The 72,089-nt window shown below is 42.9% G+C and overlaps 1 protein-coding gene across 1 annotated transcript; it reads right to left on the bottom strand.

Moving 5' to 3' along the window:
• Positions 1-26,821: 26,821 nt before the first annotated feature.
• LOC115262910 (histone H2B-like) lies at positions 26,822-27,889 on the bottom strand. The gene is made up of 2 exons (XM_062847940.1): positions 27,693-27,889; positions 26,822-27,079 (listed from the first exon to the last, which is right to left on the bottom strand). The coding sequence occupies exons 1-2, from the start codon at positions 27,819-27,821 to the stop codon at positions 26,822-26,824; spliced, it is 387 nt and encodes a 128-aa protein (XP_062703924.1). The 5' UTR covers positions 27,822-27,889.
• Positions 27,890-72,089: the final 44,200 nt, after the last annotated feature.

Below are 72,089 nucleotides of genomic sequence, written 5' to 3'. Positions count from 1 at the left end.
AGAAGAACAAGTGCAAGATAGTGGCGTTCAAGTTGTGGATAGAACGGCGATGAAACGTAATATCGGTGCAACAAGAAAACGTCGCTGTCGTGGTAGCGGAAGAAAAGTGGTTATAGAGCGTGGTTCCTTAAATTCTCCTGCGACTAGGAAAAAGTCGTAGGATCGAGTTTGGTTTTGCCCCTCGATTGAATCGGAAGTTTATCGAGAGCAGTAAAAGTAAAGTGAGGTAGTGTTTCCGCGGCTTGCAATCCAGTATGGGGCGCAAGCGAAAAGTTCGAGACGGGAAATCCGACGATACCACGGTCAGCACTTCGGGGCAGACCAACGAGAAGAAGAAGAAGCAGCAGCAGGATGACGAAGCGTCACTCCACGAGACGCTTCTGTCACGAAACCGGTACAGTACCGGGGGAACTGCTGTCAATGACAGTGACCTCGGTGATTTTGGTGATGTTCCAGACGAGCAACAGCAGCAACGAACGCCGATGGTGAAAGTTCCGCCGCTGATGGTAAAAGCCGTCGGCCTGAGCCGGCTGCAAGCAACCATGAAAGCAATCAACATCAACGCAAAGTACAAACTGTGTCGCGTCGGTGTGAAAGTGGTCATGAGCTCCATGGAGGACTACCAGAAGGCCAAAACCTACCTGGTTCGGAGCAAAACCGAATTTTACACGTTCGACATACCGTCGGAGAAGCCCTACAAGGTTGTCATCCGTGGGCTGGAAGCCATGGAGACCGAAGCCATCAAGGAGGAGTTGGAGCACCACTACAAGTTGAAGGTTTTGGCGGTCTTCCCAATGACTCGTCACGACCAAAGGAGAGCGTACCGGGACTGCTTGTATCTGGTGCACTTCAAAAAGGGATCCGTGACCATCGGAGCACTGAAGGCAGTCAAATACATCAACGACACCATCATCGAATGGGAGCCGTATCGCGGCACAAACAGAGACGTCACCCAGTGTATGCGATGCTTGCACTTCGGCCACGGAGCAAGAAATTGCAATGTGAAGCCGCGGTGTGGTGTCTGCACTGGCCAACATGAAACGAAGGATTGCCCCACCAAGGAGCCAGCTGACTACAAGTGTGCAAATTGCGGTGGCGATCATCGTGCTACGGATCGATCCTGCGAGAAGCGAGCGGAGTACAAGCAAATCCGAACTCAAGCTGCAAGCCGAAACCAGCCGAAGCGCCGCCTCAAGGAGGCGCCGAACTTCGATTTGGAAAACTTCCCCAGGATCCAGCAACAAACTGGACGACAAACAACCGAAACCCAAGCCGGCATGAATGTCCCTCCACCGGGATGGTCGTACCGGGACAGATTGTGCCACCGTGAAACCCCCGTCAACCTGCCAAGACCACAACGAAGCGATGCTGCCGATGCGGAATCGACGCCGTTGCTTTCTCCCGACCAACTCTTGCCCATCTTCCACGAGATGTGGCAACAAATGAAACAGTGTCGCACTCGTGCGGACCAAATCCTCTGCCTGGGGGATTTTATCATTCGGTATGGCTACTAACAGCCTCAAAATCCTACTGTGGAACGCCTGCGCCGTTAAAGCGAAGGCATTGGAGTTACTGGAACTGGCAACGACAGAAGAAGCAGAGATCATCGTTATAACGGAGACGCATTTGAAGCCCGGAGTCAACTTTAGCCTTCCAGGATACACTACGGTAAGACTCGACCGGACGACCGGTCCAAAAGGTGGAGTTGCCATCGCGATCAAGCAGCTCATCAAGTTTGCAGTTCAACCACATTACAAGACATCAACGATCGAAGCAATCGGAGTCGAGGTGACCACGTCAAACGGACCACTACTTGTTATCGCTGCTTACTGCCCCCAGCAATGCTGCGTACGACAGGGAAGGGCCCGTCAGTTCAAAAACGACCTGGTGAAGCTGACCCGGCATAACAAGAAGTACATCGTGGCATGCGATCTGAATGCCAAACACGAAGCTTGGGGGAACCATCGGCGAAACAACAATGGCAACCTTCTGTTCGACGAGTCGCAGCTGGGATACTTCTCGGTGCACGCTCCGATCGACCCAACGTTCACTTCGTCGGGCGGTGCTCCGTCCTTTCTGGATGTTTTCCTAACCAATGCGGACGTCTCGACTCCAACAACAATCAACGACCTAAGCTCAGATCACTTGCCCGTAACCGTCCGGGTCGGTGGTGGAGCTGAGCGAAGAGAACGTCGAGTGCGGAAGGACTTTCATCGTGTCAACTGGGTGGAGTTTCAGCGAAGAGTCGACAGCGAAATCGATACCGAGGCAGCCCTGGAGACGGAGGAGGACATCGATCGAGCGGTGGCTAACTTGCAAGAGGCCATCGTAACAGAGGAGAACCATTGCGTCCCCCGAGTAGAAATTGTAAGTAAACAACTCCAACTAGATCCTTTGACCAAAAGAATAATTAGGGCCAGAAACGTATTTAGACGACAGTTCCAGCGTTCTGGAGACATGTCCTAGAAGGCTAATGTTAGGAGGTTGACTAAAATAATAGCTTCACGTGTACAAAACATCAAAAACGAAAGTTTCAACCGCGATATCTCAAAGATGAACCCAATGGACAAACCCTTCTGGAAGGTGGCTAAAGTTTTGAAATCCAAACCTCAGCAGGTTCCTCCACTTAAATGTAACGATACGCTTTTCGTATCACCGATAGAAAAAGCAAATGCTATTGCATCGCAGTTTAGTGAGTCACACCAGATAGGCAGGCAAATTGTCAGTTCCATGGAGGGAATGGTCGCAGATACTCTGTCCACCTTGCAAAACACCCGTTGTTACGTTCCTGAAGATAAGCATATCACGACCGAGCAAGTTGCAGCGGCACTTAAGGGGTCAAAAAATATGAAAGCACCTGGCTTCGACGGTATTTTTAATCTGATTTTGAAAAACTTGAGCTTGGCAACATTGTCTCACCTTGCTAGAATATTTAATAAATGCCTCGATTTGCACTATTTTCCTTCTAGGTGGAAGCTAGCCAAAATAGTGCCAATCTTGAAGCCAGGAAAAGATCCTACTAGCCCCAAAAGCTACAGACCCATAAGCTTACTGTCGGCATTGAGTAAGTTGTTCGAGAGATTGATTCTGGATCGTATCCAGGAGCACGTCATCAGAAATAACATATTGCTACCGGAACAGTTTGGGTTCCGGACAGGCCACTCAACCACACACCAATTGTACCGTGTAACTAGTATAATCAAACGTAACAAGTCCGTTGCTAAGTCCACGTTCATGGGCCTTCTCGATATTGAGAAGGCCTTTGATAATGTGTGGCACGACGGACTGTTACACAAATTATACAGATACAATTTTCCAAACTATTTAATCAAAATAGTTCAGAACTATCTTAAAGATAGACAGTTTCGGGTCTCACTCTACGGTGTACTCTCGGACAGCTTACCAATCCCGGCAGGTGTTCCTCAGGGCAGCTTGTTGGGGCCCATTCTGTATAGCATATATACATCTGATGTCCCTCAGCTCCCTGATGGCTGCTACTTGTCACTATTTGCCGATGACACCGGCATAATGGTCAAAGGTCGTAAAACGTCCTCCTCGATCCGCAAATTGCAAGCATGTTTGGATTCCTTCCAACATTACGCTGAACAATGGAAAATAAAAATAAATTCAGCGAAAACGCAAGTTATTGTGTTCCCGTACAATCGTTCGCCCAGATTGATCCCCTCTGACAGCCAAAAGATAGTCATGAACGGTGTCCCCCTTGATTGGTCCGCTGAAGTGGTGTATCTCGGCCTTACCCTTGACCAGAAACTTCTGTTCAGATCTCATGTAGAGAAAACCAAAATCAAATGTAATAAAATCATAAGAGCTCTATACCCTTTAATTAATCGTAGGTCGAAGTTGTGTTTAAAAAACAAATTAGCTGTATTCAAACAGATAGTAGCTCCTGTAATACAGTATGCAATGCCCGTCTGGCATTCTACTGCTATGTCCCACAGAAAAACTCTTCAAATTGTTCAAAACAAGGCACTAAAAATGATTTTAAATGTACCATTCGACACACGCACAACGGAAGTACACGAACTAGCAGATGTTCAAACGATAGACCAAAAAATAAGCTCAATATTTCTAAAATTCAGAGACAAAGCTTTGCAATCTGAACATGTTATGATAAGCTCGCTGTTTCAACAGAATTAGGGTAGGGAAGTAGTAGTAGGAGTAGTATGTAAGTAGCTTTAAGAAAATCAAAACGCAACACTTGCTGAGTAGCAAGAAGAATAACATCAAAATCAAAACCAAAAACAATGTAACACATACATAAACAAGAAGGCTAAAGCTGAAATGTTTGTAACAGAATCACTTAAAATGTAAATTGTACTAAAATGTAAAATTATATGAAATAAAGAATATATTTAATCGTAAAAAAAAATTAATCGAAAAAGTCGTTGAGTCGCAACGCAGCAGTCGCAACGCAGCAGTCGCAGCACCAGCCGTAAGACGACCGAGGTCGTCGAGTTGCAACGCAGTAGAAACAGCGCCAGCCGCGGCAAATGAGGGTGCTGCAGCAAGGCCCTCTGCGGCAGCACCAGCATAGTCACATTGGGGATTTTCCGGATCTGTCGCCAGAAGCAACAACATTATCACAATTTGTGGTTAAAACAACTTTGGCCACAACAGCAGCAGCAACGAGAATTGCCAGCAAAGCATCCGCATCAGTATTACGAAACCAGTGGTGAGAGTGGTTCTTGTGGGCAGTGTTTTAGGCAACCAATTGATGTTACACCTACGATGGCGACGATGACCAATAATCGATCCGCCAGCTCCCGCCAACCTCTTTATAATCCTTTATTGAGTAGCAACGTTTTGTCATCATTGCCTCCTCCGCAGACGACACAGGTTCAACCTCCCTGTTGGTACACGGCATTTGTAGCCCGGATCGGTGTTATTGTGTCGGCCTGGTCCGGCCTATTGTCTAGTACTGGTACTCGCTGGGATCGTGGTTCGATCTGATTGTTTGGGGTGCTTCCCAGAGAAACGACCGCAAGCTGAACGCGGCCCTGGGATTCCTGGTGGACGTTGTCTATCTCGAAAAAGGGAAGACTATTTTCGACGAGACGAAACGATACCAGCGTCTCGCTTCCCACATTTGAATGACTGCCAACAAGACTCGCCATGTCCCCTCCCCACATTTTTGGCCATTGCTCGCCGCAACACGGTCGAAATACGGTCCACTAGCATTCATAAATTGTTTCTTCCAAAAGTACGATTCCAAGAAATTGTCGATTCCAAGAAGTCATGATGCCATCGTAAATCCTGTCATTATATCATCGGCAACAAAGATCCACCTTGGACCCAACCCAGCCAGGCGGCCCAGTACATCACTTGTACCTGTTCTTTGTACATAGTATATAGTATAGTACATTTCCCCGATAGTACCGCGTTCTGTTATGGATAACAGTGAGCAACGCTCATGTCCTCCTCTCTGAACAAGAGGTCGCGCGCGAAGCTACACTTGTTGAAATAGCCCAAATCGGGGACCATTGGCATAGTGGTGGGGGTAGCTCGTCGCTGATTGGTCGAACCAAGAGAGGAGAGAGAGGATCGCAAAAACAGAGGCGGCAGAAGTGTTAGGAGTGCTCACGCAATGCACAAATGCACTGATGTACGACCAGGCTTATGCATCGATAGAGTAGTTAGGTCGCCATGCATTCTGAAAGAACTCTCCTTCTCAACTAAAGGGTTGCATCGTTGATGTCCACCTTGGTTGCCAAGAAAGGCACTTGTAATGATTACGTCTGGTGGAGATTTCCACAAGAAGGTCGGATTAGGTCGGACGATCCGGGCATCCACTAACCAACATTTCATTTTTCAACAATACATAGCAACTAAACCAACCAAACAGTTGCGGTCGATAAACCAATCGTTCCCCAATAAACTGAGCCAATCATTGTCCCAGTCGTCGTCGTTGTCCTCGTTGTCGTCGTCTCAATTGCCACGTTCGCCAGCTCATCATTCATTGACGGTGAAGTGCTCTCGACGGGAGATAGTGGCTGCACCCGTTGCTACACTGGACGAGCAGCAGCAAAAAGAAAAGGAAGAAAAAGAAGAACAAGTGCAAGATAGTGGCGTTCAAGTTGTGGATAGAACGGCGATAAAACGTAATATCGGTGCAACAAGAAAACGTCGCTGTCGTGGTAGCGGAAGAAAAGTGGTTATAGAGCGTGGTTCCTTAAGGACAGACTTGTAAGAATCCCAAAATGGCCGCCACAATGGCCGACTTTGGTACCTACTCACGATTTTGAGGGCACAAATCTCTTCGTAAACAAAACCAGCGCACCTGAGCTTCTTATTTTAAGCTTATCACAAGTGAGCAAGAACAGAATAATAAAATAGATTGCTGTTTGAAGCTTGCTTCTTGAGATTTGTGCGTTTGAAGTGTTGATGTACTGTTGAAGCGGGATTTCAAGACGTTTGTCCTTAAATTCTCCTGCGACTAGGAAAAAAAAAGTTGGAGGGGTTGTATACTAGATACGACCGCAAGTCTGACGTTGAATAACGTCCGTTTATGCATTAGTTTCGACTATTGAATGCTGTATTGAAGTTGATATAGACTCTGATACGAAGTTTTGGGGTCCTTTGGTTTGATTGTAGATGTTTATTGATAGACCTTGATGTTAGTGTAGTGAAGGATGTCATACGAACTCGAAAATCAACTCTTGAGTGGAATTTTCTGTGGCCCTGAAAAGGGCCGTTTGTTGGATTGAAGATGATGATTTATACATTTTGATTTTCATGCAGAATGATTTATCGTCATGTCACGGATATTGATGCCGATGAAGGTTGATGGAACATGCTCTGAAAGTTGGTTGAAGTCGGTTGGTGTGGCTGTTTGGAGGAATGTGAAATCATTATTACTGGCTAATCAGAGTTTATCCGGTAAACTACCTGTTTAACACTCAAATAGTGTCAGCATCGGTCGGTGGTGGAGGAAGTACGAATAGCATCTCTTAGTCTCACACTTCACATTTCGCGTAAATGTCAGATCCTCGCATGATCCCCTTTCAGTTGTTGCTTGAGCTTCTTCATTAAATCCACGAATTCCAAGTTTTCCTCCATGGATATGTCGATCCCAAAGTTACCGGTGACGACCATAGGCACCTCGTCATTGAAAAGAAGAATCAAGTTTCGTGCCTAAAACAGCTTCTTCTGCTAGATTGTGGTTTCTAGTTAAAGAAGCAAAATGTATTATGAGGGAAATAACGGAATGATCATGTTGGCTATATACCTTTCGAAATGAAAATACAAATCAGCAACGCAGGACTCCCTTGAATATTTATCTCAACTGCGCAAATGTCGCCGTACTCATCTGCAAGATCCAGTTCTGGATCATAGCTAGCGCAAAGTTAACGCACCGAATACGGAATCGCCATGATTGTAGTTCTCTTCTGGTGAATTGCTACTCCACCTGCACTTAGATTTGGCCGTTTGGATTTTGCGATACAGATGAAATCATGTACTTCCGTAGTAGCTTCCTCCTCCTCACAAGTCTCAGTGAGAGCCAGTATATCAGCCATATTAAGCACAGCATCGGATTCAATAGCTGATTTGTGTGCAGAAAAGCTCTGAACGTTCAAGTTGATTAATTTGCATGCAGATTTGCCAATGGCAATTGTCTCGACTGCATCAACCATGTCAAGCACCTCTTTATTAACAAAATAATGGGATGTTTTGTGAAATAGTATACAATCGTCTAGTAAACACAGATCAAATGTACTAAACAGTTATGAAATATAAATATCCTACCTCGACTAAATATAGTCTCAATCTCTTCAACCGCATCTAGTACATCTTTTCAAACAAATATTCGATAGAATGTAAAAACATTTAAAACACATTATAAATGAAGGAAGAATTGAATATACTTAAATGTATGTAGATCATACCTCGAGTGAAAAATTCATCGTCTACATCCAAATTGTTCGTCGGGTTCATCTTTACACTAGTTTTCACAAGCACACAGTATGGTCACAGTACAACACAACTGACACAGTGGAATAGACGAAACGGAATAGAAACATCGTCATAATATGCTTGTGCAATACTAATTTGATGTCTGTGTTAGGGACGCATGAGCAGATACATCATTTCCGAGCGTAAATTCCCAAACCTCAGAATGATACGCAGGTGGTTCTAAGTAACGCATTTGGACCAATCGCTGTGTGTTTAAGTGGTGCCTGGAATATGAGCTCTTCAAAAGGGTTGATTCTTCTTCTTCTTTTTGACGTAACGTCTTCACTGTGTCAAAGTCTGCTTCTCAGCTTCTATGAGCACTCCCACAGTTAGTATCTGACAACTTCCTCTACCAATGACCATTTTACATGTGTATATTATCGTGTGGCAGGCACGAGATAATCTAGGCCCAAAGAAGCCAAGGTAATGTTCATTACTAAAAGTTCCTGGACCGACCAGAATTCGAACCCGTCACCCTAAGCATGGTCATACTGAATACCCACGCCTTTACAGCTGTGGCTATTGGCTCCAGGGTTGATATGTGTGGATTGTGATATTCAAAATGGAAGATTACTTCGAAACCGACTCTTTGTGGAATAAATCAATGGTGGCCCTGAAAAGGGCCTTTGAAAATAAAGAAGATGGTAGTGTTGTTTTCCGGGAAATCTCGTTGGTACCCAGGACGTTCTTGTAATCACACCGTGAAGATCAAGACGGGCGAGCAGACAAGCTGTTGACGGCAGGGTTTTCTGGTCGTTGTGTTCATAGCCGGGAACTGAAAAGAATTTATATAGAAGATAAAATATATTATTTGAAATGTTGTTGGAGACTTCTATTTGCTTTATTTACTTATTGGTTGAGTCAGTTTTGCGGTGTACTCAGAGTACGATGATCGTGATGGAAGCCTCTGGCAACTCATGGTACGCGGGCGGATGATCGATCCAGATAGCGATGGCACAGACAAACAGACGTAACACTTGCGAAATTTCCATCGACCACGCTTTTAACGATCATTTTAATTTTTCATAGTTATGGCTTCCAAAACCAGAGGCGCGCGCATCGTTTTTCTATGCGTTTGACGTTTAACACTAGTGCCTTCTGTTGACGATATGGCACAACACAGTGATTCGTACAACTTTTTCACCAGGTGATGGTAGTGTGAACTGGGCGATGAATTCCCATGAAAATCGTTCAAGGTGTTACGTCTGTTTGTCTGTGGCGATGGTGTACGACGTGGTTGATGCAATTTCGAGAGGTTGATAAGCGGCGAGATAACGAGAATGTACGGCGTGGTTGATGCAATGTCGGGGGGGTTGATGTGCGATGTGTACGGCGTGGTCGAAACAATGTCGAGGGGGTTGATATGCAATTTCGAGAGGTTGATATGCGGCGGGATTGCGATGTTGTACGGTGTGGTTGATGCAATGTCGGGGGTTGATAAGCGGGATGGAATCTACGAGCTTTCTTCATGGGAGGAACATATCGGTGCTTCTGAAACGAGATATGTGAAATAGACAAGGTAAGAAATGCTTCACTGAATATCATTAAACTTACCGCAAGGCAGCTCAAGCACTGACAGGATTGGCCTGTGGTAGGAGAAGTACGCACAGTACCTCGTACATGCTATCCGAATGTTCCGCATGAAGGTCAGGTCGAGACATGAACCGCCGAGAGTGGTCGCAAGCGATCGATCCGAAGCTAGTTCAAGGCGCAGATAGATCCGCATGAAGTCGATGAACTCGAAATTATCCGGCTTCGATACATTGATATTGAAGTCGCCGGTTACAACGACGGGCGTATCAACACTAAAATAGTGGATCAGGTTGCGGGCCAGGAAGAGCTTCTTCTCCTTCAACGTAGTACCTGATAAACAATGAAAATATTAATTGAGAACTATATAAATTTTGAAATAGATTAGTTTCCTACCCGGTGACAAATACAACGAAAACAGGAGCGTACTGGTGCCCATAACCGGGAATTCAATGGCGCAGATGTCACCGTACTCGTCCGCCACCGCCATCATCGGATCGTAGCTTGTTAATCTCGTGAGCAACAGCCATGGTCGATGATTGTGTGCTCTGCAAGATGGCAACTCCTCCATCTCTTGCTCCGGTGCGCTTCTCTTGGGCGATACAGTGGAACCCAGCCACGGTTGCGCGCGAGCTGTTGTCCACCCAAGTCTCACTGAGAGCGTGCAAGTCGACGGCACGATCACGATCTGTTGCAATGTCCGATGAGTGTGCATTTAAACTTTGCACATTTAAGCTCATCATCGTACAAGCAGATCGGTTCGATGATATTTATCATTCGCCGATGGTGCGCAGGCGGTGGTTGTTCAACCTCACCAGCTCTGTGCGGAGATCGCAGATTCTTGGCGTGATTGCGCCTTTGCCGTGGTGAAACCGGAAGCTGTTGGTAGGGTTGGTGAGGAATAATCCCTCGAGTGAAGTCACCCTGGAAAATCCAACGTACACCAGCTGCTGTTCTTGGCCTCTCTCGTAGCTGAACACTACCTCCGAAAAGGTGCCGCCCTGTGATTTGTGCACCGTAAGGGCACATGCGCTCACCACCGGAAACTGTATTCTCCTGCACTTTACGCCACCGTTGAGGTTGATGTTCGCGGAGCGCTTGGCGATTGGGGTCCACTCCGGATTCAAAACTCCTGGTTTCGAGTACACCAGCGGGCGGGCCTTCAACCGCAACGCCTTGACGATAGAGCTGTTCTCGAAGTTGAACCACAGCTTGACGATTTGCTGCTGCGGATCATCTTCGCTGTGCTCGATGAACATAAGCTCACCGATAGCACCGGTCACCAAACCATCTTCAACGTCGATGTTTGTGGTGATCATGTACGGGGTACCCACCACCAGTCGTAGTAAATACGGCAGACCGCCAGCCTCCACAACGCTCATCTTGTGCACTTTCGTGCGCGCTCCAACCAGCTGGGAGTTGTCTTTGTACCCGGAGTACACATCATTCGCCGTACTTTCAGCTGCGTCGCGATCCATCAATGCTACGGTATTGTATCGCTCCACGTCGGCGTTTCGATGGAATAGCCGTATTGCCTGCGGTACATGCTGCTGACACCATTCCGTTGTACGAAAACGGCTCTCGATCAGGCGAATTTCTTCCGGGGACAACTGTTCTCCGTTACCGATTACCAGCTGCTGCTTGCTGTTCGTCATCCTCGTCGGACAGCCGGATATACTTGTAGGATCTTAGTATGCTAGGATAATCTAAGTAGCCTTGATTATGTGTAAAGATTAATGACAGCAAATAAATATTCATTCTTGTTCAAACCACCAAGAGAACTAGTCTACATTTGGCGACAACGGAAAATTTGGAAAACCCGAACCGATGGCTTGGCCAATGGTGAGTATAAAACATTCAGCTGGTGTAACGGATCACAGACTGCCCAAGGGGGAAGCAAACCTGGTATTCTGTGGATGGTATCTAGGAAGGATGTCACTGTGATGGGAATTTAAAGACTTTACTCTTAGGGATGAAGTATGCAAATATTGCAGAACCCGGAGTAAATGATAAGTTCCAAATTCATGCAGTGAGACATTTCGGTTCTAGAACCCAGAATACAGGTGCGAGACCGCTTCACTGAATGTCTCGAATTAAACAAGCCATGATCAAAGAAAAGGGGGTATATTTATTGAAATTGAAGAGGTCAATCCTTGATACTCTTATTTCAATTAACCCATTTTCTGAATCGATGGTTACACTCCTAGCAAGACACCGAGAGTTGTGGAAACTTGCAATTTTGCAGGGTGATTTCCATAAGGTTGAGCAGGAAGTACGAAAACTCCTGGCAAGATACTGAGAGTTATGGAAACTGGCAATTTTGCAGGGTGATTTCCATAAGGTTGAGCAGGAAGTACGAAAACTCCTGGCAAGATACCGAGAGTTATGGAAACTGGCAATTTTGCAGGGTGATTTCCATAATGGAAGGTTGAGCAGGATGTAAGAAACTCCTGGCAAGACACCGAGAGTTGTGGAATCTAGCAAGATGGTTTCCATGACGGCAGGTTGAGCAGAGAGTAAGGAATCGGAGAGAAACAGCAAGATACCTAGGGAATCTGGAAAGGAAGCAGATTATCCCGTAAGGTTGAGCAAATCTCGATGAAATTCATAAAGTCTGTGTGATCCCGTTAAACCAAAGATTCGCTATTGTAATACCCATATGGGTATATTTAACAAATAAATTTTCTTCGAAACAGGTAAACCCTCTCGTTCCGCCATTTGTTGAGGACTACGATGGTCCGACTGCACTACGGTGGGAAAAATGGCGAGAGCAGTTTGACGCATATTTGGCATGGAAGGACGTAGAGGACCATGAAGAAAAGTTTAAATCCCTCATGCTGTTCGGCGGACCGGACGTGCGGAAGATCATCTTGAAGGTTCAGGCAGACGAGGCACACGTTCTAGGGAATCGGTATCAAGCTGCAGTACAGTTGCTGGACGAGTACTTCGTCCCAAGACTGTCCAAATCGTACGAACGGCAAAAGTTCCGCCAGATGCTGCCAGGTCCCAATGAAAAACTTGACACATTTGTCATTCGGCTTCGGAAACAAGCGAGCTACTGCGATTTCGGCGATCAAGCGGACGGCATGGTTGTAGACCAGGTGATTGCAACGACGAAAAACCAACAACTGCGACGGAAATGCCTGGAGAAGGACCATACATTGGATCAGCTGGTGGCACTTGGTCGTACACTGGAATCCGTTGACCATCAGCTAGCCACCTGGGAAGCTGGAAACAAACCAAGTCCGGAACCACCGAAACTCAAAGCCGAAGCAACTGACGAATCCATCATGAAAATCAATTCCGAGCAGTATCACCCGAGGAGTAAGTATCAACCCCGTCCAAGATGCACACGATGTGACAGCCGTCATCTATCAACCGATCCTGCCTGCCCGGCGAAATCTGAAAAGTGTCGAAGTTGCGGAGTCGTTGGACATTTCGCACGATGTTGTTTCTTGAAGAAGAAGAAGACAGGGCCACCCGAAACCCCGCGAAAGAATAAGAAGCGATTCGTGCGGGAAGTATGTGAGACCGGCGCAGATGGGGAAAACAACGAAGTCTTCAATCTGTTCCACCTCGGCAGTAAGCGCACGGTCAAGATCAAGGTTGGAGGTGTACTATTGACGTTCGTTATCGACACCGGTGCCGATGAAGACATTCTGAGCGAGGGAGACTGGCGTACACTGAAGCGCATCGGGTTTGATGCATATGCGGTGACGAAAGGCAGCAGCAAGACCTTCAACAGCTACGGATCGACAAAACCATTGACGGTGCTTGAAGGAGTAGAAACCGATGTGACGTTCAACAAAGAAACGTTGAGGACCAAGTTCTACGTCATTCGAGATGGAAAGTGTTCACTCCTTTCTGGAAATACCGCGGTCAAGTTGGGTCTGGTGTAGTTCCTTTATGAGGTCAACAACGATGCATTTCCCTGCATGAAAGGTATGTAATTAACCTACTGTTACGAATTTTAAACAAATATGAAATATACAAAATGTTAATTTGAATTAGGCATTGAAGTATGCATTAAAATTGACGAAACTGTTCCACCAGTACGCCAAAGCTTACGAAGGATTCCATTTCCGCTGGAAGAACTTGCTTTAGAGAAATTAAAGGAACTTGAAAGGCACGATATTATTGAACGGGTTAACGAAGCCTCCGAGTGGGTTTCTCCCTCTCTTGGAGATCATGCATCGCGTGCGTGGAGATGTTCACATCTATACATTGATTGTCTGTTGAAACCCAAAACTTTGATTCATAAATAGACCATTCCCGTCAAAAATTTGTATGTGCTCTACGGCTTTCTGATAATTTATTGAGTAAACTTTCCCAAAGAACCCATATGTTTTGAAGCCCCTAACTATTGAAAAACAATGAAAAACCTGCGAAGTAGCACTTTAACCCTATGATCCCGTATAAAATATTTTTTCACAAAACTCGATGAACCCCTTTATGCCCTACGGTTTTCTTGGAGAGTTGCGGAGAATCTTCGATCAGCTGACTGTCAATAATGACGTTCGATATTCTTTGTTGTGATCTACTCCCATCCGCGCCGTCTGCCCACAGAATGACAACAAACTCATCTAAAAAAATTAACAGAAGGTTGCCCCGGTATCTTTTTCCATACAATGAAGCTATTTTTTGCGATTCTGCCGTCGTTTTTGTAAATACAATGCTCAAAGTGCACAGGTGATCGATTTTAGAAAACGTTCCCGAATAAAAAATACAGTAGAAAAATCGAATGTTGTATTGTAACAGTACTATTTAGAACCATATTGTTACAATAAACACCACTGTAAAAATAAAAAATACAAAAACAATAAGATGTAATGTTAGACACCATACAGTGAATTGTAAATGAGATTTTTACAATATACTATACGGGTTGTTAAGTATCGTAACAATATAAAAAAATATTTTTCTCCATATATATTTTTTTACAAAACCATACATTTTAATGTAAATGAATTGTTCGAAATACTGATACGTGGGCTTTAATATACCGTACATTGTATGGTACACGTATGGTTTCAAACAATAAAATGTACCGTAAATATATTGTTTTTAATTGTAATTTCACTACTGGTTATAAATTTAATCATGGTTTTGGAATGGTTCTCTTTTGTTATGTTGTATTGTTTTACATTAGATAAACCATATAATGTTATATTATCTCGTCATGTTCCTTCGATAATGGCAGTTCTAGCCAAACTAACCTAAACTCTTCTAAGTCTGAGTAGCCTCTGATTGCATTAACAGTTGAAGCTTAAGCTCTCATGTCCCACCAGCCAGATAACCGGGTTTTGCAAACTAAGCATTATTTGTGGCAACACTTTGAGCGGCATGATGGAACTATGCCTAGCGCGCTAAGTGTTATTAGACCACTAATGTAGTTGCATGAAGTGGGTGACGAGGTACATAAGTATCATTACAGCGTGCTTAACCATTATTGCAATATTGAGGCTCCAATTTGACTGAACTATGAAATGTGTACATAACAACTCATGAGAAAACTGTCAAGTTCGATTCAACTATAAGTTAGGTTAAAAAGCGAAGACGAACTTATTTCAGAAGTCGTTTCAGTGTTCAGTCCAGTCCTTATGTTAAAAATGTCAAAGATAAATCGCATTTAGTTCGGTTGTTGTACAAGGCAATTTCACATGAAAGAAGAAGAGAAAGAATAGTGTTGAACTCATCCACTGATTTACGGTAATCTGGCCTGCAGCTTTCCGGGATGACCTACATTCCTCTCATCGCACTCTACATACCTAGCCCACCATATCTCTTGGATATGCAGTCCTTAGGACACCTGGTTTACCACTTTATTTAAACATTTTATTGACTTTAAATAGATGTTTCAACTTATTCACTTTTTCTCTTTCATTTCCTTTGCAACAAAAATGTCACGGACATCAACAAAACAAAGCACGGAAAAAATCATAAACTGAATAAAAAATTAAAAATGCACGGAAAAAGATTGTTTTGGAATAGTGAATGGTTCAAACGTAAGAAAAACAGTATAATATGTTGTTACATAAAGATCGGATGTAAATGTATAATAGCTACCAATGTGCAAAGCTTTTAGTGAACCATTCCATTACAATACACTATATTGTAGCTGGTACACTGTATGGTACAGGAATGGTTTTCACCAAATACCCTATGGTTAGTTTTTATCCGGGTTCTTTGCAGTTGCAAATCGCCTGCAATCCGCAGCCCCGCTGAAGTGAAAAAAAAAACAGTGAAAACGCGATAACTTATGCGAATGTCCGTCGTAGTCATCCACTTTTGGCTGCTGCTGCTGAAAAGCGGGAGTTCCTTTGGCAGTGCTGCGTTGGAAAACACGGAGAATTTCGGTGATGCATTTTTGGACTGGCCAGCAGCTAACCGTAGAAAACCGTCCAGCCGACGCGGCAATGCTTTTCCGCCCACGTAAAGCGGAAAAACAGTCCCTACTGCTTGAATGGGTTCCTACCGGACGCGGACAACGATTACGCCCGGAAGCAGGAGGTAAAATACGGGTAATGAATATTATTGGCTACCCGATAGGACGCATAAAATTTAATGGTTTTCTTCGATACTTTCAGGTCTTGAAGTTGGTCGTTGTCGGTACGGTGTACAGCAGTTCTGGAAAGCCGACTTGTTCATCATTACTTGATTCGACCGAGGGACGGGCTACGACGAGGAGGATTAACGTCAGAATTGTTGGCGAAGAAAAAGAGAATACATACACAGTGAAGTGGCGTTAAGGATGTGTTAAGGTGATGAAGACAATCATGGTTAAGGTCCTTAACCTTAACTTAAGAATATCCTAAGGGAAAGGCGATATGGTATGCGGAAGATGGAGCAGAAGAAGAAAGAATGGAGAGGGATGGAACAGTGCGACGGCTTCTAGTTCAAAAACTGAAGAAGCAAAAAATTGATAATCAAAAACAAATATGAAAAATAAAAGCAAACGAATTGTGCATTGTGCTTTGAGGAGATAGACATGCTTTTGAATCCTGGCTTGAATGTTATGTCGAAACTATCACAAAAATCCTCCTTTCGGTCGTGTACATATACAAAACAACGATTCGACCAGCAATTGACAGGTCAGTTCGGTCACCGTACAGTTCTCGGGGCGCATCCGCAGGTGGAAGGTGGTCTATCTAGTTTCCGTCGCCATTGGGTTCATGCTGATGTTGGTGGAACTCGCTGCTCAAGCTTTCCCGGCAACATTGGATGTTTTTTTTTGTACCATTTATTCCACGGATTCAAAGTCAGAGAATCCGACGGTGGATACAAAGTATTATAGAATTATGTACCTATTTTAGTACGCAATACACATTTCCGTCATATTTTAAACGTGCGGAATAGTGGCCCAATGTCACCCCGCTTTGGCCCAATTACACCTCGCACGACAGTACTTGTCCTTGTTGATCGAGGGAAAACTCAAATTCAGAATAGCAAACTTATATTCACCGACAATTTGTAGATGTATACTGCTGTTGCTATCATCATAGGCATTTTCGGTCCCTCCGATAATTCGGATTTGAATTCTTGTAGGCTATTGAAGGCTGTTAACGGTAGGAAGATGGTCTTTGGGAGGACACCGAAGAAACTACAGATACTGTCGGAAAATTGATCCGAAAGTCCATCGAAGGGGGGGTGTGAGCCGGTTCCATGTTATTGGCGTGAGCCTGGGATCTTCATCGAAACTCCCGATGGCTGTTGAGGTCGTGGTGGATCGACGCATCGATGCTGCTGCGGTGACGTAAGAAATTGACGCTGATTGGAATGTGGCAAGGAACTCATTTTGCTAGGTTGAGAATGACGTCTATATAATGTAGTGATCGGAATTCATCTTGCTGGAAAAAGTGCTAGGAGGATACTGTGCAGGACTAAAGGCGGCTCCGATCGCCGGCACTACCGGCGAGGATTGTGGAGCACGAACGGCCTTCTGCTTTTCCGACTTGGATCCAGATGATGGCCACAGCAAGCAAGACTACCTAGAGGAGAATGTTTATCAGCTGATGGACTCCCACGTAAATTTGTTCCGGAACATTGACGTTGTGATGCCGGGGCCCGTGGCGTAGTGGCTACACGTTTGCTTCATAAGCAGATGGTCATGGGTTCGATCCCAGCCCCGGCACTTTCGTCAGTTGCTCTTTCCCCCTGAGAGCAGCTGACACTGACCCTCTTCTGAGCCCAATGGCTCAAATGAACCCGGATACTTGGACATCGGCGAACAGCAACCCATAATGGACCCCCTAACGGACTGGAAACAGGAACAACCAACAGCCACACATCCACACCCTCGTGCTCATCATTCTACCATGATAGGGTAGAAGTGAAAGCAGCGCATCGGCAGCCAGTTCGATATAGCACAATTAAAATAGAATAGATTTAGGCGCTGTACAAAGTGTATGTACAGCTTCCAATTGGAATCGCTCACGCAGTGCCCTAGTGGACAATAGAGCTGTAAATTAGGTTATGTAATTGAAGAATAAAATAAATTGACGTTGTGGTGACCACAGGGACGAACGAGCAAACTGTGACTTGTCTGTCCAATTTGCTGTGGAATCAGCAAATTCTGCAAATTTGCTACGACCGTAAAGCTAAGGTATTGCCGCCTCTGGAGATAGGACAACCCGTTTTCGTAAAACTCACACCAACCGAGAAGGAATGGACGCCTGCGACCGTTGTTGATCCAGTTTCCGATCGTTCTACTGTTGTAGATGTGAATGGTCATGAGTATCGCCGGGACAACGTTATGATCAAGCCAGCACAGCTGATTCCGAAACAAGAGGCCACCGAATGGGATGCAGAGTTGCAGTCATCACCATCTGAAAAATGTAGTTCTGCAAAATCCCCAGGCAGAGAAGAACGTATACGTCCACAGAGAACCACGAGGCTTCCACGCAGATTTGACGACTACGAAACGTATTGATGATAAGCAGTTTTAATACGAAAAGGGAGATGTTAGAGAATGGACTACCTTCACATCTACATTCAAACACTTTATTTTGTATTACCTTGATTTACTAATCTCACCAACCTTGTATTGTTGGTTGCGATGCTCGCAGGGTATTACAGTCCTTCCCAAAGACTTCAGGGATCCTCCACCAAAGGCTCTCAGCACAGCTTGCTCGCTGTCCAGTTTTAGCTGCTCCGTTCCCAAAATCTTCATAGCACTGTTCTTGCCAATTACGTTGCACGATGCCCCTGAGTCCAGGATGCATTTCACTACAACAGGACGATTGTTTACATCGTAAAACTTGATGCCGGCTTGTAGAACGGATTCCCCATCACGCTTGACTTGGTAGAGATACTGAACCGATTCGCTTGACTCTTCGCTCCTGACCCCTTCATCCATGTCCCGATCTTCCAGCTCTACTGTTCGAACGCTGCCTTGATTCCTGGAGGGCTTCTTCCGATGCTGTTGCTGTTGATCTTCCTGTCTCTTCCGACATACTACCGCAAAATGGTTCCTTTGTTTGCAGTAGTTGCAAACAGCTCCTCGAGCTGGACACTCCGTTAGTTTGCTGTGGAATCCTTTGCCGCAAAAGTTGCACTTCTTTGTTTTCTTACCGCTATCCAATCTGTTGATGGAGTGCGCGGACGCTGATGCCGGTTGCAGCCAGTTATGGCGTTCCATCTCCGACCGTGTAGCTTCCTCGGTTTGGCACTGTGCGATGACCATTGCCGACGTCAAATTTTGTTGCTCAATGAACCGCTTCTTCAAGTTGTGTTACTCCATCAAATCGGAACAAACAGGTTCAGCTGAGCACATCATCGAAAGGTATCCAGAGGTATTCCATGGTCTTGGCAAATTCTCCGGGACCGTTAGTTTGGAGGTGGATGACAACATTAAGCCATCCGTTCAGTATCCACGTAGAATAGCGGTAACACTGCGGAAGGATCTGGAGCGAACGCTGAATGAAATGGAGCAGCAAGGTGTGATCGTAAAAGAAGAGGATAACACCGGTTGGGTCAGCAATCTCGTGCTGGTTAAGCGCAATAATAAAATACGCGTTTGTCTTGATCCGATCATTTTGAACAAGGCTCTCAAGCGACCACACTACCCGATGCCAACGGTTAACGAGCTATTGCCCGAATTGACAAATGCAAAGGTTTTCTCTACCCTAGATGCGAAGATTCTGGCAAGTTTGTCTAGATGAGCAAAGTTCCAAACTCACGACATTCTGGACGCCTTTCGGACGCTATCGATGGCTGAGGATGCCATTCGGTATATCACCTGCACCGGAAATATTTCAGAAGAAATTGCACGAGGTTCTTCATGGCTTGCGAGGAGTGCGAGCACTTGCGGACGACATCCTCATATTTGGCTGCGGAGATACCGTCGAAGAAGCAGTGTTGGACCATAACCGTTGTCTGGAAGCGTTCCTGCAGCGTGTCAAGCAACAAAACATCAAGCTGAATATCGATAAGGTTAAGTTGTGCCGTGAAAACGTGAAATTCTTCGGTCATGTGCTGACGTCAGCTGGTGTGAAGGCGGATCCGGACAAGATCAGCAGTATCCTTGCTATGGAACGCCCAAAGGATGTCACAGCGTTGCAGAGATTCTTGGGTACCATCACATATTTGTCCAACTACCTTCCAAGTATATCAACAGTGGCGGAACCGTTGCGTCGTCTGACGAACAAGGATGAACCGTGGTCATGGAATTGCGAACAGGAGAGTGCGTTCCTCCAACTGAAAGCGATGGTGACGTCAGCGCCGGTCCTACGGTATTTTGACTCCAATAAGGACGTTGTCATCCAGTGTGATAGCAGCAGCGTTGGGCTGGGAGCAGTATTGATGCAGGACGGGCATCCAATCGTCTATGCATCGAAAACCCTTAGCAGCACGGAGCGAAAATACACCCAGATTGAAAAAGAGACCCTTGCTATCCTGTTCGCCTGCCGCAAGTTCGAGCTTTACATCCTGGGAAAGCCAGTCACGGTGGAAACGGACCACCAACCATTGCTGAGGATCTTCAAAAAGCCACTGGTTGAAGCTCCCCTCCGAATTCAGCGAATGTTGTTAGCTCTACAACGATACCAGATAACACTTCGTTTCACGCCAGGTAAGGAAGTTGTAATTGCAGATATGCTGTCCAGAGCTGCGTTGTCAAGCAATGACACAACGGATAGGGAGATTTATGATATAGGGTGAATGTACCAAATATAGCACTACTAAGGAAAACTATTTGTACAAAAATAACAAAAAGACCAGCGAATGTCATCAATATGTTAAAAGATAGCTAAGTTTCCACACTTTACATGAAAAATATAGAAACGGAGCCAAAACTACTTTTAGTATTTATTACAGCGTGTGCCAATGATAGGAACCCTGTACCAATTATGGTTATATTTTTTAACTTCGGTTCCTTTTCGCACTATTTGCATGCATTCCTTATGGGATTAGCCATAACTGGTACACTATGGCGAAAAAGGGTGCAAGGAAGCCGAAATTTTAAGGAAAATGATTTATTTCTACCATAATTTGAGCAAAATGTTAAGTTTAAATGAGTGCAACCATCTTTTGTGAACGTGATCTGTTGTTCACAAATTTTTCCTTGTTGGTTTACACCGTTAAAGGGTAAAAATCAACTATGGCGAATGATTGGTACTATAACCATAATTGGAACACTTACCCTATATGAAGTGCAACAGATTAACATCACTGACTTCATTCCTATCTCAGATGACAAGCTAACGCAGATTACAGCTGAATCTCGCAACGATCCAGAAATTCAAACAGTCATACACTACATCATTGACGGATGGCCGAGCAAAAATGATGTACCGGAGGCGATGAAAGTGTACTGGCCGTACCGCGATGAGTTTAGTACTCACAACGGATTAGTGTACCGGAACGACCGAATCTTGGTGCCAAGGAAGCTGAGGGGTCTAATATTGAAGAAACTGCACCAATCACACTCGGGGATCGAAGCAACGGTCAAACTAGCTCGCGATACAGTTTTTTGGCCTGGCTTGAACGATCAAATCCGTCAAACGGTTCAGAACTGCGATGTCTGTATGAAGTTTTCAGCGAATGCAGAGCGATGCAGAGTCATCAAATACCATGTTATCCGTTTCAGAAGGTAAGCATGGATTTGTTCGAGGTCGAGTTAGATGGGCGGAAGTCGTTTTACCTGATAACAGTGGATCACTTCTCGGATTATTTTGAGTTTTACGAAAACGGGTTGTCCTATCTCCAGAGGCGGCAATACCTTAGCTTTACGGTCGTAGTGATATTTTGCCTCTTGTCGGTTGCGTTGTAGCTTCTCTTTTACATCTTCTTCAATCTTGGGCTCGTACTTCTGCTCCGCCATGGGAATTCCAAAACGGGTTCGTCGATGCATCAAGCGTTGGACAGGAGAGCTGCCCACTTTGTTGGGGGTCAACGGCAAGGCCGTTGGTGGGCAGCCGCCTGGTGGGAATCTACGGTGTGGCGAGGCTGCAAGTCAAGGAGCACTGCGTCGTGGAATCCCATCCGAAGCCAGCAGAGTGACCTCCGGCTGGAACATCCCATGGAGGCCCTGAAAAAGCATATATGGACGACACGGAGGCCACCTCGAACGAAGGTCCCCTGGCGGGTGGTGATGTACAAGCGCCTGCAGGAGTGGGTCGCGAGTCACGGTGGACGATATGCGGCGAACTACCGGGAGAAGTCCGATCTTGTAACCTTCGCTGCAGTTTACAAGCTGTATCTCATATCTCGGTTTATGTATTGTTAATATCCTGAGATAATATTGTATGTAAATGTAAATATTCACACAAGAATATTTTGGATTATATTAAATTAATTAAAACCAAATAAAAGAAAAATCGAATTTCGCTAAATCTACTTTGAGTTTTATGGCAACCGATTTTGATATAGACCATCACGCCGCTTTCCGAAAAAAAATGAATTAAATCGGAAAGGCTGGCAGCACGGCAAAAAGAGACGATGTGTCGTCAAGTGAGAGCTCTCTCAAAACGGTTCGCCAATTAGGAGCTAGGGCAATTCCGAAATTCGAAGATAGCTAGGTAGCACAGTTGGATGCGATAAACTGCTCGACTCTCTCCGGGTGGCGCCAAGACCAACACCAGCAAATATGGAATGCGGCCTTAGCTACGAAGAACGTGGGTTTTGGAATAGGATCATCCGATTGCTGTATGATTGTGGCTATTCATCCCGAATAGTTGGGCAAACCTATATAAGGCTGCCCTGGCCACATGGAAGGTCTCTTGTAACCTGGATAGTGATCGAAGTTAGACGGCAGTTAAAGTTTCATCCGCGACAAAGTTATCTGTATTATACAGAAAAAGTGGTTTAGTTCACCATCAAGACTGTTACCAGTGCGCGAGTGTTAATAGCGTGACTAGTAAGGCTACTAGTTAGCCCCGGCGCTCCTAATAGTTAACGTTGAGGCCGGCAGTTTAAAGAGAGGTCGCGACACGGTCGAAAGTTTAGTCGGTACAGAGATTGCCCGCCCATTTTAGTTGACCGTGATTGCAGGGTACCGCGTGTGAACTAAATCCAAGAAAATTCCTCTCGAGTGTGCGCACGGACACTATCCAGTGGTAGCCGTTGGTCATCCGTCAATATATGACCACCACCGTGAAAGTCCTCCGTGAGAGGTGAAGCCACCAAAAGTCCGGTTAATACCGGTGAACCCCAACGAATACCCACGGCCGGTCAGGGACCGGCGAGACCCAGGAAACCCCATCCGCCGGTAGGAATCCGGCGACGTCCAGCGAATCGTCATCGACCGGTTGGGAACCGGTGGCGCCACGTGGTACCGCGTGGTGGTGATATCACACCGTCTCTTCAGCAGTGAGCAAGTGAGTCCGTTCCTCTTTTCCAACTAGTGCTTTGACAATTTCAATAAATTATTCGTAAATGATAAAATAAAATTAGCTTTCTTTGATTTTGCCTAAAATTTGCATTGCTTCTTGTGTGAGCCGAGAAATTGATTTTCAGCCTCTATTGTTCACGACGGTTGCGAAAGGTACAGGTGAGTATCCACTAGTGCGAACGTTTGCCCCTGAGATAAAGAGATAGGTGAGCTAGTTGGGGACGTGCGGACGTCCACTTTTAAGACGTGTGGACGTCACTGAAAGTATTAATCTGAGGGATCTGATCCGCAGCAAGATGACCGCTGATGCGGAGAAGGTGAGCTGAGGTGGAGCGGCGATGGGGATTTGACATTTCTTCTTCTTCTTATTTCTGGCGAGCCGACACCGTTCGGCATCAGCTCTAGTTTAACGTCCGCCTATTTCTGGTACTATGCCTAAACACGGACGGTCAGGGAGACATCCACACACACCTGACACCCTACATATCGAACCCATCAACACATGGGCCGGGACCTACGGCTTTACTTCCTATCCGAGGGAAGGCGTGATCAGATATTTTTGTCTCAGAAATACCGACGGCGTCGACTAGGATTGAACCTAGACCGACTGGGGTGAGAGGCAACCACGCTTACCACTACACCACCGACGCCGCTGATTTGACATTTCGATATGTAAACATACCAGAATGATGGCAGGGCTGGGAGCCTATTCTCCACACTGAAAAACATCTCCACAGGCCAGGGGTGTGCACACTACTTCGCACGGTGATTTTAATTTCAAATTGGAGAGATTTTTCGAATTTTCAAAAATTTGTATGAAAATCAGTAATGCATATAAAAAAATTTAAAAAACGGCAATGATCATTAAAACCAATTGTCTTTCGAAGAAAAATATGAAAAGGGGGGTTAGGTCAGACGGGAATGGTCTATTATGTCACCCAAAATCGGCTATTTTCTTCCTGTTCCAACCACTCCGCCACACTTAATAATATAAAGTCACACTTAATATACAAGGAGAAGGGAATTGGCTGGTTCGTCTCTTTCGCTTTCTTTGGAATTTTCGTGCCGTTCATATTCTTGTCATTGTGCACTGGTATATGGTCAGCCAAAATATGACAGAACCATTGAAACTTCGTTTGGTGTAATAATTTTGAGACCAGATCGAATGTCATGTAGAAATTACCACAAGCGATCAATAATTCAATTATTTATGAAACTAATTAAATATTAATTTTTAAAAATATTTAAATAATATAAATCTATAATGATTATCAAATTCATAATATGAAACGTATCATGTATATAAATAAACATACAGGGGATAGACAAAATGATCGGGACAGGCAAAATTTTCCCATCTCAAAAAAATTTCAAATAGCTGTAACTTTTCGAAATGTGCATCAAATATTCTCAAATTTTGACTGTAAGTAGATCAACTATTTGTGTATCAGTGGACAAAATTTGGAAAAGATCGAACTATTCTGCACGAAGTTATAAAGATTCTAAAAAAAGGTATAATTATACGATAGCCAACTTTGAGCTGTTATATCTCCGGATTCAATGAACCGAATGCAATGAAATTTTGACCATTTATGACTTATATAATGAGCTTTGAAACACTTTTGGCATAACTTAAAATTCCTAATACGGAAGAAAGTTATAACGATTAGATTATTTTTCTAATAAAACACTTAATTATCCAAAATTTCAACATCGTTTCAAAATTCAAGATGCTCATAATAGTTCATTTAAATTCCCTCTGATTGTCTTGAATACATATATGTTTTGAAAGAAAATAACAACATAGGCGGCAATTTATTGAAAAAGTAATGGGATGCATATTAAAAATAGATCAATTTACTTAAAAATCATAAAATCAATTAAATCGCTATAACTTTTTCTCTTGTTAATAATTTCAAGTTCAGTCAAACGTTTTTCAGAGCTAATTATATAAGTCATAAATGAACAAAATTTCATTGCATTCGGTTAATTGAATCCGGACACATAACAGCTCAAAGTTGGCTATCGGATAATTCTACCTTTTTCTAAAATGATTATAACTTCGTGCAAAATTTCCCGATCATTTCCAAATTCTGTCCACTGATACACAACTAGTTGATTAACTTACAGTCAAAATTTGAGAATATTTGATGCACTTTTCGAAAAGTTACAGCTAATTGGACATTTTTTGAAAAGTGACAATTTTGCCTGTCCCGATCATTTTGTCTATCCCCTGTATTGTTGGAAATTTCTTACCTCTTGTAGAAGGACCTTCTCCGGCGTCCCAACCGACGGTCGGTGACGCCTCAACTCTGGCCGCCTTTTTGTTGGCTCGGTAGCACCGTGCTCGCTCTGCATCGGTCTTCGGTGTTTTCGCTGGTTGCTCTTCTGTACACTGCTCCTTGATGCTTGCGAGAATTTCGCTTGTACTGCGCAACCAAATGCTGTGACATGGCACTGAAAATTCACTTTCACTTTCTCAATAAAAATATTCCACTATAATGTAGTAGGGATTCTACCAAACGCAATCAAACACTACTTGCACTGAATGGAATTTGGGGTAAATTTATATGCCGTCCACTTGCTGGTATAAGAAGTTGATGTCCGTGATAGGGAAAGCATCATTTCATTCAACACTTTCTTCATACTCAGTCATCGTAAATAAATAAATTAGTCAATGAAGGCCTCTTTCACAAGGCATTGTACAGACATTACGTAACGCTGTTGAGGAAGGAGGAGAGTTAGCGTTACGACCCATATCAAACATTTTGGGTTTTCATACAAAAATCAGCTCTAGAGGGTAGTGCATATTAGTGCACTTAAAGCAATTTGTGATAAATGGTAAATGGCGTTATTTATCAAATCGAATAAGTGGCCAAGACTATTTACAAATATTTACCGTTTTGTTTACTGGTGATTTTCTAAGAAACAAGGCAAATGCAGCAAGTTTTTGAAATTTTACCGCACCGGAATGCATGAGGGCAGCAGGGCGCAATGTAGAATCGCAACACTTGAGAAACTTGAACTTCGCTTCGAGAAGACGCGGTTAAATTTTTGCGCACTGCTTCTGACGACACATGTGGCTGGCGTAAGGGTTCGTTCAAATTTTACGTATCGCTAAAGGGGAGGAAGGGGGTCTAGCGCTGTGTTACGAGTCATGCAAAATTTCATTGCATTGCATTCAATTTTGCTAGCCTGCTTATTCTCACAGTAATGTTGACGTTTGAGCGGTGCCGACACATTTCGTGTGAGATTCAGCAGGCCAGTATACATTCGTGCAGCAATCCATTGGTCGATAGTGCCATTCCTCTGCACGCGTGATCAAACATACCTAGCCTAAAGTATCCGGTTGCGTACCATAGATGAAGGGCAAAACGATGGGAAAGTTTGCCCCCACTTTTTGGATCTATATTTCGGAATCAACTCTTACGCGGGAGGGTCGCAGTGGCCCTGAAAAGGGCCTTTTTCGGGGTGCGGGGATCGATGCCTCGTCTACTTCGAGCTTGTGTACTTGGTGACGGCCTTGGTCCCCTCGGAAACGGCATGCTTGGCCAACTCGCCGGGGAGCAGCAACCGGACGGCGGTTTGAATCTCCCGGGAGGTGATCGTCGATCGCTTTTTGTAGTGCGCCAACCGGGAGCCTTCGGCGGCGATCCGCTCGAAGATGTCGTTGACGAAGCTGTTCATGATTCTCATAGCCTTCGACGAGACACCGGTGTCCGGGTGGACTTGTTTCAGCACCTTATAGATGTAGATAGCTGGAGGGAGCTTTCGACTGAGGTATCTGGACACCTGGGAGGATTTTCGGCGTGGCAGTCGCAATTGCAATCAAACGATCAGATATTCTCCTTCATCCGACGTTTCGATGTGTATTACATCTTCTTCAGGGAATTAGGGGTGTTAATCGCTTTCGTTTTGAAAGGCTTTGTGGAAGCATAATCCGTCCGAAAAACTATTTAAAAAACGTTGGAATCGACTTCTTGAACACTAGTTATGTTTTTGCCGAATTCGGTTCGCACTTCTAACAACACTACTAACGGCCAATTTGTTTAAGTTAACTTAACTTAAACAAATTGGCCGTTAGTAGTGTTGTTAACTTAACTTAACTTAACTTAAACAAATTGGCCGTTAGTAGTGTTGTTAGAAGTGCGAACCGAATTCGGCAAAAACATAACTAGTGTTCAAGAAGTCGATTCCAACGTTTTTCGGACGGATTATGCTTCCACAAAGCCTTTCAAAACGAAAGCGATTAACACCCCTAATTCCCTGAAGAAGATGTAATACACATCGAAACGTCGGATGAAGGAGAATATCTGATCGTTTGATTGCAATTGCGACTGCCACGCCGAAAATCCTCCCAGATGTAGATAGCGTAGCTTTCCTTTCGGCGTGGCTTCTTCTTCTTCTTTTCGCCCTTGACGATGTTCTTCTGGGCCTTGCCGGCGGCGGGCGACTTCTTGGTGGCCTTTCCGCTTGCTTTTGGTGGTGCCATGTTTCGAGCTTCGACTGCTTCGGCTGGGATACGCGGGCAAAGTGATGCCTACCAGTGTGTGTGTGTGTGTATTTAGTTTTTAAGAGGGACTTTAACCTTGTGGTCATTCGTCCCTTATCCCAGGTGTCTAAAGTTGGTTGTGTAATCCGGTGGCTTCCAGGAAGGCCGTAAGCTGCTTTTCATTAGGTGCCGACAATAAATCATCGAGCGTGCTGCCCAAGTTGAAGTCCAAGCGTTCCTTTGTATATTTTCTACATTCTGTTAAAATATGGTGAACGGATAGGGGGGTTCCACAAACGGAGCAATCAGGAGGATCTTCTTTATAGAGACGGTAACTATGGGTTAGGCGGGTATGACCAATTCGTAACCGGGTTATGGCTCGGCGGAGTTTGGGGTTTCTATTATCAGACCAAGGGAGAGTGGATGGTTTAATAATGCGTAAGGTAAAATTTCGGCTATTGAACCATTCGTTGTCCCAGGATTCACGAATCCTCTCCTTAGTCCATCTTACAGCGTCAATGGATGGGATAGAAACATCCTCTGGGTTCTCGCCACGACCCACACCAGCCAGCCGGTCTGCTTCCTCGTTACCCTGGATTTCAGAGTGGCCCGGAATCCAACAGAAAGCAGCCCCATTGGCCAGTGCAAGTCCCTCGGCTTCTTGAATCCAGGGATGCTTCAAGGAGAGGGATTTCATCTCCTGGAGGCAACTGGCAGAGTCGGTGAAGATGACGGTAGGTTGATTGGGAGAGTATGAGCAAAGTTTTGTGGCTTTCATTAAGGCATAAGCTTCGGCACTAAATATGGAACAAGGAGATGGGAGAGCAGAACCGATACCTGGGAGTGTGGAGTTGCTTGTTATGCCGTATCCGACTTTACTATTAGCGACAGAGCCGTCAGTGTAGATGTGTTGATGGTTTGAGTATTTTTCGGTACGGAGTTTATGGAAATGTGGTTGGATTGTAGACGGAGGATCACCAGCTTTTACTTGTTTGAGAAGGGAGAGGTCTATTTGGGGTGGGAATTGATTCCAGGGTCTTATTATGGATCGGGGTAGAACAGCTATGGAGGGGAATTCGTGGTTTGTTAGGGATTGGAATTGTTGCTTAGCTCTATTGATCATAGGGACATCATCTCGACCACTAAGACTCAGCCATCTAGTGGCTTTGGTCATCAGGGTTGCTGTTACGTAATGAGCGAATGGCAGTTGACCGCATTCGGCCATAATAGCAGAACTGGGACTGGTGACGAATGCGCCTGAAGCCAAGCGGAAAGCTTTATTATATAAGGGACTGAGCTTCTTGTTTACCAAATCGCCACCTCTGCTATAGATGCCAACGCCGTAGAATATTTTAGGCAGCAGTCAACTGTGGACTATTTGGATTATGGATGTTCTATGTGCACACGGTAATCTGGATCCAATGACTTTGATTAGGTTGAGGCGTTTTTCGGTGGTTTTGCGGACGGTATCGAGGTGATGTCTAAACTTAAGAGTCCGGTCGAGATGAATGCCAAGGATTTTCAGAGATTGTTGGGATTTGATGGTTATATTATTTAGGGTTAGGTCTGGTAGTTTGGAAACACGTTTCAGACTGTGGCTCGTATGGGGGTAACTCTCGCTGATACCGTCCCACTATTTACACCATGTCTTCAAAAATGTTTAAGGTGGTGATTTTCTGAAAGTCCTCGACAATAAAGTAAGAAAAATGCATTTGGTTACTCAAATTGATGGACCCCCCGTTAGTTAAAGCCACAACAATTTTTACGGACCCCTCGATTTTGGTCAATTGTTGGCTCATTTAAACCGTTATAACTCAAAAGTTTCTCCAAAAACCACCTCAAAACAAAATGTTTTTGTAAAGAGGAATGATTGAGCTATTTTTTGCAGATATAAAAAGTTAGGTCGGCCATATTGATTTCGGCCGCCATCTTGAATTTATTTACAAAAACTTTTTTTTTCACCATGTTGGCAACCACCGATTTTCAAAATTTTTGCACCAGTTGAAAGCTAGGGCATCTATACACAACATATAAAAAAAATTAGAGATGTATGTTTTTCCTTTCAAAAGTTATATGCGGTTTTGTAAATCATGCCACTTTTGCGCACTGGGCAAGGCACCGGTTGTTTATATAAATGCAGCGTTATTTCACAGTGTTTACGAACAATAATTGAAACTTTGAACCCACTAATGAAAAGCTGAAAGTTTCAGCTTTTCAAAATACTATAAAAGTTTTAAAAACTATACCCGCATCATTGAGAAACAGTTGAAAACGGGAACAAACTTCCAATTTTCCTAAATTTTGCTGCAGGTGTGTTTGTGTGTGCATGCTTTACGCCTGCTCTGATGCTGTTGCGTGTCGTTAATGGTGCGCATGGAAATGTATGGAGAAAACGTGATATGATTTAAAAAAATGCAGATAACTTTTGATAGGAAAAACATACATCTCTAATTTTTTGATATGTTGTGTATAAATGCCCCAGCTTTCAATTGGTGCAAAAATTTTGAAAATCGGTGGTTGCCAACATGGTGAAAAAAAAGTTTTTGTAAATAAATTCAAGATGGCGGCCGAAATCAATATGGCCGACCTAACTTTTTATATCTGCAAAAAGTAGCTCTATCATTCCTCTTTTAAACAACATTTTGTTTTGAGGTGAATTTTGGAGAAACTTTCGAGTTATAACGGTTTAAATGAGCCAACAATTGATCAAACTCGAGGGGTCCCGTAAAAATTGTTGTGGCTTTAACTACCGGGCTGGTCCATCAATTTGAGTAACCAAATGCATTTTTCTTACTTTATTGTCGAGGACTTTCAGAAAATCACCACCTAAAACATTTTTGAAGACATGGTGTAAATAGTGGGACGGTCTCAGCGAGAGTTACCCATGGAGGAGTTGGGATTTTTCGGGCGATATGGTGAAACCGTGGTCGTCTGCCCATTGTGAAACTGCAAGTACTGCGGATTGGATTCTTTTCCGGGCTATTGATTTAATATTGTGAAAAGTGATAATGGTGATATCGTCGGCATAAACAAGTATATAAATGTTGGGCGGAATGTTGCATGCAAATGAGAAAGAGTGTGGGAGCTATCACCGAGCCTTGAGGGATACCATTTTCTTGAACTCTCACCCCGGATCGGTTAGCGCCAAGGATGACCCTGTAACTCCTGCTGTCAAGAAAGCTTTGTACGTAACGACCCATGCGACCTTTGATTCCCTATTCCTCAAGGGATTTGAGGATGGGAAAACGCCACGCGCGATCGTATGCTTTCGACAGATCAAGAGAGACAATGTCACCATGCATTCCCCTTTCCATGTGAGAGTCTATGATATCCTCAAGTTCGGTCAGATACCCATACAACCAGCCATCATATAGGATGACGCATAGGATGATAAAGTGGAGGCCTTATGTGTACATGCCTCCATTTAGGCGTACACACTTAAATCCCAAACTCCAGCTCGGTAATATTTTTTACTGAGTCTGAACTGCAAAAATAATGTTTTACCGATATATCAGTAAAATTTCACATACTTAACTGACTTCCGTAATGATTCTCACCGATCATTCTGTAAAACAAAAATTTAATACGGATCTCAGTGATCAAAATTACTGAGCAACACTGTATTTTGCAATATCTCGGTACCTCTAGTGAGATCAGTTGTATGAAATACAGAGCATTCAGTAAAAATGTCTACAATTTACCGAGTGCTCTTCAATGTATATACCGAGGTCTCAGTCCCCGACAGACCTTCGTGACGCTGGTTGAGTCCTGTTAAGTCGCCATTTGCATTAATATCAGCCGCCCAGAAACAGTGTACTTCCGCGCGTGTCTGGCAAAAATCTTCAAAAGAGTGCAATTGTGAACAAAACATGTATTCGAGAGCCAAAAAAGACAATAAAGGTAGCACTACAAGCTTACTTAAACGGCGGGTAATTATCTACAACAACAAAAATGGTTTTCTTTCCACTGTTTCAGATTTGCGACAAGGAAACAAGTTCAGTGATGAACCACACTTTACGCACCACTTTTTCAGCAATATTTAGGAATAGCAGAGCGGTGCACGAAGTTATCAGGCAATTGAACAATGATAATAGCGGCAGAATTAAACACTCAACCCAACAATTATATGAAAAAAATGCTTGAAAGAAATAAACATCAAAATTTCATTCATAATTTGTTTTCTATTACATAGTATTACATATATTTTGCTGATTCTCCCTGATTTTTTTAGGAAAACAAAAGTAAAAGCTTAAAATTTGCTGAGGTGCTCGGTAATTTAATAAAATCGATGCAATAAAAAGTTACTGATCACTCGGTATTCTCCTTACAAAGTATTCAGTAACTTTTTACCGAGCAGCTCAGTAATTTTTGACATTTTGCCACAAAATACGTAGTACCGAGCACCCGGTAAGGGGCCGTCCATATACCACGTGGACAGAAAATTCATGGTTTCTGACCCCCTCCCCCCTCCCCGTGGACAAGCGTGGACTTTTCATTGACCCCTATCCCCCTCCCCCAATGTCCACGTGGACATCCGAAAAAAAGTTTTATTTTCATATTTCTAAAATAAATGGAAAACGTGATTTTGATTTTTTTTTTAATATTGCTTTTTTTTTCTTCGTAAAAAATGTCTTTGTCTTCGTAAAAAATGTCTTCGTAAAAAATAGGAATTGAAAACTTTAATAAATAAAAATATTCTATAGCTTTACATATAATACAAACAAGTAACACAAGTTTTCAGCATTGTTTTTAATTCAGCTTAATGTTTGTGAAAGTGTGGGTTTGGTTCTTGCTCCAGTTGGTGAAAAATATTCGTCAAACGGAAAATTCTTCATTGGGTGTTTTTCGTGTAATGTCCATCGCCTAATGTTAGTGATTGTTCAATATTTAGTCTATACAGCTTCTGGTTGAAGACGGTGTTTTTTAGAATGTTTGTTCAATCTATGATTGTCTGATTGATGAGATAAAGTAATTTTAAATCTTAGATTTATGTTGAGATAAGATTAGAAGAATTTAATTCCATAAAAACAAGATTTACAGCAACTATATTTTATTGCTGAGGTTTAGACTTTAATATCTATTAGAAACATCTTTAATTTTAAAAGAACCTACAAGAAAAAGTTTTTGAGATAAGCCTGCAAACCCCTACATTTATTTTGAAACTTTGAAGTAGTTTAAAAATTTGATATGAAACTTCGAAAATTCCATACAGAACTTCGATGAAAATTTGCTGACTTAAACACCAACAATTGCATGGTCTACATTCCATTTTAAATCTCCAGAATATTCCTCGATGAAGAAAACTAAATAATAAGAAATTCTGACAATTTAAAACAAATTTGTGTGTAAGTCAATACCATGATTTTTTTTCCTTGAAGAAGTAACCTACAACTAAAAGACCATGTATGTATAATTAAATAAACTGTATGAAAGAGCTGTTGAAGAGAATCTCATCAATAATGCGACATAATTTGTTTCGTTTGTAGATTCTTGTTTCCTTATTTAAATGTCAATGTTGTCCACGTGGACATTTGACAAACCCCCACCCCCCTCTCCGTGGACAAGCGTGGACTTTTCGCTAACCCCCTCCCCCCTCCAAGCTGTCCACGTGGTATATGGACGGCCCCTAATCGAACTCAATTACCGAGGTGATAACCGAGAGCTCAGCTGTTGAGAACTCGGTAATTTGATAACCGAGCCCGGTAATGAAAATTAAGTGTGTATGTAAAATGTACGCATATCGCCTCCACTTTTACAACTTATACAACATCTTATACGATGACTGGTTGTCTGGGTAGTCGTCGGTGGATTTATCTGGGCGGAAGGCAAATTGTCTATTGTCGAGCAGACCTTTGGATTCTAAGAGGGTGATGAGTCGACGATTTACCATCTTCTCAAGAACCTTCCCGATGCAATTGAGGAGGGTTATGGGCCGGAAACTGTCAGCACTATTTTTGTTTTTGTCAGGTTTAAGGATAGGGGCGACCAAGCCTTCTTTCCAAGAAGTGGGTATACTACCATTATTCCAGATGTTGTTGAAAATTGTGAGGAGGGTTGTTTTACCAATTAGGGGAAGATTCTTGAGAAGAGGGTAACCTACTTCATCCGGGCCGGCTGAAGAGCCATGGATTCTATGAAGAGCCCATTCCAACTCTTCATAAGAAATGTCACTGTTGTAATCGGGGTTCTCATCGGAATCAAAATTAGGGGGAGTGGACTCTATGGTGCTTTTATGGGCAAGAAAGGTATCAGAATAATTGGAGGAGGAAGAGGATTTGGCAAAGTGGTCTGCAAGGTGTTCGGTGATTTCGGAGGGATTGTCGGTGATACGATTATCGATACGGAGTTTGATGGGCTGTCTGCTCTTACCTCCACTCAATTTATGTACTTTATCCCACAGTTCTTTTGATGAGGTTTCTGGTCTGATTGACGAAACAAACTTATCCCAACTATCCTGTTTGGCCTGCTGAACAACGGATCTGGCTGCATTTCTGGCAGCTTTGAATTCAGCTAGTGCTGCTGAATTCGGGCGATCTTCCTTGGGAATTCTCTGAAGAGCACGAAGTTTCTTGCGGCGGAGTTTGACTGCTGAGCGAACTTCTGGGTTCCACCATGGAACCGATTTTTTGCCTGGGGTACCTTTGGAACGAGGTACATGGTGAGTTGCTATATCGAAGATTTTTTCGATGAACTCTTCCGGAGACGATGGAGTGTTTGTGGTAAACACAGAAACAACCTCGTTTTGATAGTTCGCCCAGTCAGCCAGCTCATACCTCCATCTAGGGCGGCATGATAACACTGGAGGGGCTCGATTCAGAGAAATTACCACAGGAGGATGGTCACTACCACAGCAGTCGTTGTAGACCACCCAGGATAGCTGGGAATACAGATCATGGGAGACAATTGATAGGTCAAGAGCCGATGATGCTCCAGAGGATGGGTTGATTCTGGTATGGCTACCATCATTCAAAAGGCTTAGGCCGTAGTCATCAATGAGTTGAGCTAACATCTTTCCTCTAGAGTCATCGGACTCAGAGCCCCAAACAGTTGAGTGACCGTTAAAATCCCCCATCAAAAGAACCGGAGATGTGAATTGATCGAGGATATTAGAGAGACTAGCTTTGATTGGTTGGATTAAAGACGAGGGAGAAATGTAAATGGATATTAACGTTACTTCAACTGGGAATTCAATTTCAATGGCTATTGCAAGCAGTCCCGTATGAGCAGGAAGATTGATTCGGCGGTGGGGGATGTCATTTTTAATGGCTATTGCAGTACCAGTTCTTTCAGGGTTATCAGGGTTTTCAAGGATGTACAAGTTATAACCTTTTATAAAATTGGAGGGAATAGAATTTTCGGGAACAAGCGTTTCTTGTAAGGCTATAGCTATTGGATTGAACTTTGATATGAGTAATTGTAATTCTGCGATTCTTCCTTTCAGTCCAAAGAGATTCCATTGGATAGCAAGACAGGTTTGAGATGGTTGGGGTATTCTGGATTGACTACTTGTTGGGTTTGTTGTGTTGGCCATTGTTGGTTTGAGGGCGGAGGGAGTCGAGACGGGCGGAATCCATTATTAGGGTTTGCAGATGGTTGATAATGCCTGGGGAATAGACTGGCCCAAATGCAAAAATGTCGAAAAATTCCACGGGGCACCCTCTAGAATCGTGCCATTGGATGAGAAGAACAATCTGTGAAAGATTCAGCTCAATCGGTTGAAAACTGAGCTGGCGCAAATGAGTTGAAGGTTTGTATGGGATGTTCAGTCCAAATATATGGGAAATTGGATGACCTCCAGTCTCTCATTCAGCACGCCGGTTTGGCGAGTTCGATTTGGCTCAGAATTGAAAGAATGGTAGTTGATACCCCAAAGAACAACTTTGTAGAATATCATATCATGATAAAACTTAACTTAGTTGCGGTTTCAGACAATGACAGCAGGATGAGGACATCTTCTCCCGTTTACTCTCGGTTGTTATGTGCAGCACGTGTTTATCGGTCGTAGCTTGCGCGCTACATCATAGGCAGCTATGTAATTCTCCATTGTCTCGATACCCATCCACGTGTGTGAGCGATGGAAATGAAGGACAACATAGCCGCCTATGATGTAGTGCGCAAGTTTCGAACGAACAACACGTGCTGCATGTAATAACTGAGTGTAAACTGGGGAAGATGTCCTCATCCTGCTTTCGTTGGCTGAAACCGCAACTAAATTTAGTTTTATCGTGATATGGTCTTCTACAAAGTTGTTCATTAGGATATCAACTACGATTCTTTCAATTCTGAGCCAAATCGAACTCGCCAAACCAGTGTGGTATATGAGAGACTGGAGGTCATCCAATTTCCCATATATTTGGACTGAACATCCCATACAAACCTTCAACTCATTTGCGCCAGCTCAGTTTTCAACCGATTGAGCTGAATCTTTCACAGATTGTTCTTCTCATCCAAAGGCACGATTCTAGGGGGTGCCCCGTGAATTTTGAAAACTTTTTTTCGCGTCATACAAATGTGGGCCGGTCTACTGGGGAACTAACGAGGGGTTTGTAAATCGGAGGTGGAGGAGAGGCGTCAGTTGAATGTTGCACTTGGTCATGGTTAGCCAGGGGTTTCTTTGTAACGGGGGGATGGATTTCTGTTGTGTGTTACCAAATGCTTGGAAACAAGTGTGCAGCCCAGGACAGGGTGTCCAGGGATTTTTGTTGTAAGGCTAGGGATAGTTCTTCTTATTCTTTAAATATATGTAGGTTAGTTTTTTTTCAAAAAAATAAAGTAGATTTTGCTGTGGCACACAAAATATTTGTAAATATTAACCTAAAATATCAACTATATAAATAATTAAACAGAAAATCAAAAATAAAATATTCTCCGTGTAAATAATCATCTATGCTATAAAATACTAATCCCTCATCGTTACGTCAACTTTGACTCTCTATGGTTGTCATCACTGGTTCGCCGGATGGAGTGGAGGAGGGAGAGTTGGAAAGGAGTGAGAGAGAGGGAGGGAAGGTAGATGATGGGATTGAAAAAGAACGAGGAGAAGTGTGTGAACCTTGAAGCAAAGCGGATCGCTGTTAGCTCCGTCCGAAGAAAAAACCAAAGTTCCGAAGAACGTGGACAGCCGAATAGAGTGAGTGCCTGTTCCCCGAAGACTATCCTAGGACGCGTGGACCATTAGGGGCGATCCGGAGTACGAGGTCCGAGTCGGAGGACGCCATTTGACGTATTGGATTTGGGACCTCCTGGTACCCACGGCCACGCCGAGATACACCTCGTGGACGGACATCAGGCAGACGACATACGGCGAGTTCCGGGCTGGTGGTTCCTGTGCGTGACGCCAATTGCCAGCCCACACGCCGCGAGTAGCTCTGGCCACAGTCTTTGCGGTGAGGGTCAAGTACCCAAAATCCTATGCGCCACTACGCCGCGAGCGAGCCCGGGAACGTCGTGTTTCGGCCTGACTACGGATCAAGCTTCCCGATACCCACGTTTTGGACCACCGTTTAGACCTCCGGACACCCAGAACCAAGCCACTTTTCAAGCCTCCCGGCGCCCACGACCAAGTTGTCCATTTCGAGTCAACAACCCTGAAGAAAACCCCGAAGCGCATCACGTGGACGGACAAGTGAACGGGATTCGGCGAGTTCCGGGCTGGTGGTGCCTGCGCGTGACGCCAATTGCCAGCCCACACGCCGCGTGCAGCACTGGCCACAGTTTTGGCGGTGAGGGTCAAGTACCCAACATCCTATGAGCCACTGCGCCGTGAGCGAGCCCGGGAACGTCGAGTTTCAACCTCCCCGAACCACCCCCGCGTTTTCGACGACCGATCAAGCCTCAACATCACCGGGTAGCTTCTCCTGAACACTTCGCCCAAGCCGCCCAGTACCATCAGGGCGATAGACCTGCCAGCACCAGCCGACCTCCCCTCTCCTCCATCAGCCTGTACCACCATGGGCCCCATCAGCAGCAGAACGGCCGCAACGAGTATGCCTTCCCCTTATGTAAGTTTAAATAAATAGATGTCTAAGCTAAATTGTTGTGTCTGTGCCATTTTTTAAACTGGAAGAGGTCCGTGGATGTCCTGTGTTGGTCTGCTCTTGTTTCTCTATCGTTTGGTGTAGTTGATGTCCGCTCGAAGCAAGTAGGTGGCGACCCTGAGGTTGGAGCCCTGAGCTAGTCAATTCTTACATGTGGGATGCCGTTTGTGTTTCGGAACGCTGGACTTCTGAGGGGCAGCACTTACCTGTGTTGGGATGTCGCCACCTGTTGGTCCGGATGCTGACTGCTTGGCGCTTGAGTCGGTTTCCATTTCAGAGCCGCTGTCTTCGCCCTGAACTTGCTGGGACCGCTTCGCTCGTTTCTTATCCTTCTTCTTCTTGCTCTTCTTCTCCAGCTCCTCGATTCTCGTCGTGAGCTTGGCAATGGTGTCCATCAGCTGCTCGATCAGCTCGTCCTTCGCTTTGAGCTGTTCGGATTCCTGGGGAGTATTACGGGCGTCGACCATGTGCTGCTGTACTTTGCTGACGGAGGCGTAGGAACCACCACCAGCATTGAACTGCTTAACCGCTTCCTCGTAGCTGATTCCTTTGGTGAAGCGCAGTCGGGTGATCTCCTTTTCCCGCACGTAGACTGGGCAGGATCGGCTTGCTGGTCCATGGTTGCCTTGGCAATGCATACAGAAAGGAGCCGCTGCGCATTCACCGTCCAGATCGTGAACCTGGGAGCAGTTCCTGCAGCGTGCAGCCCCCTTGCATCGGAACTTCGAGTGTCCATAAGCGAAGCACTTGTAGCAGATCATTGGGTCGGGTACGTAGATCCGTGGCTTAACTCGCAGAGCACCTACCTTGATGGTATCTGGTACGGCTGTTCCGTTGATGGTAAGGATTAACGTTGGAGTGTTAACCGGCTTCCCATCTTGCATCCGGGTGATGCGCTTGACACCGACTATGCCGTCCTGGCTCATCCATTCAAGCAGCTCTTCCTCTGACTTCTTCTGAACTTCCCGGCAGAAGATAACACATCGCCGTTTGTTCAGAATCGGGTGCAATTCCATCTTCACTGCCGTTCCGTCGAAAAGCGTCGTCATGCGCAGCAGTTTCTTCACTTGCACCGCGTCCCGCACTCGGAGCACGTACTTCGTACCCTTCGCTTCCGTAGTCGTAGCTTCGATGTCGCCGACGAGCATCTGCACCGATTTGCCCACAATGAAGGGGCACAGTTCCTTCTCCACGTCCACCGCATACAATGACAGGATTTGCAGCTGGCCGATGCCAACGCCGCCCATCCATTCCGGAATCGTTGGTCTTCCATCCATCGCTGTGGGGGGCAGGCCAGGGTCCCACCCCGAACTCGCCGCCATCGTCACACTCACTCACAATCACCGGAAAAACACTTGACGCTTGATTTTGATTCACTCGACCGACGAAAAATAGTGTCAATAATTTTCTCCCACTAACAACACAGATGCCTTCGCCTTAAGACACTGCCACGCATCGTAAAAAACTCTCAACACTCCGAAAAAAGGTCCTTTTTCCTTCACTGAAAACGCACTGAAAGTTTGCTTGTGATTTCACACTAGGAGAACACGTCTGAACACGTCCAAAGTTCACGAAAAACTGATGATGCCTACCAGCCGGCAGGGGCTCCGCTTCTGTGCCGATCGAGTAGCAAACGAAGCTCCGCCCCTTTGGCTCGCACGTCGTACCAGTCCGTCTCGTTCGTGCCGTCCCAGTATTGGTGCAGCGCAGCGCTACGCCAGTACAAAAGCGCTTGCCACCGTTGGCCCTGCCATCAACCACGTCAAACGGACCACAACTTGTTATCGCTGCTTACTGCCCCCAGCAATGCCGCGTACGACAGGGAAGGGCCCGTCAGTTCAAAAACGACCTGGTGAAGCTGACCCGGCATAACAAGAAGTACATCGTGGCATGCGATCTGAATGCCAAACACGAAGCTTGGGGGAACCATCGGCGAAACAACAATGGCAACCTTCTGTTCGACGAGTCGCAGCTGGGATACTTCTCGGTGCACGCTCCGAACGACCCAACGTTCACTTCGTCGGGCGGTGCTCCGTCCTTTCTGGATGTTTTCCTAACCAATGCGGACGTCTCGACTCCAACAACAATCAACGACCTAAGCTCAGATCACTTGCCCGTAACCGTCCGGGTCGGTGGTGGAGCTGAGCGAAGAGAACGTCGAGTGCGGAAAGACTTTCATCGTGTCAACTGGGTGGAGTTTCAGCGAAGAGTCGACAGCGAAATCGATACCGAGGCAGCCCTGGAGACGGAGGAGGACATCGATCGAGCGGTGGCTAACTTGCAAGAGGCCATCGTAACAGCGGAGAACCATTGCGTCCCCCGAGTAGAAATTGTAAGTAAACAACTCCAACTAGATCCTTTGACCAAAAGAATAATTAGGGCCAGAAACGTATTTAGACGACAGTTCCAGCGTTCTGGAGACATGTCCAAGAAGGCTAATGTTAGGAGGTTGACTAAAATAATAGCTTCACGTGTACAAAACATCAAAAACGAAAGTTTCAACCGCGATATCTCAAAGATGAACCCAATGGACAAACCCTTCTGGAAGGTGGCTAAAGTTTTGAAATCCAAACCTCAGCAGGTTCCTCCACTTAAATGTAACGAAACGCTTCTCGTATCACCGATAGAAAAAGCAAATGCTATTGCATCGCAGTTTAGTGAGTCACACCAGATAGGCAGGCAAATTGTCAGTTCCATGGAGGGAATGGTCGCAGATACTCTGTCCACCTTGCAAAACACCCGTTGTTACGTTCCTGAAGATAAGCATATCACGACCGAGCAAGTTGCAGCGGCACTTAAGGGGTCAAAAAATATGAAAGCATCTGGCTTCGACGGTATTTTTAATCTGATTTTGAAAAACTTGAGCTTGGCAATATTATCGCGCCTTGCTAGAGTATTTAATAAATGCCTCGATTTGCACTATTTTCCTTCCAGATGGAAGCTTGCCAAAATAGTGCCAATCTTGAAGCCAGGAAAAGATCCTACTAGCCCCAAAAGCTACAGACCCATAAGCTTACTGTCGGCATTGAGTAAGTTGTTCGAGAGATTGATTCTGGATCGTATCCAAGAGCACGTCATCAGAAATAACATATTGCTACCGGAACAGTTTGGATTCCGGACAGGCCACTCAACCACACACCAATTTTACCGTGTAACTAGTATAATCAAACGTAACAAGGCGGCTAGGCCAAGGCCAAGCCCTCGTAGGTGGAAGACATCATACTTCGACGAAGAGGTATTTAGGGAAGCGCTCCGCCGTGAGCGAAACTTAATCGGTTTAGACGGCGACAAGCTGGTAGCGGTGCTCTCACGTGCGTGTGATGCGACCATGCCTGGGCGAGTCCACCCTAGAAATGGGAGGCCACCGGCTTACTGGTGGACCGACGCGATCGCGGACCTGCGCCGCGCCTGCCTACGGGCTAGGCGGCGGATGCAGCGAGCACGATCAGAGGAAGAGCGAAACGAACGGCGGGTGGTGTTCGCCGCTGCAAAAGCCGCGCTCAAGACCGAGATAAGAGCAAGCAAAAAGGCCTGCTTCGAGGGTCTCTGTCAGAATGCCAATACGAACCCGTGGGGTGATGCTTACAGGATCGTTATGGCCAAGACGAGAGGGGTGATGGCTCCTACAGAGCAATCTCCAGAGATGTTGGAGGGGATCATTGGAGGACTTTTTCCGCGTCATGATCCTAGTCCTTGGCCTCCTTTCGTAGGACAGCCGGGGACTGGGGCTGGCGATGAGGAGAGGGTCACCGATGTGGAACTTGCGGGGATAGCTAAGTCCCTTAGCGTAGGTAAGGCCCCAGGTCCGGACGGAGTTCCGAACCTGGCCTTAAAAGTAGCTATTGCAGAGGCTCCCGAGATGTTCAGGTCTGCTATGCAGAAATGCCTGGACGAGGGAGTTTTCCCAGAAGCTTGGAAGAGGCAGAGCCTGGTATTATTGCAAAAGGCGGGAAAACCACCCGGAGACCCGTCGGCATATACAGTGAGGATTCGCTCGTTGGGTCACGACTGCGCCCCGATTAGCGAATCGTGTTCGTTCGTTGGGGCAACTGACAACTGATCAAAATGCTCTAGACACACGCAAGTGACGAGAAATACGTCACGAAACACTCACATACTTGCACAAACGTTCTGTATATAGGAGCTGCGATGCAACGGCGGTCAGACGTCAAACTCGTTTTGACATTGACAGTGCTTTTTAGTTGGGGTTTGCCCCAACCAGCGAACATTCAACCATCGAGACAGCCCATCTAACGAGTCGCCAACGAACGAATCGGGACTGTAGACCAATATGCTTGATTGACACGGCGGGGAAGGTGCTCGAAAAGATCATCCTCAATAGAATGTTGCGGTTCACCGAGGGCGAAAATGGTCTTTCGAGTAACCAGTACGGCTTCCGGAAGGGTGTAAGGAGGATCCTGGAAGGGCCTCAAAATTCTGGCTTTTGCGCTAGACGACCGTTGTCGTCTGCCAGAATTCCAGATCGGTTTGCCCTGCTAGCTCGTGTCCCCAACCCTTCACGAAAATCCACCTTCAAATAACATCCCTAACAACTTTCCCAAATTTCCTTCCCAAGCAGGTATTCGTCTCCCAAAATGACCAAATTCAAAAAAAGTTTAGATTTTATTCTTAAAGTTTATTCCAAAAGAAAATGATAATTTTAGCAGTGTTTAGAAACCTGTTAAAAGTAACAATATTTATTGATTAAAATTTGATAAAAAGAACGATTTATATTTTCGCTTAAAAAGCTATTTTCATGAAATTTTGTAATTCTTGGCCAAAATCTCCTTCATACACCCTTCATCATGGCAGTCTGACTGCAAACTAACTTTCTAGTAAAGATCTTCCCTAAGTGTGACGTCACTCTGTTTATCTGTGTTATATGTACTTTTTGTGAGTAATTTGCATGCTAATATTGTTTGTTCACGTACATTCTTTTTTCTTCTTCTGGTGGTGGTAGTGCATGTTGGTGTTGGTACGGTAAAACAGTGGTGGGTACTTACAGTTTCAGCTATTGGTTCGTGGTTACCTTCAACACCAGCACAGGGTCGCCGGTCGGATGCCGACGTCAGGCGTTGCTCAACAATGGTAGACGACAGAGACGACGATGGAGAGCCGGCTGCGCCGGCGGCGACGCAATCCTGAAGGTGTTCGCTAAAACTTCTGGCACGATCGGACGACGTTTGGGCGTCGTGCTGTGCGCCGGAGAGAGGACGACGGCGAATCGAGGTTACGATTCGTGCGGGGCGCCCTCCACGTGCTCCGATGTGATACTCGTCTTCTGCGACCGACGCTTCGGTGGTGTGGGAGTGGGGTGTGATCAGGACTGCTCGAGAACCATGGAATTTTCCTCCCGGGGCGTGAGTCTGGGCGATACGCACTGGCAGTGGGAAACTTTCCCCCTACAGATCACTCGCTGAATTCTGCAACCACATGTGGGACGGGTGGTGCCAACGAGGCCGAATCCTTCATTCGATGACCACGCACTCTGAACAGGCTCTTAGTGGCGCGCAGCCACGAGGCGAAGAACCTATCCAGGGGATCGCCCGCAGTCTGATCGGTAGCACACGTACACTGATTGGCTTCGGTGTCGCGATTCTCGGACCTCCACTAAACCACCACTATAGAAATCTAGCACTACGGCGATGTAGCCCTATAGCCCCAAACTGGGCACGCGGTCACTGTCGGTGACTGGAATAAAAACCAATTAGCACCCAATAGCACCACAAACACATTTTCCCAGAATTTACCTCACGTGATTTTCTTTGGTTTCTTTATAATCTTTTCCGTTTTGCTTGACTCACATTCACTTTCCTAGCTTTAACAAAAACCTCATTAAATTACGATACACATTTTCTATGATGATTTCTTACTTTTTCTACTAGCTTCACACCGCGCAACTCACGGCTTTTAATTTACTTTTAGGGCCAAATCCACTGTGAAAATAGCTTTAAAATAGGAATTAATTTCATTTCACTTGTATTTACTTTACTTTTATATTACTTTTTACTACTTTTAATTAGGGTTCAAATTCACTGGTAATGTTTCACTTTAAAATTTCTTCCAACTTTACTGTTCGGCAGTCTGTATGGGAAAGATCGAGCTATTGCTCCGTCAGACCCTAGACCCCTATACTTTCCTAATTTTCTTTTAATTTCCGGTTTCTATTATCTTGAAAATATTTCTCTTTCCAAAATTTTCCTTTGCTTACCAGATCGATTTACTAGCTCCTCCTTTTCACACATATCACATTCTCCTCATTTAACTAATAACACCCCTGATTCGAGCACTTACTTAACGGTTGCCTACTTTGTAGGCGCACATTCCAAATAAACTAGGGATGTCTATGAAACCTCTCACGAGTCGGTTTCAAGGGGAGGTCCACCGTAGACGCTATCTTGTCGGTTACAAAAACCGCCGAGAAAGCACTCGAGCCTAAGAGGAGGGGAATTCGCTTTTGCGCTGTAGTGACTCTGGATGTAAGGAATGCGTTTAATAGCGCCAGCTGGTCTGCTATTGCCGATGCGCTCTTGCGTCTGGGGATACCGGAGTACCTGTACAAGATTCTCGGAAGTTACTTTCAGAATCGTGTACTAGTCTACGACACGGAGGTGGGTCGGAAGTGCTTTCACATAACCTCAGGAGTCGCGCAAGGTTCCATCCTGGGTCCGGTGTTATGGAATGTCATGTACGACGAGGTGTTGAGGTTAGAGTATCCAGTGGGAGTGGTGATTGTCGGATTTGCCGACGACATTACGCTCGAAGTCTACGGTGAAACGATCGAGGAGGTAACGTTGACTACCAACCACTCGATCAAGGTTGTGGAGGCGTGGATGCGGTCCAGGAAACTGGAGCTGGCTCACCACAAGACAGAGGTGACGGTTGTTAACAACCTGAAGTCGGAGCAGCAGACGGAGATCAGTGTAGGAGAGTGTACTATCCTGTCAAAGCGCTCCGTCAAACACTTGGGCGTGATGATCGACGATAAGCTTACCTTCGGTAGCCACGTCGATTATGCCTGTAAAAGAGCCTCCACAGCTATAGCGGCACTGTTCCGGATGATGTCCAATAGCTCTGCGGTGTACGCCAGTAAGCGCAAGCTTCTGGCTAGTGTTGCTACGTCCATACTTAGGTATGGCGGCCCGGCGTGGGGCACCGCGCTAAGTACTAAATGCTACCGACGGAAGCTGGAAAGTACTTACAGGCTTATGTGTCTGAGGGTTGCGAGCGCGTACCGTACCGTGTCACACGACGCTCTCTGCGTCATTACTGGTATGGTGCCTATCAGCATTCTTATCAGTGAGGACATGGAGTGCTTCGAAATGCGCGGCACAAGAGGCATACGCAGGACTGCCAGGATGGCCTCTATGGCCAAATGGCAGCGCGCGTGGGACAGTTCCACCAAAGGAAGGTGGACCCATAGGTTGATACCGAGGGTAGATAGTTGGATTAATAGGCGCCATGGGGAAGTTACATTCCACCTGACACAGGTCCTTACAGGTCATGGTTGCTTCCGACAGTATCTACACCGTTTCGGGCATGCGGATTCTCCCGAATGTCCAGTGTGCAATGGTTTAGAGGAAACGGCGAAACACGTTTTGTTCGTGTGCCCGCGTTTTCGCACAATGCGTGACCGCATGCTTGCCACATGCGGAGAGGACACAACTCCGGATAACTTGGTCCAGAGGATGTGTAGGGATGAGTTTGGCTGGAACGCCGTTTCAACGGCTATTACCCACATCGTCTGGGAGCTACAGAGGAGGTGGCGATTGGACTCGGAGAATGGCTAGTCCAGATGCAGTACAAGAGGTGGTCCAGGGGTTCGGAGTCGGCTTCGTAGGTCATACCGGTGCCCTGCGGTCGAGATCGACCCTTACAGCGATTAAGTGGCCGCGGAGAGGAAGTCCCGGTAGCGGTGCTGTCGTGGCGTCGGTCTACTGGGTTGGATCCAAGCCCGCGGTTGGAAAGGGGTCCCCGGCAAGGGTCGGGGGGGCAGGTGGAGACCCTGCCGTCAGCAACCTACGGATGCATCTGATAGGGCCTGAAGGGTAGTGATACCCTTCCTTTGCGGGCAGGTCAGATCGGGTTGCATGTGGGCATCAGTTCTTGATGTCCGCTCAGCAGTAGGGCGCGGGCGGGGTTGACCCTGCCCGCCTTCCGAGGGCAAAGGGAGTGGCGAGGACCACTCGGGAAACTGGCTAAGCGCCAGCATGCTACCGTGATGGACTCTCCAAAGCGAGTCATCGATGTTCGTTGCTGCAGGCTACGCAGCTAACCTTGTGGGTGCGATGTGCACTAGCCCCTCTCTGAAGCAATACCTTCTTGGTGGTTCCGCAGAGACGTAGGGTTTGGCGACCATAGAAATGGTTTAGTGGGTACGAGGAGAGAGTAGTCCTGGATTTTACTTTTGTTGTAGAAGACGGCCTGTCAGACCTACACTACCCTAACCTTCTGTTAGGGTGTCTGTTGAGCAGATTATCCCCCTATGGTTTAGAAAGAAAAAAAAAAAAGTCCGTTGCTAAGTCCACGTTCATGGGCCTTCTCGATATTGAGAAGGCCTTTGATAATGTGTGGCATGAGGGACTGTTACACAAATTATACAGATACAATTTTCCAAACTATTTAATCAAAATAGTTCAGAACTATCTTAAAGATAGACAGTTTCGGGTCTCACTCTACGGTGTACTCTCGGACAGCTTACTAATCCCGGCAGGTGTTCCTCAGGGCAGCTTGTTGGGCCCATTCTGTATAGCATATACAGGGTGTTAGGTTCCTGAGTGCAAACTTTTTAAAGGGTGTTAGAGGACCATAAATGGAGCAAAAAATTATTCTACGCATATGGTCAAATCTTAACCGTTACGTAGTTATTGAACTACCCATGATTTTGACTCTTATTGCCTTAACTGGCTATAACATGCAAATGGTTAAACTTATCGAAGTGTTTTGACCCATATTCGAAAGATTATTGAATTTTATATCAAATGGCATCTTTGAATCGATTGGTTTAGTTAAGTTTTCTAAAGCAAATAGCTCAAAAGTAGCGTGTTTTAATTTGTTTTTGTCAATTATCTTTGAAACATGCGTAATAATTCAAAATTCTTTCTTAGACAAAGTTTTGACCCCTGTTCCACTCTACAATTCGTTCTTTGACATCAAACTTTTATCTCTTATCGTTTTGTTACAATTTCGATTTTAACATCGCATTTCAGATCATAAATTTGCAACTGTCATGGAAAGCACTTTTTTGCGCATTGTGCCGCACATTTAAATCAAAATTGCAAGAAAACGATAAGAGATAGACTTTTGGTGTCAAAGAACGAATTGTACAGTGTAACAGGGGCCACGTTTTTGTCTAAGAAAGAATTTTAATTTATTACACATGTTTCAAAGATAATTGACAAAAACCAATGAAAATACACTATTTTTTGCTGTTTTGCTCTAGAAAACTTAGTTATTTAAGTAAACCAATCGATTCAAAGATGCCATTTGATAGAAAATTCAATAATCTTTCGAATAAGGGTAAAAAAACTTCGATAAGTTTGACCATTTTCAAGTTATTGCCAGTTAAGGCAATAAGAGTAAAAAACATGGAAAGTTCAATATCTACGTAACGGTTAAGATTTGACCATATGCGTAGAACAATTTTTTGCTCCATTTATGGTCCTCTAACAACCTTTAAAAAGTTTGCACTCAGGAACCTAACACCCTGTATACATCTGATGTCCCTCAGCTCCCTGATGGCTGCTACTTGTCACTATTTGCCGATGACACCGGCATAACGTAAAACGTCCTCCTCGATCCGCAAATTGCAAGCATGTTTGGATTCCTTCCAACATTACGCTGAACAATGGAAAATAAAAATAAATTCAGCGAAAAAGCAAGTTATTGTGTTCCCGTACAATCGTTCGCCCAGATTGATACAGTATGCAATGCCCGTCTGGCATTCTACTGCTATGTCCCACAGAAAAACTCTTCAAATTGTTCAAAACAAGGCACTAAAAATGATTTTAAATGTACCATTCGACACACGCAAAACGGAAGTACACGAACTAGCAGAAGTTCAAACGATAGACCAAAAAATAAGCTCAATATTTCTAAAATTCAGAGACAAAGCTTTGCAATCTGAACATGTTATGATAAGTTCGCTGTTTCAACAGAATTATTTATTTATTTATTTATTTATTCAATAATACTTGCAGAGTAAGGGTTAACCCTTATAAATGTTCTACAATCGGAAATTCGTTGTTCACACCACATTCTAACAATTACTCATGATTTCAAGATTGAAAACCTATCCATAACAATTACATATACCCTGATCATAGATTCACCGCCATCCTATTCAAGCTATCACCCTTCATTCAGCCAACCTTTGCACTCTGTATGGAATCTTCGTACTTAAGAAATAGATTTAATATTAGTTGGGAGCAGATTCCAAAGGTTGATTGCACGGACAAAGAAGCTATTGCCGTAATGAGCGGTATTATGTTGTATGAGAACAAAGTGTCGAACTCTAGTGCTTCTGAAAGGCTGCAGCTTATCAACAAGGTAACGAGGACCATGATGGATTATTTTAAATAAGGTGACATAACATTTTAAGTTAAAGAATCTATAAAATGTACAACCCAAGAGTTGCCGCTGAAACTGTGACACACTGGAAAACATAGACGCATTAAATACCCATCGAGCACAATTATTCAATGTTACTCTCAGTCTGTCATAAGCAGCAGCTGAAGCATTCAAAATTAATTCCGAACCATAGGAAAAATGAGGTAACAGAAGGGATTTAAATAGTTTAAGCTTCGTGGAAACAGATAGCATTCCCGCAGTGAGTAGTAGATGTCTTAAGCTTGCGTAGATCTTCCCACACTGTGCATTAATTTGAGAATCTCATTCAAGGTTGGATTGATATATTACGCCTAGGTTACGTGTCTTATCAACATAGTCTATTATGTCTCCGTTGATCATTAGGCTAGGTAACACAGTTCGATTTTGCCGTCTAGAAAAATACATGGCTTTGGTTTTTTTTGACGGGCTTGGTGGTCTAGTGGCTACCGCTTCTGATTTATATGCAGAAGGTCCTGGGTTCAATCCCTGGCCCGTCCCTTTCCTCCTACTTTGTATCTTTCTATATACTTTCTCTCTGCTCTCTACATATACAACTCATGTATATAAACATGTTCATAGCCGTCGCTAGAACAGAAACGGGTTGAAAAAGCCGTTTCCCTTCCTTCCAAACTTTCACAGCACAGTGTCACAATCCTATTAGAAAACGCCTAAAGTTATGCAATCAAGCGAGCTGTGCCGCACATCTTCAAAATAATAAAAACACACAATTCTATCACCTTCCTCTGGTATCCACACACCAATGTGTGAACCTTCTGCCAACCAATTCCCACCAACACTCCAACATCCGCATGAGTTTTTGTGCTGGCGCAGAGGTATATTCGGCCAGATGTGGATACAAACGATTGCAATCATCACTTCCTTACCCCTTCCCCACATTGACCTGCAACCTGACGTGGCAGGCGCCATTGTCGCCTAAAAATAGAAGATCACCAACGCTCACACACTGAAGATGCCTGCTAGTCCCCGGCAGTTATCTCATTGGTCCTTGTGTGAGTGTAGCTGGTCTGGCGATACTGGAGTAGCATCCACGGGCGGTCAGTCAAGCTCAAGCTCAAGCTCAAAATACATGGCTTTGGTTTTTGATGAGTTAATGGGAAGTAAATTACTTTGCGACCACTGCAAAATATCAGAATTTATAAGTTGTACTACATCCTCTACTTTTCTATCAACTGAACAAATGTATAGTTGTACATCATCTGCAAGCATATGGATTAGGCAATATTTTAGAACTGACAGCAAATAATTAATAAATAACGAGAATAACAGTGGACCCAATACTGACCCTTGAGGAACACCTGATAAAATATTGATAGAACTAGATAATATTCCATCCATTTCAACTACCTGAGTACGTGAACTCAAGTAGGATTTGATCAAAATAGTAGCATTTTACGACTAAAATCGAATTGTTGGGACAATTTTTGCAGTAATTTTGTGTGGGAAACTCTATCAAAAGCTTTTGAGAAATCTATTAGTAGAAGAAAGGCAACGCCTTTCCTGTCAATACACTGGTGTATATCATCATGAACCTTAAGTAGCGCTGAAGTTGTACTATGACCAGACCTGAAACCGGACTGGTAAGGGCTGAGAAGGTTATAACGTTGAATGTACAATTGGACTTGATTTTTTATAATTTTCTCAAAAACTTTAGACAGTGCGCATAATATACTTATTGGACGGAGGTTATTCAAGCCAGATCCAGCCGGTTTTTTACGTATCGGAATTATCTTTGCAGCCTTCCAGGCCCGAGGAAATTTAGCAGATGATATAAATAAATAAAAAAGATGTGTAATAGGTGTGATAATGAATGGTAAGATAATTTTTAAAAATCTTAGGGGAATACCATCCACACCAACAGCATTAGAAGTTATCGAAAAAACAGCATTTGAGACTTCCAGCTCGTTGCACTGTGAAAATGAAAAATTTTCTCCAAAAAAAGAGTTGATTTCATCGCTTGTATTTGTATTACTACTATTTGAACTTGCGATAACATTGAGGCGTTTGAGTTTTGTCCAAAGTTCTTTACTTGAGTTAGTCGATTCCAGAGGATTTATATTCAAATTTCGCTTTACCCACTAGTTGTGTTACTTTGTTACGTAGCCTCTTGAACTGGAGATGGTCAGACGCACTTTTACTTCTAGTCCATTGACGATATGCAACATCTCTAGCTATTATTGCATTCAATACATCACTGTTGAACCAAGGGGCATTGGATCTAGGTTTGGCAGCTCGCAATGGAACAAAACTGTCATAAATTTTCATTATCTCATTGTTGAAAAAATCAAGAGCCACATCAGAATCCGTGATGCTATAAAGCAAGGACCAATCCAATACGTTCAACGTATCTTGTAACGCGGGATAATTTACACGATTATAATCTCTAAACATGTTAGGACGATTTTCACTTCTGCGTGTTATATTCAAGGACGAGAAAATCATATCATGATTGGAAAATGCTGGAGCTGAAACCTGATTAAAATTTAAGACTAAATTAATATCATTTGTAATAAGTACCGTAAACTGAGGTGTAGTTGATCAGTGGGGTGAACCTGATCACTCAATTACCCACGGATATTGACTTTCAAAGAAGTTACCACTCCATTTTAATGTTACGTCATTGGATTGCGAATGCTTAAAATAGAATTGTTGCTTCCTTGAAAGTCGATATCCGCGGATAATTGAGTGATCAGGTTCACCCCACTGATCAACTACACCCCAGTTTACGGTAAGTCAAGTAATGAGCTACCACCCTGATAAAAGTGAGTAGGTTCATTATTAACGCAGAACATTCCAAAACTATCTAGAACTTCACAAAACCTAGTAGTTTTTAGGCAATCTCTTTTTAAATTAGTGTTAAAATCACCTGTTAAGATAATTTTCTCATAATCAAGTGACAGCTCAGAGAGTTTCCGAGCAATGATGTCAGAGCAATCAGCATCAGGAGGTGAATAGACTACTCCGAGAAGAAATTAATCATTATTAACACGAACTTTAATGAACAAATATTCACTACTAGCAAGATCACTCTCGGCAACTATGCCGAGCGGGTCGGTGCCGGGGCCCCAGTCTACCTGGCGGCCGTCATGGAGTATCTGGCTGCGGAGGTGCTCGAGTTGGCGGGAAACGCTGCCCGTGACAACAAGAAAACCAGAATCATCCCTCGTCATCTGCAGTTGGCCATCCGCAACGACGAAGATCTGAACAAACTGCTGTCCGGCGTGACCATCGCCCAGGGCGGTGTCCTGCCGAACATTCAGGCCGTTTTGCTGCCCAAGAAGACCGAGAAAAAGTTAAAGGGGTTGTATACTAGACACGACCGCAAGTCTGACGTTGAATAACGTTCGTTTATGCATTTGTTTCAATTATTGAATGCTGTAATTAACATTGATAAAGACTGTGATGCGACATTTTGATTTGGTTTAGTTTTATGTGGTTTTATTGTAGACGGCGATTGATAGTGCACCGCATAGCATCTCTAGGTTCCATACCTCACATTTCGAGGAAATGTCAAAGCCTGGAAAATCCTCTTTGAGTTGTTTGTTGCTTGAGCAGTGTTTGACGCCAGATTGATGCAGATTTCAGATCCTCTCCCACAATATCACTGCTTTTGCTGGTTTTTTGAAATTTTGAATGGACGCGACAAGACTTGACCTGCGTAGTAGTTGGTTTTAACATATTTCCATAAACGAATTTGTCAAAACTATTTAATAATCTTTATCTATAACAGGTAACCGTTCATTTTATAAGAATTTAAACTGATGCAATCCAACAGATCATTCAAAAATGCAAACCATCAAGCTTTTGCTAATTGGTGAACTGAATTTACCAATAGTTTATAAAATAACTAAGAATATTCAGATGTCGTACAGTTTTCTTCTAGATTGTGTGGCAAAAATGGGCATAGAAGTGTTCAATTTTTGCGGAGACAACACACATTGAAATTTGGCTGGGAAATATCAAGATGCTACAAGAATCTAATATATTCCCACTACTCCGTTTGCAAAGTTTATGCTATGGTTTTGGACTTAGCCGGTTTTGACACATTTGTGACCTGGCGCGTCGTCTAGGAAAATTATTCGGGTCACTCTTGTGGGGAACATTTTTGAAGCCCTTAGAAGGGCTGTTTAATTTTATTTGTTGTACATACAATAATCGTTCAATTATTGCATGGGGTGAAAATCGGTAGCTATGCCAACCAAATCTAGAACGGCATCAGTGGCGTTGACTCCGATGGGGGTTTTGCGATGGCGATGCTGCGCAATCTCGGGGCAAAAGAAAGCCCTCGTTATTGCCGCGCACCAGTTTGAACTGGTTGATTGCTTCACTGGCACCGCGTACAACGATGGAGAAAAGAGGAGAGCGTAACAGCCGACAACCACCGCGCTCGTCTTGCCAAAGCATGCTGATAGATAACGCAAACGGAGAAACTGGCTAGCTCTCCTTCGATGCGATCCCCTCGAGGGGTCAAGAAAGAATGATGGAAGATGAGAAGAAGCAGTTTGCTTTTATACGGCACAATGGCCTGGCTTCCCCTCTCGAACGTGATTGATTAGATGTGAGGGGAGTAAAATTCAACGATGCCATACAAATTTATCTGCAATAATTTATTTATTATAGCGGAGTATTAAAATATACTAAAATGATTATTATTAGCCATTGCCAAATCAGTAGGTAGGCTTAGGATTAACCAATATTATAATGTTTAGTAAGGAATGACAGTATGTAGTACAAAAGTCATGTATTTTCGACCAAAATGTCTAAAGATTACAGATATTTGAAATTCTTATTGAAATTTGGCAACGCTGGTTAACAGTTTTCATTTTTCAGCAAACCTGCCATTTTTCAAAGTTGTAGAAATTTCAAGCAGATTTATGATGCGCGCATAAGTTTAGGCTTTCCTTACCGTATCTTGAGTTTAGAATAGATTCTACATCAAGCGGTTAAAATATTCCCAGTTGTTGCCATGGCCATCCGCTACCGCACTGGGAAAATGCGAATGAGCCACCGCCGCGGCTGCTTCTAGGTTGCTAGCGGTGCTCTCGAAGTAGGTTTCAAAATGTTTGCAGCAATTTGAATCAACTCTTACGTGGAATTTAGAATTATAGCCCTAATAAGGGCTGTTTAATTTTGATTTCACAAAACCAAACCACGTTGCTGCCGTGTCGTCGGCGCCCATCCGCTTCCGAACTGGGGAAATGATAAATTATTCCCCCACAGCCGCTGCTGCACGGTTGTCGTCGGTGCGCCCGAATAAAAAATACAGTAGAAAAACCGAACGTTGTATTGTAACAGTACTATTTAAAACCATATTTTTACAATAGACACCACTGTAAAAATAAAAATACAAAAACAATAAAATGTAATGTAAACACCATACAGTAAATTGTAAATAAGATTTTTACAATATACTATACGGGTTGTTAAGTATCGTAACAATATAAAAAAATATTTTTCTCCATATATATTTTTTTTGCAAAACCATACATTTTATTGTTAATGAATTGTTCAGAATACTGATACGTGGGTTTAAATATACCGTACATTGTATGGTACATGAATGGTTTCAAACAATAAAATGTACCGTAAATATATTGTTTTTAATTGTAATTTCACTACTGGTTATACATTAAATCAAATGGTTATGGAATGGTTCTCTTTTGTTATGTTGTATTGTTTTACATTACATAAACCATATATTGTTATATTATCTTGTCATTTTCCTCCTGTTAATGGCACCTTAGGCTTACTAGATTTATTAGAATGCGCTTTGGGAATTCTCCAGAGCGTTTTGGATAACCCTTCATATATAGGATCGCCCACGTCTGAGTCTGAGTAGTCTCTGATTGCATAAACAGTTGAAGCTTAAGTGCCCCACACAATGCATACGTTTGCGTGTGCGTGACAGTAGTTTGACACATTTCCCATGGGAAAACTGTCAAAAAACGCAAACCTCGACGGAACGGACGCTATGTGTTCCAGGCTTTAGGCTCCCATGCCCCACCAGCCAGATAACCGGGTTTTGCAAACTAAGCATTATTTGTGGCAACACTTTGAGCGGCATGATGGAACTATGCCGAGCGCGCTAAGTGTTATTAGACCACTAATGTAGTTGCATGAAGTGGGTGACGAGGTACACTGGGAAAAAAATCTTCATTCCTTCTATGTGTCCGGGACATGGATTTTTTCAATGGGGGTAAACAAATGTTTTCCATTAGTGTGACTCATACTTTTGATGAGGCACCATACAGCAGCGACTCATACAATTTAGAGCACATACTATTCATGTGCTAATTTGCCTGCGTAATCGGGTATTGGTTGCATATACTTTGGATGTGGTTTGGCACATGGATATTTGCCATTAAGTATGAGGCAATTTTCCTGAGTGTACATAAGTATCATTACAGCGTGCTTAACCGTTATTGCAATATTGAGGCACCAGTTTGACTAAAGTTCGAAATACATAACAACTCATGACAAAACTGTCAAGTTCGATTCAAATATAAGTAAGGTTGAAAAGCGAACCCGCAGACGAACCTTTATTAGAAATCATTTCAGTGTTCAGTCCAGTCCATATGTTAAAGATGGCTCTACGTCAAAGATAAAGTTTGTCAATCGCATTTGATTCGATTGTGGTCGAAGGCAAATTCACATGAGAGAAGAGGAGAAAACTCCCCTAATTTTTCCGGGTTGGCCTACATTCGTATTTCTCTCATCGCACTCTACACACCTAGCCCGCCATATCTCTTGGACCCCTGCTTGGACCTGCAGTTCTTAGGACATCTGGTTTACCACTGATTTAAACATGTTATTGACTTTAAATTAATGTTTCAACTTATTCACTTTTTTCTCTTTCCTTTCCTTTGCATCAAAAAAGTCACAACCATCAACAAAATCTTAAACTGAAGAAATAATAATTAAAAATTCACGGAAAAATAATGTTTCGGAAAAGTGAATGGTCCAAACGTAAGAAAAACAGAATGATACATTGTTACATAAAAATCCAATGTAAATGTATAGTATAGCGAACCGTTTCATTACAATACACTTTATTGTAGCTGGAACACTGTACACGGCGTGTGTATGGGAAAAGTTTATAACAAAAAAATAGGCATCGTCAAATTTTTCGCTATTCAAAAATAGAGGCTTTCAGCTTTCATTTGCAGGGTCCCTCAAAAAAATCCACCGAGGGATCCCGAACAACTTTTTCAGAATACTGTTTTTCCCCATACAAAATGCACGGTTCCAAATTAATCCCTATTTCTACTTAACAAACATACCCAATTTTTGTATGAAAAAGTTCCCCCGATGGAATATTTCGATGTTGGGCTTGAATGAAAGCTGGTAGCGTACACTTTCACGTAGCGTAAAAATTAGCGATGCCCATTTTTTTGTAATAAATTTGTTCTACCAGACACACCGTGTGTATGGTGCAGGAATGGTTTTCACCAAACACCCTATGGTTAGTTTTTATCCGGGCGTCCGTCCGTCCACCGCGGTCGACAGCAAGGTCGACAGCGTGAGAATGTGCTGTGAGAAGAGAATGCTGAACGAAAATGCAACAAACCGAGCTGTGCTCCTCCGTCTCTGATCCGTTAAACGAGCTGCCGCGCGCGACGAGGCACCGACCACCGTGCTCGGCTTGTCAAAGAACACTAAAATGAAAACGCAAACGGAGCAAACTGCAGTGCACACGAAGACACACAACCGACCACCGCGCTCGGCAATCGGCATGCCAAAGAATACTAAACGAAAACGCAAACGGAGCAAACTGCAAAGCTCTGCTTCGATGCGTTCCCCTCGAGGTGTTAATGAAGAATGAAGGAAGAGAAGAAGAAGAAATCTGGAGCTCGATTTGAATAGGTCGTATGTGCTTTTGTCGATTAAAAACTCGATCAGTTGGATTCGCTTATTATAGCGAAAACCGTTGAAATTGAGCAAAGTTGATACATACAGCAGAATCCTCACAAAATAGGCTTTCTGTTCCATCATTAAAAGTTTGCAAAATATCTGCCATATTGCTACAATGACTAAAATAAACTGAACGAATTTTATATCGGCAAAAGCACATACGACCTATTCAAATCGAGCTCCAGAAATAGCTTTTATACTGCCAGGCGCTCGATCGAAAACCCCAAATCCGTGCTCGAACGTGATTGGCTGGATAAAACATGGGTTCACTTTTCTCAAATTTTCAATAGTTTACTATTGAAAATCAATATTTCCAGCATGGATTCGACGCGTAAATAAATTTCTGATGGATTCATGCAAAAAGATTGAAAATCCATCAAGAATTGACAAAGTTATTAGCGGTCAAAACCTAACCTAACCTAACCTAATTTTCTGTTTTCTGAATTGTACCCCCATATCTTGCCGAACGACGTTATTCAACGTCAAAAGGGGAAGCGAGATAAGACGCATCCCAAAGCATACAGGCCAATTAGTCTTTCTTCAGTTTTGTTGAAGACTATGAAAAAGGTTTTGAAGGATTTTATCAATTCTTCTTACATAAAAGACCATCCCCTATCTGACTTCCAGTTTGCTTATCAATCTGGTAAGTCAACGGTTACGGCACTTCATTTGCTAGTAACAAAGGTGGAAAAAACGTTTTCAGCAAAAGAAATAGCTTTATGCGCCTTTTTAGACATAGAAGGAGCATTTGATAATGCCTCCTATTCATCTATGAAGCGTGCCATGGAGAACAAAAACTTCGACCAATGTATCATACATTGGATTTATACTGTGCTTGCAAAAAGAGAAATCACCTCTGAGCTGGGAAGTTCTTCTATAACAGCAACGAAAGGTTGCCCTCAAGGAGGATTCCTCTCACCACTAATGTGGTCCTTGGTTGTAGACGATCTTCTAAGAAGCATGAAGGAAAAAGGTTTCGAAGTTGTGGGCTTTGCAGACGATATAGTCATAATAGTGAGAGGAAAGTATGACGAAACTGTTTCGGAAAGAATGCAAAGGGCTCTAAACTATACACATTCATGGTGTATTAAGGAGGGCCTTAGCATCAACCCGTCAAAAGTCGTAATTGTCCCTTTCACTAGGAGAAGGAAGATCAACCTAAAAGCTTTTCGGCTTGGAGGGATACAAATTCATCCTAGTGATCGAGTCAACAAATACTTAGGTTTGATACTGGATGCTAAACTGAACTGGAATGCTCAAATTGAGTCCGTGATCGGTAAGGCAACAAGTGCGTTCTGGTTATGCTCCAAAACTATTGGCGGGAAGTGGGGCTTGAAGCCAAAAATGATAATGTGGATTTATACTGCCATAATCCGCCCAAAAGTGACGTATGCTTCGTTTGTCTGGTGGCCAAAAACAAAAGAGGTTACCACGCAATCAAAGCTTGCAAAAATTCAACGTCTTGCGTCCATTGCTGTTACAGGAGCGATGCGAAGCACACCATCAAAAGCTTTAGATGCGATTCTCAATCTGCTACCTTTGCACGAGTACGTGCAATTAGAAGCAGAAAAGGAATTGCTGAGACTTGAACGAGTTGAAAAGTTTATGCCAGGTGATCTTGTAGGTCACCTGAGCATTTCACAATACTTTCAAAATAGGCCAGTAATGAAAATGATTAAAGATACAGACTGGATGAAACCTGTGGAGAATCATGGTGTTCCTTACAAGTTGCACGAAACAACTCGTGCAGATTGGGAAGTCGGAGGTCCCACTGTTCGTCAAGGGTCAATCAAATTCTTTACAGATGGCTCAAAAGTTGGAATAAAAACGGGAGCAGGAATCTACGGCCCTGGAATACAAATTTCAGTGGCGATGGGACACTATCCTACGGTGTTTCAAGCAGAGATTCTTGCTATTTTTAAATGCGCAAATAGGGTATGTGTGCCATCATTAATCTCACGCTCCCATATTCATCCTACTCGAAAACAAGCGATTACGGTACCGATTGTTTCCGTTCTTTTTGTTATCATGGGTGCTCACTTCTAACAAAAAATACAAAAATAAGAAGCAAAACAAACAGCGCTTCAATCCTTTGTTTTTCGTAGGATGAAAATGGGAGCCACATGCTTAAGAAGGGAGCCAATACCCTATCTGCCTTGAGAGAAAAAAACAGATATGCAAATATTTGTATTTTCTCAAAAAGTCAAGCTGCACTAAAAGCATTGTGCGCTAATACAAATGTACTTCAAAGCTTGTCTGGGAATGCATTCTTTCACTGCGCAGGCTGTGCCAAGGGAATTCAGTAAACTTATACTGGGTTCCAGGTCACTGTGGCATTGAAGGGAATGAAATGGCAGACGAGCTTGCTAAAAGTGGTTCCAATTTACAGTTTGCTGGCCCAGAACCATTATGTGGTTTATCAAACTGTACAATTAAAATGGATCTGAAACGCTGGGCTGAGCAGAGGGTGATATCCAATTGGATGGATGTCAAAAATTGCAATCAGTCAAAACGATTTATAACACCAAATGTTTAAAAAACCAAAAAGCTCTTAGAGCTCAACAAGAGAGCTCTATGTATATACACTGGCCTAGTAACTGGACACTGCCCGAGCAGGTATCACTTGAAAAATATTGGTCATATTCAGAGTGATATCTGTCGTTTCTGTAATACGGAACGTGAAACCTCGGAACATCTGCTTTGCAGTTGTGGTGCTTTATACACGCGCAGGCAAAGATTTCTAAATAGTGGTTGCTTGCATCCCAGTAAGATCTGGTCTGCAGAACCTGAGAAGGTCTTGGAGTTTATCAATTCCATTGCACCTGACTGGGAGACGACGCGTCGTGGCAGTAGCTGATTACTTGACACATGGTAATTAGCTGGCTAGATGCGAATATCAAAACGGGACATGCCGCAAAAGTTCAGCCTATTGGACGCAGTGGCTTAATTTCCCCAACAGGGGAGGAAAAAAAGAGGCCGTGTCGTCAACCGTGCAAGGTTTTAACTTTGTCAATGTGTTGTAACATGACATTATAAACTGTATTTTCTCGATCATCAAATGATAATATACCGATTCAATTTATCAAAATACTTTTACCTTTAGCTTTGCCAATGTTCAAGCACCTTTTCAACTCTATAATTGTGACCTCAATTTTCCCGAAAGCATGGGAGAGCCCTAAAATCATCCCAATTAAGGAAAAAGGTAATTGTTCTTCTATTACTAACCTGCACCCTATCAGTATCTTTAGCGCACTTTCTAAAGTGTTTGAAAAATTGATAAAATCTCAAAATTCCAAGCATTTAGTTGATAATAATTTGTTGCCTCGACTTCAGTCTGGATTCAGAAGCAATTTTAGTACTAACACAGCATTAACTAAGTTTCATGATGAATTGGCTCAGGTTATAGATAAAAGAGGAGTGGCTATACTTTTGTTGATTGATTTCGCCAAAGCTTTCGATCGAGTTTCACATTGTAGATAAGTAAATAAGCTTATAAGCAATTTTAGTTTCTCTCAGTGTGCTGCTAATTTAATATAATCATATTTGAGTGATAGGTGTCAAGCCGTGTTTTTCAATAATGTTTTATCTTCATTTAGTTTAATTAGGTCAGGTGTCCCACAAGGATCTGTTCTGGGACCCTTATTATTTTCACTTTTTATTAATGATCTTCCTAATTCCGTGCGTTATTGTTCGATTCATATGTTTGCGGTCGATGTCCAAATCTATTTTGCCGTTACTGGTGAATTTAATATGAATGTTGTTGCCAGGAAAATTAATCATGATTTGAGAAGTACCTTAGCATGGTCCACAAACAATTTACTGGCTATAAATCCATCCAAAACAAAAGCTATTCTGATATCTAGACAAAGAAACCCTCCTCAAAAACCTGAACTTGTTTTCGATGGATAAATTATTCAGTTCTTTGATAAAGTTGATAACCTAGGAGTTATTTTTACAAGCAATTTGTCTTGGGATACTTTTGTCAACACTCAATGTGAAAAAAATATGGTTCACTACAAGGTTGCAACCATTCATTTGCAAAAATTTACATTCATTTGCTATTATCTCAGTTCAGAAGCATGCTATCGAAAAACAATGTATGGATGAATTGAACCTTGTAGTTTTATCTGAAAGTTTGCCGAATAGCATTAGGGTCGTACACGCATACCAAAGTCGTGAGAAAGCTGCGAAGGCAACTCTCCACGCGGTGAATATAAATTTCATTCACGCTGTGGAAAGTTGCCTTCACAGCTCACTCACGACTTTGGAATGCGTGTGCGACCCTAATGCTATTTGGCGAACTTTCAGATAAAACTACAAGGTTCAATTCATCCATACATTGTTTTTCGATAGCATGCTTCTGAACTGAGATAATAGAAAATGAATGTAATTTTTTGCAAATGAATGGTTGCAACCTTGGTTCACTAAAACGGTTACAAATGGTGAGCAGACACTTTGAAACTAGTATGAAAATCAAACTTTTTAAGTCTATCATTCTTCCCCATTTCATATATGGGGAATTTGTGTATGGTAATGCTTCTGCGGCATCTCTAAACAGATTGAGGGTGGCTCTTAATGCATGCATCAGATATGTTTTTAATCTTTCGCGATATTCCAGTGTGTCGCAGTTTCATAAAACAATGCTAGGTTGTAACTTTAATAATTTTCACGATGTTAGAATTTGTGTACAAATGTTCAAAATCATCAACACTAAAGAACCACCGTACTTGTACAATAATTTGCAATTTCTAAGAAATACTAGAACTCGTAGTTTGTTTATTCCACAGCATTCAACAACTTATTAAATATAGAAATTCGATGCTCATGAGAGGCATTTCTCTTTGGAACCGATTGTCACCTAATCTAAAAATGACTAAGGGCCGATTTCTTCACCCTGGCTTAAGCGTTTAACCTGGTTTAACTATACACGGTGTTCAATAAGTTCGGATACACCATGTAACTTGAATTTATTTCACATCTATAATTCAGACTTTCAAAGTAAATGTATTTATTGAAAGGTCATATAACACTGATCAAATGCAGCATATGGTTTTGAATAACGTCTTTTTCTACTTTTTTGATAAGCCTTAGATGTATCTAATATTTGATACCTCCAGCACGCTAGTATAATTTTCGAAAAGTTGCTCATGCTACAGAAGTCTAAAACGTTGACTTTTGAGTTTACATCTCACTATACTAAGTTAGAATAACTAAATTAATGGACAAAAATTTTACACTGCTATTTCAGTGACGATATGGCGATAAATTTGCAAGTTTAGTTATAATGTGCATAAATCTATATAAAAGGCATAAATACATTATATAATGCCAATTTTGGCTAAAATTTGCCACAAGAGGGATATTATCAAGTTTTGGAAAAGATAATTATGGATTTAACTGAGATATAACGCAGCATTGCCTTTTTACAAAACAAAAATCATTAAAACAGGTACAGCGACAATTTTAGCATTTTTAAAGATCAAGATAAAATGACTTCGTACTTCACCCAATCTGAATCTTATAGATTATTTCATATGGTCAAAGTTGCTACCACTAATGCTGAGGACAACAACCTAATTTGATTTAACTTAACACCATTACTCAATAAAAACTGAACGAAATACCAAAGAAAGACGTGCGTGCCGGCCGAAAGGAACTTGAGACACATTTGCAATTATTACAAAAGGATATAGGACAGTTCATTTAAAAACATATACTTTATTTGATCAGTATTATGTGAGCTTTCAATTAATACATTCACTTTGCAAATCTGAATTACAGATGGGAAATAAATTCAATTTTACTGTGTATCCGAACTTATTGAACACCGTGTTATGGGTAAGCCTGGCTTAACGGTTAGGCCGAGGTGAAGAAATCGACCCTAACAGTTTAAATAGATGATGATTAACCTGGGCTTGTTAGGGGAATATCTGTAAATAAAAGAAAATCGGGTTAAGTACGGTTCCTTTGAATTCCACTAAGAATTTGCATCCTTTGACAGATACGTATTTCGACCTCAACTGTAAGGTCGTCTTCAGTGTCTTGTACTTGAGTCGAGTCAAGTACAAGACACTGAAGACGACCTTACAGTTGAGGTCGAAATACGTATCTGTCAAAGGATGCAAATTCTTAGTGGAATTCAAAGGAACCGTACTTAACCCAATTTTCTTTTATTTAGTTTAAATAGCTTTAAAGAGGGTTTGCTGGAGGAGCTTGAACGCATGCAATGAATGAATTATATAAAACTAGTTCAGAAACAAATAGATAGTAAGTAAATTGTAAGTTTGCTAGATCCCACCAGTGTGTAACAATTTAATAAGGAATTATCCTTAACTAGCTGACCCGACGTGGCTAGCCACGTTAGCTAGAAAAAGATTGTTTTTAAAATTCCAGTTACACTTTTTCAATGCAACTGTTTTCGAGAACATTCCAGAATCTCTCACCAGAATGCTTCTCTCTTGAACGTTTAGTAATCTCTAAAAAGTTCTGAAAAATTAATGAATTCTGATTTTCCAGAACTTTTCAGAAGGTCCATTTGACATTTTTTTTTTCTTGAAACAAACTCCCCGAACATAATCGGCATTAAGAAAATTGTTCCAGAAAATTCCAGAAGGTTAGTTTTTTTGTTCTTTCTGAAACATTCAGTAGCTTCTGGAAAGTTCCTGGGAAGTTTAATGTTCCAGAATATTCTAGAGATTTTTTTTTTGTTTTTATTTGGAATGTTCAGTAGCTTCCAGAAATTTCTCAAACATTTTATGAATTTGGTTGTTCCAGAACCTTCTTAAAGGGTATTTTTCATTTTTTCTGGAACGTTCACAAACTCTCAGACACTTTTCGTAAATTTAAAAAAGTTTGCAGAAGGTCTTTGCCTTGTTTTTGTCCAGTAACTTCTCGAAAGTTCTAAGAATTTTGATTATCTAGAACATTTATGTAGATTATTATTCTTCTTTCTGAAACATTCAGTAATCTCTAGAAAGGTCTCGAAATTTAATGAATGTTGGTGTTCCAGAACATTTGAGAAGGTCCTTTACTTCTTTCTTGGATTTTCATTAACTTCCAGAAAGTTCTTGAAATTAAGAATGAAAAGTGTACAGAACATTCCAGAAGGTTCTTCTCCTTTCTCTGATTGAAACGTTCAGTAACGCACAGAAAGTTTTCGATATTTGAGGATCCAGAATATCTCAGATGATTGTTTTACTTTTGTAATGTTCAGTATCTTTCAGGAGGTTTCTGGAAATTTTATGGATTTTGATGTTCCAGAACATTATAGAAGGTTCTTTTTCAATTCCTTGTTCGTTCCCTAAAGTCCATAACCTTTTCCCAATATAATAAAGTTTCATGCTCTAGAACATTCTAGGGATTCTCGAAAATTTAAGAAGTTCCATATTTTAGAGCATTCCAGAACGTTATTTATTTTCTGGAACTTTCAGAAAGTTCTTAGAATTTTTAGAATATTGATGTTCCAGAACATTCCAGAAGGTTCTACTTATTATTCCTAGAAAGTCAAAAAACATCCAGAATGTTCTCGTACCTTTTAGAAATTTGATACAACTATGGTGAAACATTTCAACGAAACATTTCAAAGCGTTACGGACAGACAGACAGACAACGCTGGGATTTTATATATATATGATACGTTACATGAGTATAAAAAAAAATGTTTTTCATCATTTGTGTATGCATTACCAAAGATCACATTCCAATAATCAAAGGACTTTTCCATGCAAAGAAACAAAAGTTATTGAATAGTAAATATGGAAGTATGCTTTTTCAACCCATTTACACCCCAACGACGGTAGATACATAAATACTCAATCAAGGATTCAGCGTAGTGAAAATATAAATTCGAGTCTTACATAATTTAAAATACTTCCAATACTTAAGGTGACGGGCTTCAGGTATCAGCATATCCCAGAGGCACGTTCTCCTCGATTTGAGAAATTTGTGCCATCGGTTACCCCTTCCTCCCAAATAGATTTTCCCAGCACCAACGAAAATCTTTGCAGACCATTAATCCTCCATTAATCGGCACGCGTGGTCGAACTTCTTTCCACAAAGACTATGCGTCTCCATCGATTGCTACTATGCGAGAACGGGCCGGGAGCTCGCAATCATAATACGACGACGCGTCAGGGTGCTCAATGTTCATTTTGAGCGCACCGCCAGCCCGTTTCCGCCCGCCGCAACAAAGGCAACCGACTGACTGTGAGGATCGCGTGATGCGTGATGCACCGGCTTTATAGGAAAACTGACCACGTGCTGGCTCCTTCTTCCACTGTTGCATTGCTCGTTTGCAGGAGGATCCGGCGGGTCCTTCCTCAGTAGAACGAGATAGAACGATAGGTATCACTATCTATACAGTTGAGTGAGGATTCCATCCATGGGTGGTGCAGGAGGTTTTCATTCAGTCCGGTGAGCTCAGTAGCAGTTTACACCTGACCACGTGCACTTGTGTTTTTGAATCTGGTCTTCTGGCTGACGCTTCCCTTCCGAGCGACGGGGGATGATAGAAGGGGGACACTTGGGACTGGGTGGTGGTAGCGAGTGAAATCACATTTGTTCAAAAATTCATTACAACGCTGTTATTCCCATGCCGAGCGTGTCGCACGGCAGGGGGATGTGTGTAATCGAAGTACCAGCACATGTGTCCTAATGAACTTTTTTTTTTCGTGAGAAAAATTGTATTCTATCAAAAGTGCAAAACGGTACAAAAACAGTGCATACATTGCGAAAAAGTTTACCAACAAACTAGCAGTTCCGGTACAACGTATTAGTGAGAATAAGCACACACGGACAAGGTGCCGGTCGGTGGAGCACCTCTCCAAGCTTGGTGCAGCAAAGCGGAAAGAAAGTGAAACCATTGCACTTGGTGCTACTGTGAGAGCCCTTTTGAATTTGGCGCTAAAATTTTGAGACACGGCAGGAACTTTGCACGGAAAGCGTCGGCAGTAGTAGAATAGTAGTACCGAACAATCTGCCGGCGCGAAGGGAAAAGTTCCAAGTGTAAGACGAACCGGAACAGTCGTCAGTCAGTCGGTGCGCCGGAGGAACGTGAAGTGGGTGGTGCATGCTTCAATCATTCATTGGTAGTTCATCGTTTCGCGCGCTGTAACCTTCTGACATCATTTAAAGGTAATATGTTTTCTGTGCAGGTGTGTGCAGCTTCTGAAATTGAATAAACCGTACCCGACCGTGTTGTAGTCAGTCTACGCCTGCCTGGGAATTGATTGCAAGGCAGTGAAGGGTGCGTTTCCGGGGGGAGAAAATTGCTTTATATTTTTGGAGAAGTTCACCCCGGCGATGAAGTTGACTTTTCGATGTCAAGGGCGGTTTGTACTTTGCCATAATGTACAATGGTGTATCCTACAATACCATGCCACCCATTCTTCTGCTTTCTGTAATATGTCAGTTGACCCATAATGAACTTAGATGTACTTTGCCATGAAGCTAATTAAGTTACGCATTGATTACGCTAATAAATCAGCTCAATTTGGTGCTACACAGCTGATAAATTGCGGCAGGTGTGAATTTGTTAGCAGGGAGTTATTATAGAAGACTCAACTGTACTTCTTCATCAGTTTGAACTTGTTCGAATATGTGGATACCATGAAAGCATACGCTTTACTTTTGAGAATAGTATTAATGAGTCATTAATAATAACACAGAAGGTCTTTAATTTCCTGTTGCGAAAAAAGTAAGTTGTTTCCTGGGGAATTTTATTCTCAATGACTCCATGCTGCAGTAAGGTTGAAGGATTCGTCATTGACACAACCGTCATCATCGAAAATTCGAAAGCAGTTTTCTCGCTCAAAACTTGAATGTAGAAAACGTATTCATTGTACTACGTTCTGCTCCCGCAAAACAGTTGTGGAAGTTTCAACTTCGAACGAGAAAACTGCTATTGTATTTTCAATGATGACGATTATGTCAATGAGGAATCCTTCAACCATAACATTGACAGATCTTAAGGGGCCGTGCACAAATCATGTCACGCTTTTGGGGGGATGTGGAGGGGGGGTCAGAACGTAACGAACCATACAACAAATGGTTGGGTCCTATGCAAAAAGGGTGACATAGAGAAGGGGAGGTTGAAAAGGTTGACTTTTTGTGTGGCATAATTTGTGTATTACTTTTAAAGCTTATAACCGTTTTGAAAAGAAAATTTAGTAGGCTAAAGAAATGTGCCGAAAAAAATCTTCAAAAGGGCAGGTATTTCAGAGAAAAGAGTAATTATTAGGGTGACCCACGCTTATATGAAGGGCAAAAAAAAATAAAATAAAAAACCCTAATTAATCCACCTAGCGGTGATGGCGCCTTTCTCGTGCCTTCGAAACCCCATTTCAATAAAACTCAAGCGAAATGTTTATGTATATCACACTTTCATACAATTAACAGAAATCCGAGGGGCGATTCGCTCATGTATTTTCCATGCAGCTCTATGTATTGAAAATCGAATTTGTGCATTTTTGGTGTATTAGCACGTATTTTTTTGTAATAGTGTATTGTTTTGAACTTTTGTGAATGAAACAGAATTGACGTGTATTTATGCAATAATTGAGTATTTTCTTCATAAATGCGTATTTCTTGATTCGATTTTCACTTTTTGCATTTTCAACATATGTGCTTGTAAACAAACTGAAATTTATCGAAATTTTCGAATATTACCAAATTACCACATTATTTTGCTAAACCGACAATGATTTCTGACCCAAAATTCCCAATGGTGACAACATCATGGTATCCCATACCGAAAATCTAATCGAATGATTTTTCAAGTAATCCCACAGACGAGTGTAATCCAATTACACGCATTTTGCCAACCAGAACCTAAACCAGAACAGAGGCATGCAACGTTTTGATCGCGGGCAAACATTTTTTTCACCAAAAGCCAAAAGCGAGGCAAAACATTTGATTTTGTAATGCCAGGGAGGTTCTTTCTAGAACCTCAACGATTTTTTCTCGGATAGGTACCTTCTGGAACTTTTACTGAGATTCATTCATCAGCTCATTCTGGAATGTCACGGAGTTCCTTCACGGATTTATCCAAAAGTTGGTTCTGTGATTCTTACAAGCATTTTTTTCATGGATTTCTTCAGGTGTTCTTTCTAAAATTCGTCAGAGTTCCTTCTCCTGTATCACTAGGAGCTCTTAATTGGTATCCTTCTGAATTCCAGTGATTTCTTCAATAGTTCTGTAGTAGGCTAATATACGTATAACAGCAGGCCATGCCAAGTAACAGTAAAGAAATGGGCATTCTATTCTGAGCTGTCATTGCGATTGCATACGGACGTGCCTAGAAGGAATACTACAATGACTGACGAGAATGGGATCGAGCTTGCAAGATTTATCAGAAGCCAGTTACTTTGTTTGAAGACTCGAAGAAAAATCAGAAAAGAAAGCACAACAAAATAAGAAATGTGTTGGAAAATTTAAATGAAGAAATGAAAGAATCTGAGCTGAGGGCATACTGAAGCAAATACGACTACGGTAAAAAAGAGCTGTTTTTGGGGTTGTGGTATTCTTTGGTGCTTGGAAAAAATGTTTTCAGACATGGAATTGTGTAAAATTTTCAAGAAATTCGCAAAGATGCATAAGCATGAACATGTGTCGTATTTTTCCTGTGATTTCTCAGAATCCAAGGAGTTGTATTTTCCAGGTCATAAAGAGAACCTAAATGAAGGGATTTTAGGATCCAGGCCAATTCGGTAGATAAATGTAGGGAATGTTATGAATGTTATGTGTGAAGCAAGCGACCGAGCAAGCAACCGTCAGTCGAGAGACGAGCGAGCAAGCGACAAGTCGTGTACGAAAGTGCGTGTGGAAAGAAGTCTGGGCTTGGTGGCAGAGGACGTTTCGGTGCGACGACTGTACGGATTCTACACCAATAAATATTACATAAAGATTTTATATTTAAGGCTGTGGCTGTCGGAAGATTCACGACGCCAGTGGATGGAATTCCGTATGACTCGCCAGTAGGAAGGTGGTACTTGGGTCATCGGTTTGTTGCAATCAGTCCGAATGTGGACGCGCCGGTCCATAGGATGGTTGATTGGTTTCGAGATTGATTCATCGGTTTCGAATTTGGACACGGGTACACATGGATAATGTACCGGTTCAAGTGACAACTTGCATATTCCAGGGGGTACACTAAAAACACTGAATCCTGAGTGGCTCTGCCGCCTCGAATTCATGAAACAGATTTGAGGGTTTTTTTTAAGATCCCATTGTATTTAAGAAATGTTTGGCCAGGCAAGTCAGATATTTGCTTGACACTTTAGAAACCATAACGATGGTGACCTTTGGTGAACGTTGGTTTACTATGACACATGTTTATCGAAGTTAATTAGATTTATTATAATTTCTAGCAATGGGTATTTAATATGGGGAAAAACATTCTAATATAACGTTGAACTTCGAGTTTCTTTAAGAATATTGTAATTTCTTAAAAAAAATAAACGAGAGTAGGTATTGGTATATTGATACAATTATAAGTTTATGATGCCTGTTGAAAATGAAAGATTTTTACCTTGATCCTACTGTTATCAGTGCAGGAGCAATAATAAAAAAACAGCAAGAAATAAAAAGGAGGAGAGATGTAGTAGGCTAATATACGTATAACAGCAGGCCATGCCAAGTAACAGTAAAGAAATGGGCATTCTATTCTGAGCTGTCATTGCATACGTACGTGCCTAGAAGGAATACTACAAGTTCCTTCTGGAATGTCTTGAGATTTATCCCCAAATTTCGCATCATTCTGAATAAATCCCAGTGGGCATATCAGAAGCAACTTTTAGAGGAATTCCCGGAAGATACTCCTAGAAAATCGGAAGAGGAATTCTTAAAAAAATCTCTAAGAGGGAATTCGTGGAGGTATCGAAGAAGAAATTACAGAAAGAATCTCGGTAGACACACCTGCCAGAATTGTGATTGGATCAAATTGGACTGCCTGCCTGTAAGATTCTTGAAATCATGCCGCTGTGAATATCTTGATAGATAGGAACCGGAAAGACTTCCAGGAGCGGTCATAGTGGAGTAATTTCGGCACATGAAGAAATTCCGATGTGATATCTCGAGTAATTCCAAAGGTGATTTCTGGGACAATCTCTGTTGAAATTCATTTTAGAAGAATTATTACAAAAAGCAAAGAAAAATCGACGAACAAATTCCGCTTGCAGGAATCCCCGGAAGAGGACATCCAAAGGGAAGACATCTTCGGAGGGATTTCTCGCGAAATTTCTATGGAATCAACCACTGATAGAATATTCTTCTTTGAAATTTCTTTGGGGATATGTTCGAGGGAATTCCTCTCTGCAGATACTCCTCTTGCTTGGAGTATTTTTCGGAGTGATTGCTCTCTTATTCATGTGAACCGGGAGCTCTTCCTTCAGCATCATGACCAGCAACTTTCGCAAAAGCTTCACACAATGGTTTATTTGCTACTTCCTTCAAAAATTCACCTTGGAACAAGGCTTGGAATTGTCGAAATACCGTATGTACAATATGTACATATATTCCCGACCGAAGCAAAATCTTCTTTTTTTTTGTCTTTTTTTATCTTTTTTTTTTTAAAAAGACAATTACACCGTCTTCGACCTTGCGGCCTCTACAGACTGAACAGTACAAACATTCGACAACTGACAACACATATAACACCCAGTGGTCCAGTGGAGAATTTTCCGTTTGACGAAAACTTTTCCCCGGACTGGAGCGGGAATCGAACCCACACTCCGAGGCTTACGAGACACCTAAACGACTGACGCCGCTAACCGCTCGGCCACGAAACCCACAATGTAGACGGGGAGGTTCCGGAAGTTCTGATGCATTCCTGCCAGGTGTTCAGTCCTAGTCGTAACCCCGACGTCTGTAAATATCAAAATGTACAGAAAATGATCTTCTTGATCCATGTTTGTGCACTGTAAAATAAATTCCATCATATTTATCTATTTTTATCGAATTTGAATATTCTGGAGCTCGATTTAAAAAGGTCGTATGTGCTTTTGTCGATTAAAAATTCGATCAATTGGATTCACTTATTATAGCAAAAACCGTTGAAATTGAACAAAGTTGATTTATCAGAAGAATCATCACAAAACAGGCTTTCCGTTCCATCATTAAGAGTCTCCAAAATATTTTCCATATTGCTACAATAACTAAAATGAACTGGTCGTATTTTATATCAACAAATGTACATACCACCTATTCAAATCGAGCTCCAGTATTTTTGTATGTATTGTGCATTGGAGCATTTTTGTTTTTAATTAGCATAATTTTTCGAATGTGGCGCATTTTATCGAATTTGAACTATTATTGCATTTATCGTGCATTGGAGCATTTTTGCATTTTTTTATTTGAATTGGTGCATTTTTTTTTCGAATGTGGCGCATTTCAGTTCAATTTTTAATTTATCGTGTATTGATGTATTTTTGTGTATTTTTGTCATTCGTGCATTTTCAATTCAGTAACGCAATATAGAGAATCGCTCCTCGCAGAAATCCATTTCATCATACCAGAAATCATATCGTTTATCTGGCTTTCGATGTTTGAGCCTCAAACTTTTATGAAAAAGACGCTATCTTGAATTTGAAGCCGCCATTTAAGATTAAAGATTGTCATCTTGGATGTTCTGGTCGCCATTTTTGGAATCCAGATATCATCCCCATACCAAATATACCAATAATGCATTGTTTCAGGCCCTAAAACTCAATTAAACAGGCGCGATATTGAATTCAGAGCCACCATCTTAAATTTTAGATCGCCATTTTGGACTCTAGAAGTCTTCCCCATACCAAATATAATATAATAACCAGTCATCAGGTTATCAGGAAAGCCATTATTTGTTGTATCGCATGCATGAGTTTCGTACTCTTTTATATTTGGCCACCCCCGTCGAGACCCCCGGAACCGGTTCCGGACAACTACCGGTTCAGATATGGTCTTATACTGCTTTCCTGCTGACCGTTCATCAGGTTATCAAAAATGCCGCTGTTTGATGTGTCGCATGCATGGCTTTGGTACTCTTTTATATTTGGCCACTTCCGGTGGGACATCCGGAACCAGTTCCGGAACACTACCGGTTCAGATATGGTCTGATTCTGTTTTCCTGCTTACCGTTCGTAAGATTGTCGAAAATGCCTCTGTTTGATGTGTCGCACGCATCGGTTTGGTACTCGTTTATATTTGGCTACATCCGGCGGAACATCCAGAACCGGTTCCGGAACACTACCGGTTCAGATATGGTCTGATACTGTTTTCTTGCTTACCGTTCATCAGGTTATCGGAAATGCCGTTGTTTGATGTGTCGCATGCATGGGTTTGGTACTTTTTTATATTTGGCCACTTCCGGTGGAACATCCGGAACCGGTTCCGGAACCGGTTCCGGAACACTACCTGTTCAGATGTAGTCTGATACTGTTTTCCTGCTAATCGTTCATCGGATTATCGAAAAAGCCGCTGTTTGATGTGTCGCATGCATGAGTTATGTTCAATTTGATATTTGGCCACTTCCGGCGGGACACCCTGAATCGGTTCCGCAACACTACCGGTTCAGATATGGTCTGAGACAATTTTCCTGCTTACCGTTCATCAGATAATCGTAAATGCCGTGGTTTGATGGGTCGCATGCATGGGTTTGGTGCATTTTCATGTCTGGCCCCTTCCAGGGGTACCGGTTCCACCTAAATGGCCATAACTCCGA

Source organism: Aedes albopictus, chromosome 2 (assembly GCF_035046485.1).
Source record: "Aedes albopictus strain Foshan chromosome 2, AalbF5, whole genome shotgun sequence".
Taxonomy (NCBI): Eukaryota; Metazoa; Arthropoda; class Insecta; order Diptera; family Culicidae; genus Aedes; species Aedes albopictus.
Note: the sequence above shows the minus strand (reverse complement) of the source record. Positions and strands in the feature narration are given on the sequence as shown.

Coding starts and splice junctions, on each gene's coding strand:
- LOC115262910 (XM_062847940.1), bottom strand. CDS start 27,821: ATGGCACCACCAAAAGCAAGCGGAAAGGCCACCAAGAAGTCGCCCGCC. Junction 27,080..27,692: donor AGGAAAGCTACGCTATCTAC/ATCTGGGAGGAT, acceptor CCAGCTATCTAC/ATCTATAAGGTGCTGAAACA.